General features: G+C 49.0%; 1 protein-coding gene across 3 annotated transcripts; it reads left to right on the top strand.

The window, feature by feature from the left end:
• On the top strand, positions 19,544-70,196 carry LOC8057624 (protein HASTY 1). 3 transcript variants are annotated; one of them, XM_021461471.1, is made up of 39 exons: positions 19,544-19,760; positions 19,868-19,972; positions 21,133-21,273; positions 21,411-21,491; positions 21,578-21,647; positions 27,006-27,076; positions 27,195-27,358; positions 27,433-27,504; positions 27,596-27,827; positions 28,046-28,108; positions 28,179-28,442; positions 34,649-34,762; positions 34,883-35,009; positions 35,090-35,259; positions 35,479-35,577; positions 35,935-36,025; positions 36,684-37,126; positions 37,962-38,065; positions 39,154-39,442; positions 39,917-40,086; positions 40,444-40,941; positions 41,019-41,334; positions 47,685-47,816; positions 47,910-47,990; positions 53,185-53,301; positions 53,387-53,476; positions 53,865-53,960; positions 54,035-54,094; positions 54,194-54,262; positions 54,338-54,424; positions 66,212-66,313; positions 66,405-66,494; positions 66,578-66,658; positions 67,409-67,489; positions 67,789-67,884; positions 67,963-68,019; positions 68,103-68,147; positions 68,217-68,282; positions 69,784-70,196. In XM_021461471.1, the coding sequence occupies exons 1-39, from the start codon at positions 19,758-19,760 to the stop codon at positions 69,823-69,825; spliced, it is 5,079 nt and encodes a 1,692-aa protein (XP_021317146.1). In that variant the 5' UTR covers positions 19,544-19,757; the 3' UTR covers positions 69,826-70,196. The 3 variants fall into 3 exon arrangements, 2 of the variants coding, with proteins under 2 accessions (XP_021317146.1, XP_021317145.1); XM_021461470.1 differs by having other exon boundaries at positions 27,593-27,827; XR_002453464.1 differs by lacking the exons at positions 68,103-68,147; positions 68,217-68,282; positions 69,784-70,196 and having other exon boundaries at positions 27,593-27,827; positions 67,808-67,884; positions 67,963-68,021.

Here is a 71,745-nt window from a genome sequence, read left to right as displayed (position 1 = left end):
GAGTGTACTAGGCCTGAATTGCGTTAGTGTAGTGTATGTATTTGCTCCATTGTGTGTTTCTGAATCTCTCCTTTTCTGTATCTGTTTTTGAAATCATTTTCTATTGGCTCCCTCTGTATTTTCGTTTTAGATTTTTGTAAAATATATATGTAGAAAAAAATACGCGTCTCTGCTGTGGCTTCAGCGTATTTGAACTTTTTTATCTTAGTTTACTATCTAAGTTACAGCCATATGTCCTAGTTGTCTTTGAATAGTCGTATGCTGAAGGTTCAATGCTGCTATTCTGGTTATCTGAACAATTATATGCTGTGAGTGCGAATGGCTACACAATTAATCGGTGCATACGATCTCTTCATTCATCAGTAATTAAATACTTTACTTAGTTTTGGAATTGGTGCAATGAAACACTGCATTGTGAAGACTAGTTTCATTCATTGTTTCATCCCACTCTAGCTGATGTGGCTTTTTAGAAACCGTGTAGTGAAACTGAGCATTGAGACTGGCCTAAGTACCATTAGATTAGTTGTGGAATATACTTTCATAAAAAAATCATTTAAGATACAAATATTAATATTACTTTTTATATACTTAGTTAAAATTAAAAAAAAGACTTGTCAATATGCATGATGTGCACTTATTTTGGGATGGAGAAAAGAGTTTCGCAAAATAACTTGCCATCTATATAATTTTGGCAAAACAAGAAAAAATTGTCTCAAATATTTAGGAAAATCAACTTGGCAAAAATAGCAATTTTGGCATCTCTAAGGACAGTGCTTCATCACTGTTGATGCAAAAGTGGATCTGCAAACACAAAGGGCTAATACCCGATTCAATGTTAAGGCGTGCCAGCCGATTTGACCTTACAACCGACAAAGGTGATAACTCGAATACTTTGGTCCCGACAACAGCGATGCGCCCGGATGCCACGGCCAAGAGGTATTCACGCGGAACTCGAGAACCCGTCGAGTTTGACTCGATGAATTCCTAAGAACTCGTAAATAAAAAGAAAATATACGAGTTGACGAAGTCGTCGAAAGTAGATGCGGAAATAGATGTAAAAACTTTGTGTATGATTGATTATGATTGATTGGATTGTCTTCTTATATCGCTACTAGGCCTATATTTATATTCTGTTCTAAAGAGTTACAACCAGGTACGACTAGGATTCTAGTTCCAAACTTAAACAGAATTCGTATACAAAACAAACTCTAATAATTATAGAAAACAATAATTTATCTATCCTAGGCGATCGGCACACCATCATCATCTTTCCAACGATTCCTACGTCTTCCTCCACCATCATCGGCATATAATCCTCCATCGGCATCGACAGTCGTCAATATCAACCATCGGCATCGATCAACTACCGTTCCTAGATATCCTGCTGCTTTATTAATTTTTCTGATACGTATCCAAAATCGGTGTCAACAATCACTTAGCTCTGTTAATGATTGGTTGACTGAAAAGTCCATGTTTCACTCTCTCACTCAGCAGCACTTGGCCCGGGCACCGAAACGCACGAAGACACAAGCTGACAAGGGCTGTTCTGAGCGTCAATTCTCAGTAGACGACTGGGTGTACCTCAAGCTGCAACCCTACGTCCATGCTTCTTTGGCCCCCCGTGCTAACAAAAACTCGCATTTAAGTTCTTTGGTCCCTTTCAGGTCATCTTCCGAGCAAACGTCGCATACAAGCTCAGGCTTCCGGACACATTGGCCATCCATCCTGTCTTCCATGTGTCCTAGCTCAAGACGGCAGTGCCTACAACCTGCCGTGGCTGCTCTTCCTCATTCCCTTGACGGCCTGCAATTTCCAACGAAGATCCTGCAGCAACGCGTGTACTCCTCCGACCACGCCGTCGTGCCACACGTGCTAGTCCAGTGTGTGGACTACCACGTTCAATGCCCACACCTGGGACTGGGAGGACACCGTAGCTCTACGACAGTGTTTCCCTCGCGCTCCTTCTTGGAGACAAGCAGGTCTTCGTCGGGAGGGGATGTTAGCATCACCAACCAAGGTACCAGATCACGACATGGCCACCAGTGGAGCATGCGTGGACGAACCAGAGCATGTCACGATCACCATGCCCAGGACTCCAAAGGAACGACCGAGCCAGACACGCTAATGTGGAGTCAGTGGGAAAGAGTGGGCGTGAACCGTAGGCTACCACAGCTGCGCCTGTGGGGTTCCACGCGGGGCCAAGGGCCATGTATAAATCTTAGCGAGAGCAATGGAGGAGGGCAACAAAAAAGATTAGAAGAAACAAAACCCAACTCAGCTACTTAATATTCATTGATCTACTTCCTGCAAGTTGTTGTTCTTGCTCCTCTATCCCGAATTCCTTCTATCCCCTTCCAACCTGTTAACAGCGTGGTACACCGGGGACACGCTGGCGGCGCCGACTGAGATTGCTGGACCTGTGCCTCGGCATGTAGTAGGGCGACGGCGGTGGTGTGGGCGGGTTGGGAATGTGTCCTGCATGCCGACCCGATGGCAGCGCCTACAACGTGAACGACGTCAACGGGCAGCGCTTCCTCGTGCAGTGGCTCTAGAACACTACGGCCCCAACTCCAGCAGCTGATCCGAGTCCCTCCCTGCTAGGGGCGAGGGCGACCGGATCTGTTCTTCTTCCTCATGCCATTCTGCTCGATGGCATTGCAGAAATCCATGGGGGTCCCAATGGATGGAGACAACATTTGTTCACTTCCCTGTTCGTTGGGGTATGGTCCACAGGAGACGAGATGAGGATCAAATGAACTGAACCCAGTATTTTGAAGCTGCACTGTATGAGACACATACATGAACCGTGTGGATCCTGCCTGATCGATCTGCAGTTCTGTAGGATACAATGACGAAACACCAATTTGATGTTCGATTTCTTTTCGATTTTGCAGCATAATGTTAGTATGGTCAATTCGCCTTGCTTTGCGGGACTTGAATTCTGTTTCAAAGCAACCACTGAATTCAAAGCAATCTTTGAAATATTGTTCAAACACAAGAAGCTGGCATGCACCTTCTTTTGTTTTTTTTCTTGGATCTCATAGCTACAAGGCAATTCAACTATAATATCTCAAAGGATGAAAAGGCGAACATAAATTATATCCTTTTCACTTTTATTTTTTACTACTGGAAGGCGTGCCTTGTTCATCAATAATAATGTCATGATTAGGGCATTCATAATGCAGACTATATCATAGAGTCTAAAGTTATTTATTACCTCGAACAATGTATACTTATAGTCTAAATAAGACTTGGAGTCTTATTTTTTTTACCTCTTTTTTCAATAAATATGTTATCACATCAGCAAAATACTATAAATAATATATAATTAATTGTTTTGGACTCTGTGATAGAGTCTTGTATTATGAGTGTCCTTAAATGACACGACACTCAGATTGTTGTAGCATGGAGAACGCTGGCTGCATGAATTAATTGGTGCAATTTAGTTCTCTTCTCCCAACGCTTATGTGAAGAAGCAAATCTAAACAAGTACATCGGCTCCCAAGTATGTGCAAGTAATAGAAGCTCAGTTCAATGGCTATAACAAATCTGAAGGACTTCACAAACAATTGGCAATGCACAGCTCCTCACATGGCCATTCAGTATTTTTCTCATGCTCTGAACCAATTTGCATTGTTTCAAATATTAAGAGCATCTCCAAAAGACTAGGTAAAATTATATTCTAAACTACAAGATTTAGCCATTGTGTAAAATAAAAAACTCACTCTTTAGTATAGAGTTCCACAACAGCCTTAGGATAACTAGTGAGGACGACATGCTATATATGACAAGCAAAAGTTTAGAAATAACAAACTTGCTATTTTAGCAAACTAGATAGCACACATGTTGGACTTTAATTTTTGCTTTGAAAATGTAAAAATAGCCTAGATAACATGGATAGCATCTGTTGGAGTTACTGTGGGGGTATAAACCCCTATACCCTTACGGCTAGACTTGGGCCGGGAGAATTGGCCCATCACGAGACAGTTCGAGGCTTAATCCAACTACTCGAAGTCTTGCGCAAGGAAACAAGACGTGTAGATCAAGCAGGATTCTAGTTGGTTAGAATAGGAATTGATATAGTATTATCTATGGCAATTGTAACCGACTAGGATTAGTTTCTAGATCTGTAACCCTGTCCTCTGGACTATATAAAGAGAGGCAAGGGACCCCCTTGGACAATTCAATTCAACTCACAGCAATACAATGAGACGTAGAACGTAGGTATTATGCCCATACGGCGGTCGAACCTGGATAAAATCCTTGTCTGTGTCTTGCGTCACCATCGAGTTCGTAGCTTGCGCACCTGTCTGCCGATAAACTACTACCATGGGTATACCCCAAGGTAGACTGTCGACTAGCTTTCGTCAACAGTGGCGCGCCAGGTAGGGGGTGTGCGTACAGTTCTCCAGACGAATAAGATGATCATCATCCCCGGGGCTGAAGGCCTCACGTTCACCGTCGGCCAGATCACCTGGACGACTCATGATGGCGGCCCCACGACCATGACCATGGAAGAGAATCAAATCTGATCTGAAACAGTGGAGGTGGTGGTCCCGATCACGCCGACCGCGACCACTACGACTTCGACAACCCGACCTTCGCTTCCTCGCTACAAGGGGAAACAAGTCGACAATTTCGATCTACATGAAGCTATCGATCACGCCAATCACAGGCTTCTTGAAGTCTCCGATCTAGTGGATTCAATCTCGTGCCAAACTACTTGAGCACCGGCACCAAATTTTTTCGACCCTCGTCGACCAACTCATGCCACCACGCACAAACGGCTAGGGACGTCCTTGACGATAACAATAACTCCTGAAAGGCGAACCGTCCAGTTCAAGACAACCTCTCCAAACGGGAGTCTTCCTCATGGTCTGAGTAACGCAGCCGACCAGGTCTCGTGCCATACTCGTTCCCTATGTAGGAAGATGGACCTGTCGTCACGACAACCCGTGCGCTCACCACGCCACTTCGTCAATATGGTTTTTGTCCGTACTTTGCCGGAAGACAACACCGCCAGCACAAACTCGAGTACAGGCTCTGTCCCTACCGAGGTTCTACGCCCCGAGGACGAAGTTTACGACTTGGATCTCCCGCCTTACCCCCTAGGTTTTCCCAGTTTCCCAATTTTTCCACCTCGACGAGGAGATTTGGTTTTCAATGTCAGCAACGACGAACGGTCGTCGATGGAGAAACTGACGAGCAAAGGCAGTAGCGCGAGCAGCGCAATGCCGACCGTGCTCAGCGACGAGCAGATGAAGAGCAGCGACAGCAGGTCCCGAATAACCTTGACGACGCCTTCGACATGGTGGGGAACCAGCAAGTGTTCAAAACACCAAACGCTAATGTGGCTGTCGCCATGGCAAATCTCGACCGACTCCCAGATACCCCAGAATACCAGGGTGTTCGGACTAACATACGAGCGCACTTAATTGCTGCCATGGGACAGACCACAGTTCTCCTCAAAAGAGATCAAGCATTCTCCTACATGGAGGTCACCTCCGACCAGACCCATCGTAGTCGGGCCTCACCACGGCCCGGCGGGCATCGCCACAGCCGTTCGCCCATCGACGACCACAGGAAGGAAGCTCATAGCGATGACCGTGGTCGAGATGCCGGTCGCAACCGCGAGCAAAGGCGTGGACACGACCAGGAGGTGGACCAGGGAAGAACCCGTGATCTACGGCAGAACCTCTCCCACAAGGACGCCTGCGAGCGCATTAATAGACGCATAAATGATAGGGCGGCACACGAAAACGTGCACCGCATCGAGTACGATGCAGCCCACGGTCCTCCTAGCCTAAAACAATTCTCCTCGCATCTCCGGCAAGTCGTCTGGCCGCACAATTTCAAGCTCGAGAAGCTCAAAAAATATGACGGCAAGGAAAACCCCGAGAACTGGATTACCCTTTATGAGATCGCGGTCTGGTTAGCAACAGGGGACGAGCATGTCATGGCAAATTATTTCCTGGTCGTCCTTGACCAGGCTGGTCACCAATGGCTCCTCGGCTTGCCTGAAAACTCATTCGACTCATGGGAAGAACTGCCGCAGGCATTGATCGACAACTTCATCGCCACCTGCGAGCAACCGGGAAACAAGTACGATCTCGAGAGGATAAGGGACCGAAAAAATGAGCCCTTGCGCGATTACATCCGACGCTTCTCAGATATGCATCTCAAGATCCCAAAGATCTCCCATGATGAGGCTATCTCGGCTTTCATCAAAGGCCTCCACTTCCACGAAGCTTTGAGAAGCAAACTACTGCGCAAGAGACCGACCACAGTCGCCGAACTCCTCACCACGGCCAAAAATTATGTCGACGCCGAAAAACTCATCAGAGAAGACGTCCGAGGAACCGAGCAGCCTCCCCGAAGGGACGACAGCCGTGGACGTTTCGACAACCGAAACCCTCGGCGTAGCGACAACCGCGACCACCGAGAAGGATGGGATAGGCGCCACGACAATCGCGGTGACTTTAGAGGCAATCGACCTCAAGACAATGATCACGAGGTGAACACAGTCAAGCGTTCCAATGGACGATGAGACTATCAGGAAGACTACAACAAGACCTTGAAAGGGCCGTGTCAACTTCATCCAAAGTCCAACCACACGATGGAATAATGTCGTGTCCTCAAGAGTATCTACATGCAACGGGCCGCTCAGGGAGACACCACCAAAACTGCCGGGAAAAACGATAGCGCAGCCAAGAGGACGAAGACGACGACCAGGACAGGGATCCACGGCATCAATACGTCAATCCAACCGACGTAGTTCACTCCATCTTTGGAGGGAAGGTCTCGATCGAATCAAAGCGGGAAAGGGAACTTCTCAAGAGGGCCTGCCTAAATGTGGATAGCTCTGACGGATTGGTCACCGACCTAAAGTTTCCCCCTAGTCGCACAGAGAGATCTCCTTCAGCAGACAAGATCAATGGGCCGCCATCCCGGAATCAGGACATTTCCCGTTAATTCTAGACCCATGCATAAAGACCGTCAGGTTCGAGCGCGTGCTCGTAGATGGTGGCAGCTCCATCGACATCCTGTTTCGCAACAGCTTGCCTGCTCTCAAGCTAACCCCAGCGCAACTAAAACCATACGAAGCCCAATTCTAGGGTGTTCTACCAGGCCAAAGCTCAATACCTCTCGGCCAAATAACATTGCCCATGCAGTTTGGAACGCCATACCACTTTCGCACAAAGTTTATAAACTTCGTGGTCGCCGATTTCGATGGAACTTACCACGCCATTCTGGGTCGTCCTTCTCTCACCAAGTTTATGGCAGTTCCACACTATTCATACTTGGTCCTCAAGATGCCAACCGAGAAGGGCGTCCTGACCGTCAGAGGCAACGTTTACACGGCATACACTTGCGAGGAGGAAAGCTTCAAGATCACCGAAGCCATTGATCTCTCAATTCAGATGGGAGAAACTGTGTCCCAAGCAGCACAAGTCTCATCCGACCAGCTCAAACTACCCGAGCAGCAGGCCCCAAGAAAGAACACCAAGTCCAAGGAGCACAAGGAAGTCCAGCTGGTCGACGGCGATCCAGAGAAAACGGCTCTCATCAGAGCCAATTTGGACGCCAAATAGGAAGACGCGCTCGTCAGGTTTCTAAGGGACAACGTAAGCATTTTCGCATGGAAACCCGCAGACATGCCTGGTGTCCCATGAAGCCTGATCAAGCACTCCTTAAATGTCCCAAAGACCGCAAGACCAATCAAGCAGAAGCTACCGACAGTTCGCTCACGACAAAAAGGAGGCTATTAGGACAGAAATTACACGGCTTTTAGCAACCGAGTTTATTAAGGAAGTGTATCATCCCGATTGGCTCGCCAATCCGGTCCTTGTAAGGAAAAAGAATAATGAATGGAGAATGTGCATTGATTACACCGATCTCAATAAACACTATCCTAAAGATCCTTTCGGTCTCCCCCGCATAGACGAGGTGGTCGATTTGACGGCCGGATGTGAATTACTCTCTTTTCTTGACTGCTACTCTGGTTACCACCAGATCTCGTTAAAACAGGATGACCAGACTAAAACCTCTTTCATCACTCCCTTTGGAGCATACTGCTACACCACCATGTCCTTTGGACTAAAAAATGCCACAGCCACTTACCAACGCGCTATTCAGCAATGTCTCCACGATGAGATACGCGACAACCTTGTCAAAGCCTATGTCGATGACGTCGTTGTCAAAACCAGATATGCCCACACTCTGATTGACAACCTAGACTGCACCTTTAAAGCACTAAACAGATACAAGTGGAAGCATAACCCCAAAAAATGCATCTTTGGGGTCCCTTCCGGTATACTGCTCGGTAACGTCGTGAGCCGCGACGGCATACGACCGAACCCCTCAAAAGTTAGGGCGGTGCTCAACATGCGACCACCCAAAAATGTAAAGGACGTCCAAAAACTCACAGGATGCATGGCTTCTCTTAGCCGGTTCATATCTAGACTAGGAGAGAAAGGCCTCCCCTTCTTCAAACTACTTAAAGCATCCGAAAAATTCACCTGGACAGAAGACGCCGACGCTGCATTCACACAACTCAAAGTTTTCCTCACTTCACCTCCTATCCTCACTGCGCCTCAATCTAACGAGGACCTACTCCTCTATATCGCGGCAACCGATTGGGTCATCTCCACGGTGCTCGCAGTGGAAGGAGACGAACCGGGCCACGTCTACAAAGTCTAGCGACGAGTATACTTCATAAGCGAAGTCTTAAATGAGTCCAAGACCAGGTACCCATAAATATAGAAGCTAATCTACGCTATTCTAATCACTTCCAGGAAGTTGAAGCATTATTTTGACGGACATCACATCATAATAACTACAATTTTTCTGCTGGGGGACATCCTGCATAATAAGGACACCAACGAGAGAATTGAAAAATGGGCCATGGAGCTATGCCCCTTTTCGTTGGATTTCCAGAGTCGCACGACCGTCAAGTCTCAAGCCCTGGCCGATTTCATCACAGAGTGGACAGATCTTAACGCACCGTCTGCTCCAGATATCTCTGACCACTGGTTAATGTTTTTTGACAGGTCCTTAAACATCAATGGCGCTGGCGGCAGGATCCTTTTCGTTTCACCAAACAAGGACAAACTATGTTACGTCCTTAGAATTCTCTTCCCCGCATCTAACAATGTGGCCGAGTACGAAGCATGCCTACATGGCATAAGACTGGTCGTGGAATTAGGAGTCAAGCGTCTTTACGTCCATGGCGACTCAGCCCTGGTCATTAACCAGTTAAATAAGGAGTGGGACACAACTCACGAGAAAATGGATCTGTACTGCAAGGAGATCCACAAGTGGGAAGCAAACTTTTATGGAATAGAGTACATACATGTAGTCCGGGACAAGAATCAAGCAGCAGATGCGCTGTCAAAGATAGGATCATCCCGGGGCCAGATTCCGCAAGGCGTTTTCGTCCAAGACATTGACAAGCCGAGCATCGGACACGACCTAGTCGATAAGCCAGACAGTGAGGCACTGCTCGTCCAGGACACCACTTTGACAACTACCAGCGACGACTGGCGCATGCCTTTCATCAAGTATCTCTTGGATGGTTCCGGTTTTCAAGACAAGACCAAGAATGAACGCCTCATTCAAAGGTCCAGAAACTACATACTGATCGACGGTCGACTTATGCGCAAGAACGCCAACTCAGAAGTCTTGTTAAAGTGCATCACCAAAGACGATGGCACCAAGCTGCTAGATGACATACACGCTGGATCCTGTGGTAACCACGCAGCCTCTCGAACGCTGGTCGGAAAACCTTTCCGAGCAGGATTTTACTGGCCATCCGTTGTGGCCGATGCCGAGAAGCTGGTCCGGTGATGTTTGGGTTGTCAGTTCTTCACCAAGAGGACTCATATACCCGCTCACAAAATCCAGACGATACCATCATCATGGCCATTCGCCTGCTGGGGCCTAGACATGATCGGGTCATTCAAACCCGCTCCCGGCAATTTCAAATTCGTATTCGTGCTGGTCGACAAGTTCTCTAAGTGGATCGAGTACATGCCATTGGTCAAAGCAACTTCAGAAAAGGCTGTAGAATTCCTCAATCAAATCATACACTAATTCGAGGTTCCTAACAGCATAATCACTGACTTGGGTACTTAGTTCACCGGCACTACATTCTGGGACTTCTGTGATGACAGAGGCATAGTCATAAAGTACGTGTCGGTAGCTCACCCCCGAGCCAACGGACAAGTCGAGCGAGCCAATGGAATGATTGTAGATGCCTTAAAAAAGAGGCTGTACAAGGAAAATGACAAAGCACTGGGAAGATGGATGAAAGAACTGCGAGTCGTGGTCTAGGGCCTACGGACACAGCCTAGCCGTAACACTGGTGTATCCCCCTATTTCATGGTATACGGGGCTGAGGCAGTACTCCCCTCCGACATAGTGTTCGGATCTCCAAGAGTCGAACATTTCGACCAGTCCTCAGCAGACCACGCTAGAGAACTTGAAATCAATTGCACAGAGGAGAAACGGTTAGATTCTTGCCTCCGAACAGCAAGGTACCTCAAAGCCATGTGACGATATTACGACAAAAACGTCAAAGAACGCTCCTTCGTGGTCGGTGATCTGGTGCTCAAATGGAAAACAAGCCAAGAAGGAATGCACAAGTTGTCTACGCCCTGGGAGGGACCTTTCGTGGTCGCCAAAGTCACGCGCCCCACCTCTTATAGATTGGCTTACCCAGATGGGACAAGTCTGCCTAACTCTTGGCACATAGACAAACTACGACGGTTTTACCCCTAGAAGCAGTACATTGTATCTTTTTTCTTATGAATAACAATAAGTTTTGTTTCTTGCTCTATACCTCTTTATATGCTGACTACTCGACAAGTACGACATTGTTTGTTCTCGACACGCCCCACAATGAAATCAAAAAAGGGTACCCGACAATCTTCATTTCAGTGATACATCACTCTCACAAATTCTTTACAGCGCTCAAAACCATGGTTTATAAATATAGACTTTATTACAAACTTTTCAAGCAAAGTTTACAATGAAAGCCCCTCTGGGCGATTCCTAGTCTATGCCTAGAGACTAAACCGGGGCCTGCTGCTCGGGCTGCTCGCCTGTACAGGCTTCCGGTGCCATTGAAGAGGTTGTGGCCACCGACGGCTAGCTGGTCGAGACCGCAGGTGCTGATTGCCCATCTCCCGCAACTGACACCTCCGACCACTCCCTGGTCCACCTATCCGACCCTGGTTGACTAGGGGGAGTAGATGTCCTACAAAGGTTGACATCACCAATCACTGTCGACGACAAGTCTAGCAGGCTGAAACAAAGGTCATCTGCTTCCTTAGAACCGACATCCTTCGGGTACCCCCCTTCTAGGCGGGACAAGTCGACCAGTGGGTAGTGAGCACATACCATGCTAAGGACATGGGCTTCGGCATACTCCCCGGCGTCCTTCACGAACTATTAGAGCCAACCCCACGCTTGCTATGCCTTCTCGACCGGAGTCTGCCTTTGCATACGGGGCTAGTCTTCGGGGAGCTCCGGACTGATCAGGTCTGCACCGGGGCCACTCCCTTCCAGATCTTGATACAGTCGGCCTTCCATGAGTCCCGGTCTTTGACCAGGTCCTCGACATGCTTCTTTGTATTGGCCTTGAGCACTACGACAAGGTTTAAAACAAGAGGACAGTCAATATCAGGCTACAACACTAAAAGAATTCAAATCGCCGCATCATAACTGATCTTACCTGTCAGCTCCTGGTTCCTAGTCTTCAGTTCTTCTCCAACCTTTCGTTCACCCTCCAGCGCGTGAGCACGCTCCTGGTCGAGCTAGTCCTTCTCCTTCCGGAGGCGCTCTACTTCCTCCTCCACACCTGTAGCAACAACTGTTCATCAAAAGAACCGAACACATTGTTGACCATAACTAGCGCTAATAACCAGACTCACCCCTCTTCTTGCGGTCTTTGTCGGCTAACCGCCGAGTCAGGTCCAGCATCCGCTCTTCCTGAGCAGCCCTCTCCTTGGCCCCCTTCTCGGCTTCAAACTGAAGGCGGTCCACCTCTGAAATCAGGGCCTTGTTTTCAGCCACAATCCCCTCAATCGCGTCCTGAGGATTTCAAATACATAAACAGGTGTACATGCCAAGACTTGTGTGTTTTAATGAAATGCGGGATCACTTACCCTAACCTCGCTGACAAGACGCTTGGCGGCGCGCTCCACCCTCTCTGCCTCCTCGACCTTGGTGATCTCTTCATGGTCGGCCTAGTGGTCTCCATGCTGGCACCATACATAGATATGTTGGCGTCCGTCGTGGGGCGCCCATGGATCTCTTCCACCTCGTCGTCGAAATCCGCCTGGGTTCCCTCACCTTCTACTCCCCACCATGGTTGAGGGCATCATGGGCCCCTTACCGAGGTCGGGAGCACCCTCCTGCGTGGCAGCCTCAACGGATGGCTCCTCCATCCGAGCAGGTGATGGAGCTCGGTTCTCTTCTTCCACCACACTGCTCGGTGGGGGAGTCGCCGCAGTGCCCTCATCCCTTAACGGGGCGCTTGCGTTGGCCCCTTCTCGGGCTGGGTCCTCGGCAACCCCTCCCGTTGTCGGGGTAGGAGTGGGTTGCACCATGGGCTGCTCCGTGGCAGCCTGCCCCGCAGTGGTCTGCCCCATGGCAGCAGTTGGCCCCGAGCCCAAAATAGTGCTGGGGTCAACATTTGAGGCGGCGCTGCAAAATTCAATTCAAGTATTACCAAACTGGAATTCTAACTTCATGAAAAACGTAGCTATTTTTTCTCATGACTTACAGGTTGGAGCTCCTGTGTGACGCTGTGAAGACCCTCCGTCTTGCAAGACCAGCTGCCGCAGCTACTTCTGCCTTACTCAGGCGCGCCTGCTCGACATGTGCGGTGGGCGGATCCTCGGTGATCCAACCACCATCAGCCGGGGCAACGTTCGGGCGGCTGCGGGGCTTACGGACCAAGGTCGGGGCCGCTTCTTCCTCTTCATCATCGTCGTCGACAACTCGAAGGAGTCGGCAGCGCTTAGGTACTCAGCTTCCCGAGGCCGAGCCTTGGCCAGTCAAAGGGCCTAGGGCTGCTCCTGCTGGCGCCACTCTTGCTTGGGATGACCCTATGGCCATCGGTCTCTTGCCGGCCACCCTATCATCGGTGGTCGGCGTCGGTCAGTTGTCATCCTTGGCGCCCAGGATGTGTTTTCCCCAGCGGCCACCCAGTGGCGGCAAAAAACGTTGTACTGGTAACACCGAGCAGCGTTGTCCACCAAAGGATCTACTCCGGTCGGGTGCTCCATGTCGGGCGCTAATGATACATACACTGTCGCCCGGTCAATGTCTCCGATCTGCAAATCAAAGGCGATAAGCTGTCACAAAAAAGGGCATGACAATTTACAAAACTGCAAATTAACTGAAGTCATCAATTACCTTGGGAGCTGGTCGACCTAGCTTGTACGCGTGCATCCGGTCGTCGCTTCGCACGAAGCTGCTTTCGTCCAGGTTGAACGGCTCATTGATCCTTCGCTAGATCTCCGGCTTCTCTAGGTTATCCTGGTGCATCCTGGTCGAGTCTTGGCTGCCCTGGTACTCGTATGCTGAGTGCACCCTCCTCTGGCATGGCATGACTCATCAGCTGAGGAAGTTGCCGACCACACCAGGCCCGTCCAAGCGTGACCAGTCGATCAGATTCATCAGCTCCTCTACCTGACCACTATACTCTGGTCGGTCTATCCAGCTAACCCTCTTCTCGGCAACATAGCCAAATCACAAAATGTGGCACTGCCCAGCTCCTCCCTGATGTAAAACCACCTCCTGTACCATTCAGTCAAGGATGTGTTCCAGGGGCAACTGAGATAGCGGTTCTTCATTCTGTCGTGGAGATTGAGGTATACTCCACCTGTAATCTTAGAGCCTCCAACCGCTCCTTTCTTCCTCAAGCAGAACAAGTAACGAAACAAATCAAAATGTGGCTCAATCCCCACAAACGCCTCGCAGAGGTGAATGAAGGTAGCCACAAGAAGAATCGAGTTCGGGTGCAGATTGTAAATGCCAATCTCGTAGTAAAGAAGCAAACCATGAAGAAAAGGATGAACCAGCACACCAAAGCCCCTCTTGAAGAAATCCTCAAAAATTATGATCTCACCGGCTTGGGGATCCGGATAACTTTCTCCCTCCGGCACCCTCCAGCCGCCAAGCTCTGCAGTACCCCCATCTCGATGAGGTTGTTGAGGGACCTGGTGGTGCACCGAGACTTCTTCCATTCTTTGGCCATCATCTCGGCCCTCTGTTTGGAGTCGCTCTTGGCCATTCTCTGTGCACAAATCCTTGAACTGGATCTGGTGGGTTTGGAGGCAGTGAGGAGGATGAAGGCAGGAGGCAGTGAGGGGACGAAGGAAGGAGGCTCACGTGCAACTCCTAGGTGAGGTTCTACGAATACACCGTTGGACTCTTTATAACAGCGGCACCACCTCCTCCACTTCCCGATTCCTCGGGAAATGTGCGGTTTTTGCGGCGGCAACGGCATTTCGGTTTTCAATTTCTGTTGCAGTAAATTTGGCCCCCTTTTTTATTGATTAATGGTTTTCCTTTATCGGTCCGCGTGATGAGCGCCTGTGCTGTCATAAGGCATCTCTTTTCATGCGCCGGAATGACGACACAGCCGGACGCCTTGTCATGTCACCAATTAATGAAGAGAAATGATATTTCCCACATTCAAATAAACAATTTACTGAGGATAAGAAGGCCGTTTGGATTCGTCAAAAAATCTGGGGACTGCACCGACCACCGAGCATGGTATGCTCGGGGACTGGTCGACCAGCCTGCCCAAATGAAGTCTGAGGACTGCACCGACCACCGAGCATGGCATGCTTGGGGACTGGTCGACCAGTCTACCCAAATCAGATCTGGGACTACACCGACCACCGAGCATGATACGCTCGGGGACTGGTCGATTCGTCTGTATACACGGCAGCGGTTTACGCTGATTATTGATTATGTTTGACTCAACTTTGCATACGATTGAGAAGTGGTATTGTTATTTTTTAGACCTTGTTACAAGGCTTACACCCCGCCTTCCAACAAGCTCGGGGACTACATTCTTTTAAGACTTTTTCTTTTAAGACCCTAGCACCACGTGCCTACGTCACCTACTACCAGGCTCGGGGACTAAGTGGGCACACTTCACCTTGCGGTGAATTTACCTGTTTTTTGAATACTTTTACTTTTCAGAAAAGTAAAGTGGGCACACTTCAGTAGAAAAGAAATCTTTTTTTGCTTAAGAGCACCATGCATCATTTGAACAATCTGCTTCTTCGATGTTGATCAATTGTCTTTTGAGATTGGTCAAAATATCGTTGCAACTGTTCGGGTGATTTTTCTGCTGGACGAAGAAGCTCAAGATGGCGTGTTATATCGTAATACATGGTGCTCGGGGACTAGCTGTGGGGGTATAAACCCCTATACCCTTACGGCTAGACTTGGGCCGGGAGAATTGGCCCATCACGAGACAGTTCGAGGCATGATCCAACTACTCGGAGTCTTGTGCAAGGAAACTAGACGTGGACATCAAGCAGGATTCTAGTCGGTTAGAATAGGAATTGATATTGCATTATCTATGACAATTGTAACCGACTAGGATTAGTTTCTAGATCTGTAACCCTGCCCTCTGGACTATATAAAGAGAGGCAAGGGACCCCCCTTGGACAATTCAATTCAACTCACAGCAATACAATCAGACACAGAACGTAGGTATTACGCTCACATGGCGGCCGAACCTGGATAAAATCCTTGTCTGTGTCTTGCGTCACCATCGAGTTCGTAGCTTGCGCACCTATCTGCCGATAAACTACTACTGTGGGTATACCCCAAGGTAGACTGCCGACTAGCTTTCGTCGACAGTTACTCTAATCAATATAATATATTTTGTCTAAATTCTGGAGTACTAATATCACACTCTTCTCATGTTTTGACCCAATTCTCTTTTATGTAGCTTAGGTTTAAGTTCTCATAAGTCATTTTAGTTATTATGGTCCTATGATTTTGTTTTGGTAGTAAATAGCCAAGGAAAAAAGCAGGGCAAGAGTCACTATTTTTCTTGTTTGGTTCTATATAAGTCAAAGAACTCTGGATGAAAATGCAACTCTGGATTGAGATTGGATACCTCCTTTCGACATATCAATGACCATGCCAGAGTCAAGATCATCCAAAGGTTCTACAGTTCCACCTTAAAGACAAGATTTGGATGTGTTGCTAATAGACAAGACACAAAAGGTTAGGTGCAGGTTGAGGTTCATCCTCAACAAAAAAAATTCAAAACACATCCAAGAGATGAGATTTTTGTGTGTATAAAATTTATTATAGTCTCAGGTTTTGAATTTGTAATTAACCTCATGTTCGGTGGTTCTAATTTTCACACCCAAATGTTGCCGTAGCGTTAGCACAGACACATTACTAGTTTGGCTAAAAAAGCCCCCTCATTAGCCCTCTTGTTTGGTTATACTAGAGCTAATTTTAAGCTACCTAACAATTAGCTCTTGTATCAAACATAGTAGGTTGACTAGCTAGTTGACTAATAGCTAATTAAAGGGTCTTTTTTGAATACAGGAGCTAATTTCTAGCTAACTAAAAATTAGCCATAGTGCATTCAAATAGGAGAGCTAAATAGATGGACTAATTTTTTAGCTAACTCTTCAACTAGATGTTAGCCAACTAGCTATCCAACTATAACACATTTGGACTAATTTTTAGACTTAACTAGCTATGTGTATTAAACAACCCAAAGGTTTGACTAAAAAAATAGCCTTCTATTTGAATGTATCAAATCTAATTTTGGCTAATTTTAACTAGCTAGCAGTTGGCTCTTTTAGCTCTTTTATGGAAACCGATCACACTTAGGGAATGTTTGATACACATGCACTGAAATTTAGCCCGAATTAGCTATAGTTGGCTAGGTAATTAACTAACAACAAGTTAAAGACTTGTCTAAATTATCCCACCTATTAGCCCTCCAGTTTGAATGCATTAGAGTTAAACTAGTATACTGCCCGTGCTAACGCTACGGTGACGTCTAGAGAAAATCACAAACCAAAATAATCATAAAACTATAAGAACAAAACCTGCCCCAATAACAAAAAAGTTCTTTTGGAAAAGGCAAAAGAACCAACAACTCTTCTTTTCCAATACCACAATACCAATACAACTTCTTTCGGCATCCCATGACCTCACCTGCATACAAAACATCACACTCAAAAATTAAGGAACAGATGCTATGGCCGTGCTAACACTATGTAACATTTGGGTATATGCAAATTAAAACTGAAATATTATTATGGAAAAAATCTTGACAATACTGCAAAGTATCATTGTTGGCTTAAAATTTAGAGACCAACCAATCAAATGTACTAACAGATTGGGTTGAATGAACTCTTCTTTTCACCTTGATACAATTCCTATTTTCACACAAGCAATATTGATGCTAGACACATTGATGCTAGACACGGAGTTGAAGAGATGCTAGACACATTGATGCTAGACACATTGATGCTAGACACGGAGTTGAAGAGATGCTAGACACATTGATGCTAGACACGGAGTTGAAGAGACACTCTTAATAATTTAACAATAAACTCGGCAAATGAAAATAGTGCAGTTCATCATGAGGAGCATGCCTCTAATGTCTTTCATGTTTTCTGTCCCGGTCCATGTTTTCTATCCTGATTCTGGCCCCTTGCAGGGCTCCTCCCACAGATTCCTACAATGAGGAAAGCGTGAAGGGCACAGGCAATGGCTATAGTAGCTGTTAGAGAATTGAGGATGATGCAAACCTTTCAGTTATACTTCAATAGGCCAGTCTACTACAAAGAGGCTCATATCTTCTTATGAAAATTCATTATTTAGTTGAAGGTATAAAACAAGCACGCAACAAGAAAAGAAGTGCACACACCTGAATCATTGCCGCATACAATTCGACATATGGAATGACGAATGTTAGATAACTTTTGAGTTGTCCATTTTCTTCTTGGTAAATAATCTCTATTTCGTGCTCGTGCCTACAGAATTAGAGATATTATGAGGAAAAGATCCAAAGCTCAACAGGTAGTAACTGCTTGATGCACACAACTGTTAAAATTAAATGATACATTTGTTTATAGAACTTGAATACTCCCTCCAAATTCGTTTGTTCATCGATCTTGGTGAGTCAAGAGGAACCACTCGTCGTGTGCTGCTATTGCAGTGTACCATCTTCCCTATGATTGCCCCTTGTATTTTTAGAAATTTGTGGTTCTCCTTAATACGAATCAACCTGTTTGCAAAGCTAAAAGACAATAGCAAACTTCATAGCATCAGCATTAAGAATAGTAAAAAAAAAACAGAATTTAAAAGGCAACGATACTTGCAGTAATAGGTACGTAGCTACACTTGTACTCTTTGCCATAAGGCCTTGGACCTTTCTTTCACTTATAAATCGCTCCTGCCCATTTCAAAATTAAATTATACATACATTTGTTTATAACATTCAGAATGCTCTATTTTTGCGACTTCATTGAGAATGCTCTCTGAATGCTGAAAATATACTGGTAGGATTAAGAATTTGTGTTTCCTTCATCTGAAGATTGATATTCAGTGCAATTGTGCAACCCATGGAGTTTCTCTCACTCTATTGTGTATAGGCTGCAGTTCCTCTCCTCGCACCGCATCCGCACCAAAACCTTGTCATCCCCTCTCTCGTGTTGTGCTTCCTTCGCCACGCTGCTTCCCATGTCACACTATCGCTTGCAATCCTGGGCTCCTGGCTACTAGATTTAGCCGCTGCCATCTGCTGTCGTGGCCTCACCGCTCCAAAGCATCACGAGCGAAGCTGCGCCCCTCCATGGATGCTAGCTTGTGGGCCCCTAGATGGTTCTATGTCACTATCATGGCTGTCACCGGCCACCAGACAGTCAGAAATCGGCCTCATCCTTGACGTCGGGTGGTGTTCTTGTTCTACCCGTCATGTGCTCGAGGAAATGCCAATGACAAGAGGAAGGGAAGTTTGGGTGGGGGATATGGGGTTAATGTTATCAAATTGCAGTAGCAAGATGGTTATATTTCTCCATCCAGGAAACCAAACATAATCTGAAGTAGGCTTTACTAAAACAAAACACCAAACACGTGAAGTTGCACCACGAGGGCTAGCTAGGTAGGAAACGCTTTCAAATAAGTCCAATATATCTCATAATGCTCCCTCCGTCCATGAAAGAATCCAATTTTAGAGTTGTCTTAAGTCAAACTTTTTAAACTTTAACTATTTTTTTAGAAAAAAGTGTTAAATTTTATGATATCAAATTAGTATTATTAGAATTATCATAAAATATATTGCATATTTTACATCATAGATGTTACTCTTTCGTATAAATTAGTCAAATTTAGGTGAATTGATTATTTTGTGGAACGAGGGAGTATATCTCATCAAGCTGGTGGACCAGAGCCAAATCTGACTCGTTCGTCTCTTCTGCCCAGTGTGGCGTATAAATACTTCGTTTAAAAATTCTTAATGACCGGTGTCCCAGCAAACCCCTTCCCTCGCCTAAGCTTCTACACGAAACCGAGCGGAAACCCTAGCGTCCTCTCCCCTAAGCCCCAATTTCAGGACCATCCAGAAGCATCCTTGGAAGGGGGCATCTCCGATGGATGGCGCCGCCACCCCGCCAGCGTCGTCGTCTCCGTAGGAACACTCCGGCAGCACAGTGGATCCGGATCTCCGCCTCCCGGCGGCCGCCGCGATTATGGTGCCTGTTAACTCCGCGCCACCCCCGCCCCCTCCCTTTTGAGCTGAATCTCGTGCAAGATTTACTTCGATTGATGAACCGGTGCTGTTTTGGGCGCTGTCTTGCAGGAAGAGAGGCAAGGATACGCGGATACGTTACTCAGGACGACGCTTCAACTGCTCCTGAAGGGTGTCTCCCCCGAAATCAGGCGCCAAGGCCTGAACCTGATGCTGGTCACTATTTGTTCACTGCAATCCCTCTCCCCCCCCCCCCCCCCAAAAGAGAGAGAGAGATAGTTTCGACGACGCTTATGCCCTCTTGCTGATGCGCAGCTAGTGAATTTGATGTCTATATCCGCTCGTCAGATACTTCAGAATTAGATGCACACCTAGTAAAGTTTATGTCTATCAGATCCTCAGATACTTCAGAACTAGTTTTGTCTGTGTCCCAAGGCCCTTCTGGTAAGATTGCACTGAACTGAACACTTAGTTTTGCATAAATAAACCAACAGGGACCTTTTCTTCTAAAAAAGATTGCACTGAATTCGGAGGCAATTTCCATATTGCAGCACTCACTCAGGTGTGCTTGGAAAGGCATCGCACACATTACTTATCTTTGAGCTCTTCTTGACCAAAGACATTTTTCTTGCTACTAGGACAAAATAGATGACAATGTCCACTGAAACTTAACAACCAGTTGTCCAGTTGTGTTCCCCTTATTTGTTTTCACCTGATAGTTCTTCATTATCGCTTTGCTTAGGTGTATCACTATAAACTGCTGACTGCATATGTAAATCACTAGATACATGTTCCAGTTATCAGTGTATCACTGTGCTACCATGTATGGTAGGCCACGCAAGAAAGTACCTCTCTGCATGGAATACTGCTGCAGTCTGTTTGTAGTACACCATGTGGGCATATTAAGAATTTGCCTATTTGAATCTGCAGTTCATGGAATACTCAGTGTGCCACTCCTGGCTTATTCTAACACTATTTTAATCTATTCATCTGGGAAAATTGTCATTTGGGATAACATTGCTGTATGCTTACTTGACAACGATCATTTTTTCGATAACAATGGGTATCGATAGAGCTAAGAGCAAGGCTTCTCTGTAGGGACTAGGGAGCAGGAGTGATATTGTTCTGCGGGGAACAAAAACTCCATACTCCTTTCGAACACCTTCATCCCCGTCAGCCCTCACTTTGTGAATGCAACTGTTTTTTGAGTAGCCTATCATCAAAGGCGAAGTACGCATTGCAGCATTAGCAATTCTCAAGCTCCACTAACTCTGTTTTGAATTATTAGACTTCCTTCATTATGAACTTTGCCTTCAAGATTGCATCATCTTTTGATTGTTATACTTATCTATTACATGTGCATTTTGTATTGGCAGCACCTGTTGAGATATAGGTGGGATGAGCTTTGCATTGAGGAATGGAGTGCATCCAGTGATGTTGCTGATTTGGTAGCAGGGCTACATGGCGCCACTGATATATCACCTTCAAAGAATGCTATAGCTGCTTTAATGGCAGAGGTTCTGATTTTTGTTTTGCATCTGCTGTCATGCTGTGCTCTTTTTTTCCTGCTTAACCAGTCTATGTCAGTGTTGTTTTGCAGCTAATCTTCTTCTGGTTACTTTGTTCATGTCATTGTTATACTGTTATTTTGCAGGTAATTTGGAGTGGTGGAATTTCTTTGTTGAATGCCCTGCTACCTTCAATTATTATTCTAGCAAAGAGAGGTCCTGCTGAGGTGAGTTTATCTTTATCAAGAAGTGAATATGTAAATCCTTTGTGCGATGCATAGATGTTCTAAACAATTTTGTATAAAATTACTAGGCTGAGTTGGCTGCGTTAATTTTTAAGTGGATTTCGGATTTTGGAACTGTTTGTACAGTGGATTTAGAAGGTAAGTGTTGGATAATTGATGAACACAAGACTAATCTGATAACAGCCAGAGGGCAGTTTGCCTGCTATGGCCCTTTGATTGAATTGAAAGTGGAAGTCTTGGTTACAAAAACCCTTGTCCCAACTCCAGCTCTTATAGGCTGAGAGCCACCCCTAGGACTAAGCATATTCTAAAGTAGATGCCCTGATTACTTGGCTGCCAAGGGTCTTATCTTCTTGACCCCCAAGCAAGCCTATTACAGCCACACAAACAACCAAGGTAAAAGAAAACAGAAACTGCAGTGGGCAATACTTAGGCCCTGCTATACTAGATACATGACCAACTGCTATCAATTCTCCCCCTTGGTCTTGTTCCCCTTTGCTGAGATTGCCTCCAGACCGATCCTTCCCCTGAGCTCTTCAAACTTGGTCTTGCCCAGTGCCTTGGTGAGAATGTCAGCCAGCTGATCACCTGTTGAAATGTGTTCTGCCTTGATGCTGCCATCCTCCAAACAGCTTCGGATGAAATGATACTTGATTCTGATATGTTTGCTGTGCTCATGGAAGACAGGGTTCTTTGCTAAGGCCAGTGCAGACTTGCTGTCGACCTTCAGCTCAACAATGTCTACAGGTCTTCCAAGTAGCTCAGCCAGCAATCTTGACAGCCACATGGCTTGTGTAGCAGCAGTACTAGCAGCCACATACTCTGCTTCACAACTGGAGAGTGCCACTACTTTCTGCTTGATGGACTGCCAGGACACCAGACACTGACCAAGGAAGAAGAGGACTCCAGTGGTGCTCTTGCTTGTATCAATGTCACCACCAAGGTCACTGTTGAAGTAGCCGACGAAGCGAGCGCTGCCGGGGGCTCTGGGGAAGTGCAACCCGTAGTCCAGCGTCCCGGAGAGATACCTTAGAATGCGCTTCACGGTTGCGAGGTGCTCCATGGTGGGCTTCTCCCTGAATCTGCTGACGAAGTCGACGGCAGACTGCCAATCAACCGTCGGTAGTGGGTAGGATCCACTGCTTCGGCAGTGCTGAAGCGGCTGAGCTTCAGTCTTTCTTCCATGGGAGTTGCTGCAGGATTGGAGCCCTCCATGCCTCCAAGCTCCAGTATCCTCTCGGCGTAGTGTGTTTGACGGAGATGGATCCTAGAAGCTGACTGGCAGACTTCGACACCGAGGTAGAAGCTCAGCAGCCCGAGGTCGCTCATCTCAAATGCCTTTATTATCTGAGCCTTGAACGCCGCCACTTCCTTCTCGTCGGTGCCGGTGATGATCAGGTCGTCGACATAGGCGCCAACGAGCAGGATTGCCCGTCCACTGCTCCGCCGGTACATGGTAGCCTCGTGAGAGCTCTGCTGGAATCCCATCTCCTTGAGTGTTGCGTCTAGCTTCTCGTTCCAAACCCGAGGCACCTGGCGCAGACCGTACAGAGCCTTGTGCAGGCGGTACACCTTGTCTTCTTCCCTGACGACGACGAATCCCGGTGGCTGCCGCACGTAGACTTCCTCCTTGAGGTCGCCGTTGAGGAAGGCGAACTTCATGTCCATGTGGTGGACAGGCCACCCTCCTGAGCTGCCCGCGCGAGAACCCTGACCGACTCCATGCGCGCCACTGGCGCAAAGGAATCATCGTAGTCAATCCCCTCTTGCTGGACGAACCCGCGCACCACCAGACGCGCCTTGTGCTTGATCACCGCACCCCGCTCATCCTTCTTGAGCTTGAACACCCATTTGAGGGTGATGGGCCGGTGGCCAGCCGGGAGCGTCGCCAGCTCCCAGGTGCGGCTCTACTCCACGGACTTGAGCTCCTGCTCCATGGCCGCGTGTCAGGCAGGATCATCCTTCGCCTGGTCGAAGCTCGCCAGTTCTCCCGCATGAGTTAGATGGACCTCAGCAAAGAGACGCGGTGGCGGTGGCGGCGTAGAAGCGTTGCCGATGATGTTGGCCACCGTGCGATAGCGCAGGGGCTCGTCATCGTGCCAGGCATCAACCCGGTCCTCATCTCCCTCCAACGGCGAGGCGAACTCCACTGGGTCACCGATCTCAACTGCCGCAGCTGGTGTAGTAGAGACAGCAACAGGAGTCTTCGGCTCATTCGCGCCGTCTCTGTCGTGCTCCCTCGGAGCAGAAGACAGCACACGAGGTGGGCTCGGTGAGGTTGGCGCTGACGCTGGTGCCTCCTCTGCTTCGGCAGGCCACTCGATGTCGAAGTTGCTTGATGCCGTTGCAGAGGATCCGGCCGCCGGCGTCATCCAGTTCCACCCGCGCCCTTCGTCGAAGATGATGTCGCGGGAAGTCTTGACGCGCCCAGACGCCGGGTTGTATACCCGACAGGCCTTGGCGCCCTCAGCGTAGCCGATGAAGATGCCGGGGACGCCACGGTCGTCGAGTTTGCGCAGCTGCCCCAAATCGCGCGTGTAGGCTGACGCAGCCGAAGACGCGCAGGTGCGCCACGGACGGCGCGCGCCCATGCCAGGCCTCGTAGGGTGTCATGCCTTGCAATGACTTGGTGGGCGAGCGGTTCAACAAATGGACTGCGGTCACCACCACCTCCCCCCAAAACCGAGCCGGCATGCCGCGCGGCTTGAGCAGAGCCCACGCCGTGGCCACCACAGTTTGGTTCCGCCATTCCACAATGCCATTCTGCTGTGGCGAGTGCGGCGTGGAGAAGTGGTGCTTGACTCCCTCCATGGCGAAGTACTCGGCGAGCTCGGAGCAGGTGAACTCTCCACCATTGTCGGTCTGCAGCACCTTGAATTCGCGGCCGGTCTCCTTCTCAGCCCGAGCCTTGATCTTCTTCACCGCCTGCGCCGCCTCGTCCTTGGTTGCGAGCAGCGCCACGAACATGAAGCGCGTGGCATCGTCCACCATGAGGAGGAAGTAGCGCCGACCTCCTGGAGTCGCTGGTGTGATGGGTCCGCACAGGTCGCCGTGGACGAGCTCCAACGGCTGCTCGGCGCGGTACGCAGCCTTCTGTGGGAACGACTGGCGGCACATCTTGGTGGTGACGCAGGTGTCGCAGACTTGTGCCGCGTGCTCGATCACCGGAATGCCTTGGGCCATCTCCTTCCCGAGCCGATGGAGAGCGTCGAAGTGCAGATGTCCAAGCCTCTCGTGCCAGCACCAGGCATCGTCGTCCTTCCACGCGGCGAGACAAACAGGCTGCACGGCGTCGAGATGAAGAATGTAAAGGCGGTTGCTGCCGTGCTTTACCTCGGCAAGGAGGCGCTTGCGCTGATCCTAGATACGCAAGACGCCGTGCTCGATCTCCACCTTCGAGCCCGCTTCATCGAGCTGACCCAGGGACATGATGGAGTTGCGAAGCGCCGGGATGAAGTAGACGCCGTGGAGGACGCGGTGCTCGCCGTTCTTCACCTGGAACACAACCGAGCCCACGCCCTAGATCTCCACGCGTGATGCATCGCCGAACTTCACTGTGCCACGGACAGTTGTGTTGAGCTCGGAGAAGATCTCACGACGCCCGGACATGTGGTGGGTGGCGCCGCTGTCGAGGTACCAACCGTCGAGTTTGTCCTCGTTGCTGGCGTCAACGAGGAAGACGCGTGTGCGCGGCTCGGCGAAGTCCAGGAACGTGGCGGCCTAGGTGCAGAGGACTTCAGGCGACTTCTCCAGTTGTACAACGCCGTGGGCGAAGAAGAGTGCGTCGTCATCCGAATCCACCTCGGCGACGTGTGCGGCGCCCCGCGCACCGCCGCCGCCGCCGCGGCCTCCCCGCTGCTGGCCGCCATGATCTCTTCCGCCGCCACCACCTTGTCGCGGAGGATAACAGCAGCCACGTGCCCAGTGACCCGGTCGCTTGCAGTTCAGGCAGATGTCGTTGCGGTTGGCCTTGCGCTCGCCGTCATCTTCGCGGTACTTGTTCTTGGCCCTCTGCTTCTTTCCACCACGGGGATGACGCCGCGGCTCCTTGCCGCTGGCCGAAGCAGAGTCCTGGACGCCCTTCTTCCTCTCCTTCTGCCGCGCGTGCCAGTGCTCCTCCGAGAGCATCCGCTTGCCGGCGATGATGAGGGGCTCCCCCAAGACCTCCTGTAGATCGTCCACCGCCTTCAATCGACCCGACACCTCCTCGATGGTGAGATCTTGAAAGTCGAGGAGGGTCTCGATGGCGATGCAGAGCTGCGCATACTTGGTCGGTGCAGCGCGCAGGAGCTTCTCCACCGCGCGCTCCTCGTTGATGTCCGTGTCGCCATGGAGGGCGAGCTGCTGCTTCAGGGCAATCAGGCGCAGAGTAAAATCCTCATCCTGCTTACCTGGGCGGAAAGACAACAACTCCCACTCGCAGCACAGGCGTTGCAGAGCGGTGCGCCGAGCTCGTTCCCCTCCGATGCGTGCAGTGGCGAGGGAGTCCCACGCCCCCTTCGCCGTCACCTTCTCCGACAGCGGCATCTGCACCTCTTGAGGGACGGCGGCGATCAGCGCTTCGACGGTGCGGCGGTCTCCATGGTGGGGAAGATCGCCATACTCGATCGCATCCCAAAGCTAGCGAGCTTGTAGCTTTAGCTTCATGATCGACGCCCACTCGTGGTAGTTGGTCTTGGACAGCATCGGCCATGTGGTGGAGCCGCCGGAGTCCTTGTACACGGCCTGGATCACCGGCGAGCGGCCCCTACCGCCACGTCTGCGATGGCGATCCGGATCCGGCGACCGCGATTGCCTGCACATCTGCTCCGGGCTCCTCCGAGGCGGGCGGCGGCGATTGCGCGGCTCCTCGCGCTGCTCCTCCTCGTCCTCTAGTGGCTGCTCATCCCAGAGCTCTCGACGCAGAGCGGCGGCCGTGGTAGTGGTCTGCCGGGCTGCGGCCTAAGCGGCTTGCTGCGCCTGCGTGGCTGCGGCCTCTGCCGCTGCCAAACGCTGCGCGCGCTGCCCGGCGGCTACTGCGGCGGCGGCTGCTCTCTCTGCGGAGGTGGGCATCTCTCCCAGGATCAAAAATAGGCTCTGATACCAATTGTTGGATAATTGATGAACACAAGACTAATCTGATAACAGCCAGAGGGCAGTTTGCCTGCTATGGCCCTTTGATTGAATTGAAAGTGGAAGTCTTGGTTACAAAAACCCTTATCCCAACTCCAGCTCTTATAGGCTGAGAGCCACCCCTAGGACTAAGCATATTCTAAAGTAGATGCCCTGATTACTTGGCTGCCAAGGGTCTTATCTTCTTGACCCCCAAGCAAGCCTATTACAGCCACACAAACAACCAAGGTAAAAGAAAACAGAAACTGCAGTGGGCAATACTTAGGCCCTGCTATACTAGATACATGACCAACTGCTATCAGTAAGTGATCTTTTTAGTGCTTTTTTGTAATGTACCTTGCAATTATTTTAGTTACTTAATTAAATCAATGGTTCTGATTTTAGGTGGTCAATCTGAAGCAATTTTATGTGGTCTAGATGAGGCTCTGCCAAGTATTATGGTGATCCTTTCATCAGTAAGTTATTTTTTTCTTATTATTTAATCTTCATCATTTGTAGTTTCAGGTTTCTCTAGTAAGATACAGTTTCTTAACGTAATGTGAATCATCATCGTCATTTAATGTCATATTGTAGTTGCTCGAGAAATATGGTGGATCATTTCTTACCAAACACCCAGAGCAGCTAACTGTATCAAGTAAAAAACATGGGTTGACAGTAGCAGCTTGCTTGCTTGCTGCAAATGCATATGCGGAGTGGGTCCCAGTGGTTCATCTTGCCAAATATGGTTTAGTTGAGCGGTCAGCATTCCAGCTTTGAGCTTGTTTAGTGATTATTTAACTCAATTATGACCGTATGATGTTTAATTCTGTAGATGCAAGTCCTTCCTCTATTTCAGCAATCCCCATGTTCTTGCTTTGAGTTTTTTTAAGGTCATCTGTCAGAGGTTTGTATTTATATTGGATGCTGTTTTTCTGTAACATAACAACTTATGCACTTCTTTTTCTGAAATGGTTGTTTGTGATTGTTTTCAGAAGAAGACCACCTTACGATACAGAGGATTATGACACCATAATGAGCTTGGTCTTCTGGAGCTTGATAAACATTTCAAAAGATTTTTTGATCAGTGCTAAAACCCATTGTGGTCTTCTCGATGAATGCCTGCTTGACTTTACAGGGCGGATTTGTGAGTGTTTGATTGCTCTGGGTTCCTTTAACATGCAATTTATTATTAAAGACAGAAATAGGGCCCCCGTTTTCTTTCGACAGGTCAGTGCTGACAAGATGATTGTACATTGTATTATTTTTTTAGCTTGTTTGGGTAATGTTAGCGCAAAAATATAACATCGGTTGACATGATACCTTATTGCCTTCATGTTTGTTGGTAACTTGCCCAATTTTTCCATCATTCTGTGTGTGTGGGATGGACTGATGGTGCTATACTTGTGTGTAGGCATAATTTGTTTTTCTCAAATTTTGCATTGCAGATGCTGGAATATTACCAACATGATAAGATTGCACTTCATTTTCGGTGTTTGCAGTTTTGGCTGGTATGATTCTGTGTCACATTACTTAACAAAATTGATGTGACTTATTCAGATGAAATTCTTGTTTGCACAGATGGTGCTAAAGGAGCTGCCTAAAGAAAAATATGTAGTCCCTTATCCTGGGCCTGTTGCTTCTCCTGCATCTCTCAGGAATTCAACTGAGAAGGGGAACAATGGTGCAATGGTTTTTGTTAGTGATGATATATGTGATGGAATGTTGGATATTTCATTCAAAAGAATACTCAAGAAATCTGAAGTTGCATCTCCAGAGTTGATGGAGCTATGTAGCGATGAGGTTCATGGAAAGAATGGCTTTCTACAGTACCATTCTCTACTGGTGCGTTTCTTATGTCCTCTTAAAATTGATTACTTCAGAATGTAACACATACCATTTCAATCAACCTGCAATCCAGCAATTCAATGTTGCCACATGTTGTGTATTGTTCCCTCCGTTCGAAATTGTAAGATGTTTTGGCTTTTCTAGATACATTACTTTTACTATGTATCTAAACAGTTTATAACTAAGTTCATATCAAGAGCTTATTGTATCTAGAAAAGCTAAAACATCTTACAATTTGGGAATGGAGAGAGTAATTATCTACTGTTCTTTATTGTTAGCAATAGGCGCCCTAATGGGCTGTTATGGGTTGGTGTGGTTAAGCACCTTAGAGATTAAGATAGATTGATAAGGCAAGGATCACCATTGATTGGGTGTTTCTATAAACCCTTAGGGATCCTTGCCTATATAATGTACCCCTGTACCTCTTTAATCAATCAATCAATCACGAGACTAATTGCTCTCATGGTATCAGCTTAGGTTTAGCCTTCTGTTTCCGCTGCACCTTCCTTGCGTGCGTCGGCTGCCTGCCGCGCCGCCCTTCTCTTCCTGCGCGCCGGCCCTCGCCGTGCTGCGCCCCTCACTACCGCGCGCAGGCCCCTCGCCGTGCTGCGCCCCACGCGCAGGCCCTCAGCCGCGCGCCCCCAGCCCCACGCGCGCAGGCCCTCAGCCGCGCGCCCCCAGCCACACGCGCGCCGGCCTCTGTTGTACTACGCCGCCATGGCTTCCTCTCCACCCACCTCCAAGGCACCGAAGACGCCTCCCTCACCGACGAGATCGTCCAGGAGCAGGCGACCGCCGCCGCCGCCACCGCACAGCGCCTGGAACGCGAACGGGACCGCAAGGCCACGCGCGACGCTGCCCTGGCTCGCGCCCTCGAAGCCGAGCAGCAGGCTGCAGCCGCCGCCAAGGAGCGGGACGAGGCGGCCCAACGCGCCAGCGCGGCTCTTGCGCGCGCTGCCATGGAGCAGGCAGCCGCCGACGCCGCCATCGCGCCCGAACCTTCGGGAGGAGCCCCTGAGTCGCCTGGAGGAACCCCTGCTCCACCTGATCTTCGTGCAGCCATGCTTCATCACGAAGTCATGGCCCTGCTTCAACTCCACTCCCAGGCTGTCGCCGTCAGCAACATCCGGAACCACGTCACCACCATCCTCGATGTCGACTCCGGCAACTTCAACCGTTGGTGCGACCAGTTTCTGCTCATCCTCGGCAAGTTCTCTCTCCAGGGCCATGTCCGCGAAGACCCTCCAGTCCCGATATCTCCTGATTGGGCCTGGATGGACTGCGTCATCAAGTTCTGGATCGTCGCCACGCTCACGGATGACCTGGACGAGATCATCCCTGCTTAGGGCTCTACAGCCAGGCACGCCTGGCTTGCCGTCGAGTCGCAATTTCTCGGCAACCGTGAGGCTCGCTCCATTCAGTTGGAGACGCGGTTTTGCAACTTCGTCCAAGGCGACCTCTCCGTCACCGAGTACTGCCGCCAGCTGAAGAAGATGGCCGATGACCTCACGGCCCTCGGCGAGGTGATCACCGATCGCACCCTCGTCCTCAACGTCATCCGCGGCCTCAACGAGCGTTTTGCTCACGTCGGCACGCTTCTCTGCCGAGCCAAGCCTTTCCCCACGTTCCTGGAGACTCGTGAGGACCTCATCCTCGAGGAACTCACCATGGGACATCGCAAGGAGACCCCTGCCCCTGCCCTCGCCGCCTCCACCCCTCCCACCACGGCACCGCCACCTTCTGCAGGTACTGGAGGCACTGGAGGGGGCTCCAAAGCCTCGAACAGCCGCCGCAGCAAGCGCGGTGGCGGCGGCAAAGGACAAGGCAGCAGCAGCACTTCAGGACAGGGCTATCGCCCTCCTGGTGTGCCACACAGCAGCAGCAGCCGGCTCGGGGAGGGCGCCCTTGGCCCAGCTTCTACAATCCCTGGTCTGGCACCATCCAGATGTGGCCAGGAGGTCCTCGTCCGCCACTGGCACCCATCCCGGTGCCCCCTCATCTCCAGGCGCAGCATCAGGCTCAGCAGCAGGCGCAGCACCAGGCACAGCAGCAGGCCCTGTTTGCTCAGCAACAGCAGCAGGCGCTTGTTGCTCACCAGCAACCCGCTGGTCAGTGGGCTGCTCCGGGGTTTTACAACCCTATGACCGGCCTGCCTTCCTGGGACCCCACGGATCTCGCCGCCGCCTTCAGCACGACATCGCAGACCCCTCCTTCGACCAACGAGTGGTATTTTGACTCAGGTGCTACTTCACATATGACATCTCAGCCCTCCTCACTTTCACATATTCCTCTTCGGCGGTACCCTCACCCTTCATCTATTATTGTCGGTAATGACTCTCTTATTCCTGTCACTGCCACTGGCTCCACAGAGTTATCATCCAAATTGCGTCTTAATAATGTCCTTGTATCGCCACAAATTATTAAGAATCTTATCTCTGTTCGCCAATTTACTATTGACAATAATTGCTCTATTGAGTTTGACCCCGCTGGTTGTTCTGTGAAGGTTCTTCCGTCTCGGAAAGAGATCGTCAGGTGCAATAGCTCTGGGCCGTTGTACCCACTTCGTCTTCCACCAGCACTCTCCTTTGTCGCTCAGGGCTCTTCTCCACTGTGGCATCGGCGTCTTGGGCATCCTGGCCACGAGGCTCTGTCAAAGCTAGCGTCTAGTGTTTCACTCCCTATTCAGGATTGTTAAGATTTATGTCATGCGTGTCAACTCGGGCGACATGTTCGTCTGCCCTTTCATTTGTCCACCTCCCGTGCGTCTAGCAAGTTTGATCTTATTCATTGTGATTTATGGACCTCTTCAGTTATCAGTATTTCTGGTTATAAATATTATTTGGTTATTCTCGATGATTGCACTCATTATTTGTGGACATTTCCTTTACACCTTAAATCTGACACTTTCAGCACGCTCGCTCAATTCATCGCCCATGTCTCCACTCAGTTTGGCACCCGCGTCAAAGCAGTACAGTGCGACAACGGGAGAGAGTTTGACAACTCTAGTACCCCCCCACTTCTTCCTCACCCAGGGCATCCACCTTCGCATGTCCTGCCCTTACACCTCGCCTCAGAACGGTAAAGCTGAACGCGTTATTCGGTCTATCAATAATGTTGTTCGCTCCCTGCTATTTCAGGCGTCCATGCCTCCCTCCTACTGGGTGGAGGCTCTCTCCACGGCGACTGTCCTGCTCAACATATTGCCCACCAAGACTCTAGAACTCTCCACTCCTCATCTTGCCTTATTTGGCAAACCACCCACATATGATCATCTACGAGTCTTCGGTTGCAAATGTTATCCCAACATGTCTGCCACTGCTCCTCAGAAGCTTGCCCTTAGGTCTGTCCTGTGTGTCTTCCTAGGCTACTCAGCTCATCATAAAGGGTACCGCTGCCTAGACCTATCATCTAATAGAGTCATCATTTCCCGACACGTCTTCGATGAAACGGCCTTCCCTTTCGCTGAGCGTCATGGTCCTAGTACTCCAGCAGATCTTGAGTTTCTTGCCGATGACACTACTGATGTTGTGCCCGTTCCTATTGGACCGTCGCATAAGTGTTTGTCTACAGAAACTTCTCCCAGCACCCTCGACGCCGCCTGCACCCTTGCCGGTCCTTGTGAGGCTGTGCCTGGGGCGCCCCTGGAGTCTCCCGAGGATACGGAGGATCCTCCTACACCCGCGCTCTACGTCCCTCCTGCGCTGCGGACGTCAGGGACATCCACCGCGCCACGCGCGGCCCCCAGGAGTTCCCCTTCCGCGCCACGCGCGGCCCTAGAGTTACCCTCGCGGCCCCCAGGAGTCCACCCTCTGCACCGCCCGCAGGCTCCCCGGCACTTGTGCATGTGCCTCGTGGGCCGCCGCCAGGGTTCCCTCCTCTCCGGCCGGCTCGCGACTTCACATACGTCTACACGCGCCGCCCGTGTGAGCCACCAGCCGCCCCGGCTGCTGCATCAACTGCTGCACCAGCTGCCCCTGGTGCACGTCCGTCGCTGCTGCACCAGCAGCATTGCTGCCCAAAGGTGCGGTTGCTGTTCCTCCAGTGGCCAGCCAGCACCCCATGAGCACCCGGTCCAAGAGCGGCTACAAGATGCTCGCCCTCTACCACGCCGTGCCTCTCTCTCTGGTGCCAAAGACCTTCCGTAGCGCTCTGGCTGACCCCAATTGGCGAGCCGCTATGGAGGAAGAACATGGTGCTCTCTTGCAGAACCACACCTGGGATCTCGTGCCTCGTCCTCCTCGGGCCAACGTTGTCACTGGGAAGTGGATCTTCAAGCACAAACTTCAGTCTGATGGCTCCCTCAAGCGGTACAAGGCACGTTGGGTTCTTCGTGGTTTTACCCAGCGGCCTGGTGTGGACTTTGATGAGACCTTAGCCCTGTGGTGAAACCTGCTACTATCCGCACGGTGCTCTCCTTAGCGCTCACTCGTCACTGGCCCATTCACCAGCTGGATGTGAAGAACGCCTTTCTTCATGGGACTTTGACTGAGACTGTACTCTCAGCAGCCGTCCGGGTTCGAAGATCCAGCTCATCCGGATTATGTCTGTCTCTTGAAGAAGTCGCTCTATGGCCTGAAGCAGGCTCCTCGTGCTTGGTATAGTCGGATGGCCTCTTACTTGCTATCCATTGGGTTCGTCGAAGCCAAATCAGACACCTCACTCTTCATCTACCAGCGCGGATCAAACACAGCCTATCTGTTGCTCTATGTCGATGATATTGTACTCACAGCCTCGTCGTCAGTCTTTCTTAGGCGGATCATCTCGGCTCTTCAGCGAGAGTTCGCCATGAAAGACCTTGGTGAACTACATCACTTTCTCGGTATGCATGTTCAGCGGCGTGGTGATGGACTACTGCTCTCACAGTGACAGTACATGCTGGACATCTTAGATTGCGCCGGGATGGCCGAGTGCAAGCCGTGCTCTACACCAGTTGACACCAACTCCAAGGTTGCTGCAGCTGAGGGGGCCCCTGTGTCTGATGCTACAGACTTTCGCAACCTTGCTGGAGCTCTTCAGTACTTGACGTTCACTCGCCCAGATATTGCATATGCAGTTCAACAGGTCTGCCTTCACATGCATGACCCTCGAGAGCCTCACTTTGCTTCTCTGAAGCGTATTCTTCGCTATGTTCGGGGCACACTTCACCTCGGTCTACTGCTGCGACCGACTACTTCGGCTGATCTTGTTGTTTACACCGACGCTGATTGGGCTCGCAGATCCACCTCTGGTTATGCAGTGTTCCTTGGTGACAACCTTGTTTCCTGGTCTTCCAAGCGCCAGAATACAGTATCAAGGTCAAGTGCTGAAGCCGAGTATCGCACAGTAGCAAATGGAGTTGCAGAGGCGACCTGGCTACGCCAGCTTCTCTTGGAACTGCATGCCCCGCTTAGGCGCGCCACACTGGTGTACTGCGACAACATCAGTGCTGTCTACATGACCTCCAATTTAGTGCAACATCAGCGCACCAAGCACATTGAGATTGATCTTCACTTCGTCCGGGAGCGAGTCGCCATTAGTGATCTACGAGTTCTGGATGTTCCTACTTCCTCGCAGCTGATATCTTCACCAAGGGACTGCGACTGCCTACCTCAGTGTTCACAGAGTTTAGGTCCAGTCTAAACGTGCAAAGTGACTGGCGTTTTGACTGTGGGGGAGTGTTAGCAATAGGCGCCCTAATGGGCTGTTATGGGCTGGTGTGGTTAAGCACCTTAGGGATTAAGATAGATTGATAAGGCAAGGATCACCGTTGATTGGGTGTTTCTATAAACCTTAGGGATCCTTGATTGGGTGTTTCTATAAACCCTTAGGGATCCTTGCCTATATAATGTACCCCTGTACCTCTTCAAGTCTTCAATCAATCAATCAATCCCGAGACTAATTGCTCTCATTTATCAATAATCTGTCCATAATCTACACTATAAAGGAGCAAACAAATTGGATAACACTTGTCACCTAAAAACAGTCTACCCACGTATGATCTCCTCCCTTGGATGTTATTTTAACGCGACTGATAAGGTGTAAATATGGTTAACCATAGGCCCACAACGTTTCCTTACTCCAGAAACGCGTGTTTCTGGGCAAATCATCGACTCCGCTCCAAAATTTTTGACACCGACGCCTTTTCTTACCCGCCAAAAGAGATGCTTATGGCAGTTCTTATGTCTTCTATCTGCTTTGTATAATTTCTCACTTCCTTTATCCAGTTGGATCTCATCACATTTATTGCTTATGAAAGACCAATCATTGCTGCCAAGAGAGCTGTACAGAGAATTACTTGTGTTATTGGAGATGTGAAAGCAGGAACAACATACCCCAAGGTTGGGTCTTTCATGTGTATAGCCCAAGTATTACTGATTTAATTAATTTGTTATGTTATTTCTGTCCTCAAGAATTTACTTACATTTGAGAAATCTTTGGTTACTGCATGTGTATGCTAGGATTTGGTTGCTATTGAAAGTGCGCAGCTAGGGCTTGAAACTGTTGTCAGTGCAATATTTGATGATGCAGCTAAGAGCAGTCTGGATGTGGAATTTCCTTCGCAGAGAATACACAAGATATTTGAACGTCTGTGAATCTAACTTCCACATTCTTCTGTTTTTTGTTATTCTTCTACATAACTTGTCTTATTGTCTGCATGTGATCAGGTTTACTTCTGCAATTTCTATCTTTGAATTGGACTGAACCAAAGCTTGTTATTATCCTGGGTCACTATTTGGATGCTTTGTGCCCTTTTTTGAGACACTTTCCGGACGCAGTTGGCATGGTTGTGGCTAAGCTTTTAGAACTATTGTCATCAATCAATGTTGATTGTCATGTAAGCCTAATTCTCTCATGTTCAGTCACTGTGGGAGAATCTTGATTCATTCTATATTAGATCTTTTCATCTTCAAGTTGTTGAAATGTAGTCTAGAAGCAATATTTGTAATGCATTAATTTTAACTTTTTTCTGTATGTTTTGTTCATTCTAGAACTAGATAGCCCATGTCTCTGAGTTCCCTACAGGTTTTATGTAACCTGTAATTTGGAGTTTCAGGACCCTTCAAAATCTCAGTGTGCAAGATTGCAAATCTGCTCAGGCATCATTCACATATCTCAAGTTGCCGATGGAGCTTCTCTCCCTTCATATATGAAGGTTAGGTTTGGATTTGCTTCCACATCGTCTCTCAATTTTCATTTATGGAATTGAACAGATTTTTTTCGCCAAAAAGCACAAACTACATATCACTATTTTCTACACACCCCTAACAAGTGAGTTCATAGCATATTGGATACATTTTTTTTGGAACATTTACTTGATTATTTGTACATGTCGTGTAGAAACAAGATGCGAATTTTCTTTTGCAGTGATTTAAGTTTTTCTGTTGTGGGGTATGTGTATTAACTGCCCTGTTGGGCATGCTTTTATTTAATACTTAATCAGAAAATTTGGGTCAATATTATGAGTATTGAATTTTCAGTTATTCTGAGAGAATAAAGTACTATTGTGCAGGATTTATTTTCCATTCCACACATAACTGAAGAAGATGTGCTTGCCTTTGTTGAAAGTAACATAACTGCTTATTCTGTGGAACAGAAGCAAGGTAAGATGCTATCATTTTGCATTAAGTTACTACTTATACATGGAACCACATGACATGAAAGCTCTGGGCACACAAAAAATGAAATATACGATCATGAAACCTGTTAGACAGCCAAATACGGTTCTGTTTCTGTAAGCCGCATGTATCCTGACCTATACACACATCATAATCAATCTACCAATTGTTGCCATATACCTTTGCTCTCAAAACCTGCATATAGAAAATTAAATTTCATATGTGTGCTATACAAAAGCTCTGGGTGTACCTACATTGTTTGTACAATACTAGTGAAATTGGCATCCACTTCAGATATATTATTGTTGTTACTATCTATGGTTTTCTTCCTACAACTGTAACTGAGCCTAGAGAAAAAAACAGATTGGGTAGGAGTAGGATACTTGTGTCTTGTTGGATGTATACCTGAATGTTAAGGTAGGATTTAGTTTAGGGGGCCTATATATCTGATAAAAGTACTATGCTGCTTGTTTTCAGGTAGGATTTAGTTTAGGGACCTCTGTATCTGATAAAATACTATGGTGCTTGTTCTCATTCAATGTCTTATGCAACTATTAATGCTATTGACACCTAATATTATAGAGAATATGCTAGAAAGTTGTGAAATACATGTGCTCATGTTCTTATATTCTTTTCTTTTCAGCATGTGAAGAATGGAATCAGGATGGAGGAGCTACACACACCTCTTCTGGCTCTTCTGTAATGACATCTCCAAGTACTCATATGACATCAGAACTGTGTCCTTGGGCTCAAAATGTTCAAAGTCCGGGCTTATATGTCGCTCTTTCTTATTTTCATGATCTGCCGACAATGCAACCTTCTTTCAATTTGTGTTCTTTATTTCCTATATCAAATGGCATCGCTCTTACCTTGAACCAAAAGAAATTAAACCACAATCTCATCCATTGTCCCCGACTTTATTACACCTCTTTCCCACATCATGGTTCAGTGCCTATCTCTTGGCTGAGGTTGGGTACAAAATCCTATTATGGAAATGAAGCCAAGAGTTTGAACCTTAGTCCAGAATATCAAATCAGTACTCATGTTTCTGAAGGATCCACTCAGTTTGTTAGTGAAATAAATCTGGTAAGCATATCTATTCTTTTCCCCCATTCTCTTATTATGCCTTCAATTTTCATGTCAGAATTTCCTCTTGAAGAAAGCAAGTGGTTTTCATATGTTTCTGAATTAAATATAGGCATATTTGTGAATGTTTCCTATGAAACTATAAATTACAATATGGTTTGTGGTGAACTTTTTAACTTACTGCAGAAACAAAAAGCCAGGATATGTTTCACTGGTTGAGGCAGCAGCCCTGGTAGTTTTGCCATGGGACTGGAAAGCATAAAGAAGCAATCTGGATAATTGTAGTAGTATTATTATTTCCAAAAAAAAGTAATAGTATTTACCTTGTGCAATTGTAGCATGACATGGGCTAACTGCAGTCATGGAGAGAACCAACCCCAAATACTACACCCTCCGTTTCAATATGTAGGTTGTTTTAGTTTTGACTTTTCTAACTCTGACCAAGTTTATAGAAAAATGCACCGCATCTACAACATCAAATTAGTTTTGTGAATCCCACCATGGAATGTCTGCATTTATTTGGTACTGTAGATGTTACTTTATTTTTCTATAAATTTGGTCAAAGAGAGAAAAGTTTGACATAGGAGAAAACTAAATTGGCATACATTTTGGAACAGAGGGACCCCCATCCACTCACACACATTCAGACTATCAGGGAAAACAGAATGAAGGAACCCCAGGCTTATAGATTTGGGCACTCACTAATTTTCTAGATTGCCTTTGGCATAAGCATCACAACTCTCCCTTTTGCTTTTAAGACATACAGTTGCCGTAGCTCCATAGATAGACAATCCTCCTTGATTGCTGCTGAACAAAGGAATTTTTCATGGTGCAGGGTATTGTGGGAACAATGTCATGCCATCAAGAAAAAGGCCAGCTACTTCTTTTGGAGCACAATATCCTATCTGAAGTATTTGTCAATGTGACGTCCTTTCCTAGGTATATTGATAGTTACACCTTTTATGTCTTATTCATAATCTTACGTGCACTATGTTATGCTGTTTACCACTGCCATTTAGGGATAAAAATGGGACAGATAATTGCCGATATACGTCCATCCCTAAAGGGTTTAAAGACTACATGGGTAATCCATATATATGAATCCAGACATTTAATATCCGTACCATACCCGAATCGGAATAGTTAAAATTGGATTCTGATACGTATATGGAATAGATATTAATATCTGCTGCATCGGCACTATCCGTATCCGACTCTGAATCCCAGAAAGAAACAAGTACCCGTCTTTGGTAATCGTAATATCTGTTCGCATCCGATCTGGTTTCATCCAAAGTTCAAAAAGGCGACGCTAGGCGGTCGCCTGGGCGCGCTTACGCGCTGGGCGACGGGGTACCACCTTGCCTATGGGGGTAGGCGGGTACCTAGGCGGCGACCAACTGTTGACGGCAAAAGGAGGCCAGATCCACCATGGCAGGGACGTGTGAGTGGCAGTGCAGAGGTCAGGCGACAATGGGAAGGATGTAACGTGGGGGTAGCGGCGGCCGGTCGGGGAAGAGGCGACGTTAGGCGGTCACAACAGGCAGATCCGCCAAGGCAGGCACGCGTGGGGGCGGCGTGGACGTTGGATGGTGGTGGGTGGAGGTGGCAACATCGACAGGGGCAGCGGTAGCGGTGGCTGATGGGGGGCAGCAGTTCGGGCGAGATGGCAGACTCGAGCAGAAGAGTTTGCGTCTTCGGGAGGGAGAGAGAGAGAGAGAGAAAGGAGAGGCCAGGAGGAGGGGATAAGTGGATAAGTGTCGGTGGGGGTTAGAGGCTTACTACTTGGCCTTTTAACTGGGCTTTCTCCTCTCTCTCCAATATTGACCACTTATCTCCTTTTTTTTCTTTTAAGTATATATGCATGTATTAGTCACCGCCTTGGAAACGCCTAGGCTCGCCTAAGCTCTCCTAGGCTCTAGGCTATGGGTCACTGCCTAGATATCGCCTAGCGCCTTCTTGAACTTTGGTTTCATCCCTTTCTGCTGTTCATATTAGAGATAAAACTTATATTATCTGTTCTCTTTCAGGATGGAAGATGTGGAGCATTTGCTTCCAGATCTTTTGGGTGTTTTGAACAAAATTTGGACCCAGTCAGATTGGGAGAACAAGTATATGCGTTATACATATTGTATATCTGGTCTTTTTGGCAACGACCAATTTAGGAGGACTGTTCATTCATTGGTAAAATCATTCGAGAATTTGCTTGGTGGCAGAATTGTGGAGTTCTCAGGAATTTGTGAAGCACATTCTTTAGTGTCTGCTGATTACTTGTACTCATCTACCCTTCCAAAGTTGATGCTTCCCCTAATTTTGCGGGTATATCTCCAATGCTTTGTTCCTTACACTAGTTGTAATGACATACTGCAGCAAAACCAGTCTACTAGATTAAGGGGGTGTTTGGTTGAGGTACTAAAGTTTAATAGGTACTGTAGCACATTTGTAACTATAACAATTAGTATCCAATCATGGACTAATTAGAATTAAAAAAATCATCTCGTAAATTATTCTCTAGCTGTGTTTTTAGTTTCGTAAATAGTCTATATTTAATACTTTATGCATGTGTCCAAACATTCGATGTGATAGGGACTAAAGTTTAATGTTGGGAACCAAACAGGGCCTAAAGGGTATTTCATAAGTTTGTTAGAAGAAAACTCATTGTTGTCACTGATCAATGGCCTTGACCACTGGGAATTTTCTGGTGCTTTATATGAAAAAATTACCTTAGTATTAATTGTTGCTTGTGATCATTGAATGTGACTGCATTTATTAAGTTTAACATTTTTCCTTCAGATTCTTAGGTGTATACAAATGCTGTGGAGGGAACCAAATACTTATGATCTGTCAGCAGCAACGGCTGAAGACATAAGTTTTATATTGGAGAATGGTAAACTGCTTCACAGTGATGAAGCTGAAATGCTGCAGAATGCAAAAAGATGGTCACAGGAAATTCGAGCGACCGGGTAAGTTTGCTCTTTGTAGCAGTTGGGCAGTTGCTTTCTACCTTTTCATTTCCTACACAGATGCAATTTGCTTTAAAAAATATTCTCAACCGTACATGGTAGGCTATATTGGCTTGCCCTTTATGCTGTTCTAATAAAATACTTTCTAATTTTTTCACATGGTCTCTTCAAGATATATGCTTATCTATTCTTGAATAACTTTATGTAGTTCATATTTTTTGGAAACACTATTAAATGCCATTAAAACAAAGGTTTTACAAAATACAGTGCTCTTGGTCTAGCCGAAATGATTAAAAGCTTGTTTAATACTTAAATGTATCTGAGCACAAGTTATTTATTTAATGTTGTTTGTTGCAGGTACAATGTCATCCGTTTGTGTGCTTCTGTAAAGGGAGCATTCTATGGATTATTAGACAGGTCATCTATCATCGAAGTTCTCACAGGAAATTTGAGATCAATGGAATTTAATCATTTGGGAAAGCTCATACAAGTTGTCTTCATTCCATTGATTAAATATTGCCCTCATGAATGCTGGGATGAATGGATGGTTGAGTTGTTGGAACCTGTATTTAGCTACTGTGAAGAGATCTTTTATTATGCATGGTTCACTTTTCTTCATGAGGGCCGTGCTAAAGTTACTGCTTATCTTGGTAATCCTCACGGACCAGAAGAAATAGTCAACCAATTTGAAAAGGAGACATTGCTTAAATTTACTCGTTCTGTATCTGAACTGCTTGGGGTTTTAGCATCAGAAAAAATGAATAGTAGTCTTTCACTTTTGAATTATCGAATAAAAACTAGCATGAAGGCTGATGTTCAAGACTTGGAATCCATATCTTCCAGCTCTATCATCGGGTATGAAAATATTCGCTTGTGTTTTCAGTGTGTGGATAATATACATTTACTGAGCTCTTCTTTGTGATTACTTGTAGGTATCTTTTACTCCATAACTGCTTTGGGAGGTTTAGTATGTACATGTTTGGGTGTTTGGTGGATTATCAAGCAGTGGAGAATGCATTGCCATTTTGCTATTCATTGGTCCATCTTGCAAGGGCAACTAATCATGCGAGGCTGAACCAGTTTATCCTTAATGAAATGCTCCCAACTATTATATTACTACTTGGTGTTGATGTCAAGAGTGCAATATCACAGCTTAGTTGCTCATTAAATTCAACCAGAAAAGAAGATGCTAGGAATAATGTTACTCGTCTTTGCCAGGAAATCTATGAAGTGTACATAGATAGTCAGGTAAGTTATCAGGTGTACTTCCTATTCTTTACTTGTAACAATACTAATTTAAAGGGTCACAATCACAAGGTGTCAAGGTCAAATTAACACATGTTTCAGTGTCATGTTCTATACTTATTACTGTCAGTCCGGTATCTTAAATCTAATTAAGTTACTCTTAGATAAATCTTTTTAAGTTTCTACCTGAGAATTGGTGGTTGCAAGGCCATTTGTCTCCTTCAATGACAAGATATGTTGATTTAAATTATTTGGTCGAATACTAGCAAATGGACCAATTAGATTGCATCTAGTTGGTGCATGGATTGAGGGAAGAATGACACACAAATAGTAGGTATAGTGTAGAAGTAATATAATGGTTCCTAGCTGTGGCAGCCCATGGTTGTTCCAGTTGAAAGGAGGCAGCAGCTAGGGCAGGGTGGCATGCTGTGCATAGGGAGGAGATTGGATGTCCAGGATTGGGTTGTAAAACTTCCTTACTGATTAATGATAATGACAACCATGGCCTCATATAAGATGGACAATGATACATGATAGAAGTTTGACGTATATTTTTGGAAAAAGAAGACATGGAAAGTGTTAGAGTTTATGATTCATTGATTAGGCTAACCCTAGAAGGGTAGCAATATAGATGGCCTCGTGGGCCTACATAACATATACATACTCCAACACCCCCCCGCGCAGTCTGAACTACCGGCGCAGCGGAGTTTGCAGACTGGACACGAAAAGAAGTACAACACACGAGCACCCCCACAGACGTAACTAGCCACTGGTGATGTTGAGGGTTGGAGCGGAACTCGGTGAAGGTCGAGGATGGGAGACCCTTGGTGAAGATGTCGGCGAACTGGGAGGTGGTTGGGACGTGGAGGACCCGAACATCGCCAACGGCGACCCGATCCCGGATGAAGTGTAGATCGATCTCCATATGCTTGGTCCTCTGGTGCTGGACCGGGTTGGTGGAGAGGTACACCGCACTGACGTTGTCGCAATAGACCAGTGCGCTCCGTGAGAGAGGGCTATGGAGCTCGGCGAGGAGCTGCCGGAGCCAGGACGCCTCAGCCACGCCGTTAGCAACAGCGCGGTACTCTGCCTCGGCACTAGAGCGGGAGACGATCGGTGGAGGACGACGTCGGTGGAGGAGATCGAAATCGACGGTGCCGCGGAGGTAGCGAAGGATCCGCTTGAGGACGGTGAGGTTTTTCTCCCGGGGATCATGCATATGGAGACATATCTGCTGAACTGCAAGGTGATGTCAGGCCGGGTGAAGGTGAGGTACTGAAGTGCACCGGTAAGACTCCGATATGCAGTGGGATCTGTCACTGGGGTACCCTCAGCCTCTGATAGCTTACCCTGTGTGTCAACCGGAGTGGAGCAGGGCTTGCAGTCAGTCATCCCAGCTCGCTTCAGGATATCACGAGTGTACTACCATTGGTGAAGGAGTAACCCAGTAGGATGAGGCTCAACAATGACCCTGAAGAAAGTGGTGGAGCCGACCCAGATCCTTCATAGCAAACTCCTGCTGAAGTGATGTTATGATCCGATAAAGGAGGGACTCACTAGAGGCTGAGGACAATGTCATCAACATAGAGCAGCAGGTACGCAGTCTTAGCGCCATGGTGATAGATGAACAAAGAAGTGTCTGACTTGGCCTCCACAAATCCCAGGGTCAGTAGGAAAGCAGCGAAACAATGATTCCACGCCCGGGGGGCCTGCTTGAGGCCGTAGAGAGATTTGTTGAGCCGACACCATGTCGGGATGAGAAGAGTCAACAAACCCCGCCGGCTGGCTGCAGTAGACTGTCTCAGTGAGAACGCCATGCAGGAAGGCATTCTTGACGTCCAGTTGATGCGCGGGCCACCCACGAGTGAGAGCCAGCGAGAGGAGTAGAGGACCGTGCGGACGGTAGCCGGCTTCACCACTGGGCTGAAAGTCTCATCGTAGTCGACACTAAGGCGCTGAGTGAAGCCCCAGAGAACCCAGCGAGCCTTGTACCGCTCGAGAGTGCCGTCAGCCCGGTGCTTGTGAGTCCAGATCCACTTGTCGGTGACGATGTTGGAGCCCGGCCCACGGGGCACCGGATCCCACGTCTGGTTGGTGAGGAGCGCCGCGTACTCCTCTTCCATCGCGTGTCGCCAATGAGGGTGCAGCAAGGCCTTGCGGATGGAAGAGGGTATCGGGGAGACCTCCGAGTCCCCGAGCATCGCTGCAAGAGCCCAGGGCTGCAGTGTACCAGCTGCGTGTCGCGTCACCATAGGGTGAACATGTCGCGGGTGTCGGTGCAGAAGCGGTGGGTGGTACACCGGCGTCGCGACACGGCCAGTTGGGGGCCGCGGCGGCAGTGTCGGTGTCGCCGGCGGGGAAGACGCCGCCGATGGCGTTGGTGACCCCGGCGAAGAGGGGGCCACCTGTGTCGACGGAGGCAGCGGCGCCAGCCAGACACGTCGCTGGTAGACGCGCACCGGTTGGGCAAAGCGTGCCAGTGGGGTCGGAGTCGCCTGTCTGGGACCCGCGTCGTGGGCACGTCACGGGTAGACGCGCACTGGCTGGGCGAAGCGTTCCGATGGGGCCGGAGTTGGACCCGTGTCGTGCGCAGGGACCGGTCCGGAAGGTGACCCCTCGAGGCCCGAGCAGGGTACCGGCCCCGCGGTGTCACGGGCGACCGGCGGCGTAGCAGTACCTGCAGGAAACACCAGCAAAGGTGGCTCGACCACTAGGTCAGTGGGAAACACAGAGGAGAGGTCAAGCTTCGAGGTGGAAGCAGGAGTGGTGGTGGTGGTGGAAAAGGGGAAGACAGACTCATCGAACACCACATGGCGAGAGATGAGGACTCGACGAGAGGCAAGGTCGTAGCATCTACCTCTTGTGATCCGGGGAGTACCCAAGGAAGACAGAGAGTCGAACGGGGAGCCAGCTTGTGAGGAGCGGTGGCGGTGGTGTTCGGGTAACACACACACCCAAAGACACGAAGGTGATCGTAGCGAGGAGGGGTACCGAAGAGAGTGTGGTGTGGCGTGGGAGTTGGGCAGGCAGCGGAAGGAAGGCAGTTAAGGATGTACGTGGAGGTGTGCAAGTGCTCAGCCAGAAGCGAGCAGGAAGCGAGGCCTGAAGCAGAAGAGTGCGCACGGTGTCGTTGGTGGTGCGAATCATGCCCTCAGCCTTGCCGTTTTGAGGGGAGGTATACGGGCAAGACATGCGCAATTGGACATCGTGAGAGAGAAAGAAGGCACAGGAGGTGGAGTTATCGAACTCCTGACCATTGTCACACTGGACAGCCTTGATGGTGAGGCCGAACTGTGTGGACACCCAAGCGAAAAAGTGAACGAGCGCGGGGAAAGCATCTGACTTCGCACGTAAAGGAAAAGTCCAGGAATAATACGAATAATCATCAACCACCACAAGATAGTACTTGTATCCAGATATACTGATGACAGGAGATGTCCATAAGTCGCAATGTATAAGGTCAAAAATGTGGGCCGCATGAGAAGAAGAACTATGAAAAGGAAGACGAACATGACGGCCCAGTTAGCACGCATGACACAAATGCTCATCGTGAGCCCGAGTACATCAAATATTGGAACTACGACTGAGCTGCATCAGGGCATCACGTCCAGGATGGCCGAGACGCCGGTGCCAAGTAGTGGAAGTAGTGGTGGCGAAGGCAGTTGACAAAACTGGCGAAGGAGGCGAGGCAGATGCCGGAAAGCGAAGAGTGTAAAGGGGCCCCGTGCTGTCACATCGGAGCAGAGGTCGTCGGAAAGCCAAATCCTTCACAGTAAGACCAGAAGAGTCAAACTCCACAGAACAAGAATTTTCAGCTGTAAAATGACGAATTGAAAGAAGGTTGTGAACCATAGAAGGAGCAACAAGAACGTCAGAAAGACGAAAGGAACCATGGGGGCCGGCGGCACTCACAGATGTGACAGGAAGACACGACCCATTGGTGACCATAATGGACGAAGGAAGAGAGGAAGATGGAGGGTGAACAGAAGAAAGTATACCGGGGTTAGGAGTGGTGTGTTAAGTAGCCTTAGAGTCGGCGACCTACTCCGGCCCAACTGGTGGTGTCAAGGCTATGGTGCTGAAGGAGTGGGCCAAGTCCACCTGGTCCCAACCGGCAAGCCCGAGCCACGTAGACGTGGGGGGTGCCGTCCACGGGGTCGTGGAGGGAAAACCCGGGGAAGCACCAGCGAGCATGGCTGCCGGCGGGCGAGGCTCACCACCGGGAGCCTGGAACGACCACATGGAGATGCGCCCTGACCATGGGTTGTGGAAGGATGGCCAGGGTGCACCTCGTGGGGGTGGCAACGTCGTGTTGCCCCCACGACCTGCTCCACGTCCCCGCCACGGCGACGGTGGCCGCCACGGCCCCGCCACCCCCGCTCGGCCTGGGGGGAAGAGGACCAAGAAGTGACGACTGTGGTGGTGGGGCTGGATGGGGAGGAGTGGCAGCGAGAGCAGTCGAGGAGGACGAGGACCCCGGGGCGGAGGTGGACCCAGGCTGGAGGCCCTGAGTAAGCTCCTCCATGACAAGGTCATCACGGACCTGCAGGAAGGTGGGGAAGGGCCGCTGCCGGGTGATCCACATCCGGAGGTAGGAGTAGCAGTCACTGAGCCCGCGGAGAACGTTGAGGACCAAGATACAGTCCTCCAAGGGCCAGCTGAGGTCGCCGAGGGAGTCCGCCATGCCCTTCATCTGGCGGCAGAACTTGCTGACGGAGAGGTCACCCTGGACAAAGGTACGGAAGCTCGCATTCAGTCGCAGAGCCCGGGCTTCGGCGTTGCCCAGGAACTGGCCCTCGAGCGCCAGCCAGGCCCCGCGAGCGCTCAGATTGTTGCGGACGAGGTCGTGGAGGTCCAGGGAGATCGTCTCCAGAATCCAGGAGAGGACGATGCTGTTGAGGCGCAGCCACGAGGGGGTCGGGACCGCGCCCGTGGTGTCGAGGAGGGCGTGGTCGTCGAGGGCGTAGCGACGGAGGGTCAGGAGGACCATGTCCCGCCAGCGAGCGTAGGAGGGTGACTCGGGCTCGAGGACGACTGAGACGAGGAGGCGGATGTTCTGGACACCCCTGGCCTGGTAGTGGAGCTGCGCCACGAGCGGATTGGCCGGATCGTGCCAGATGACCGCGGCGGATCCCGAGGACGTGGTCCTGACGTCGAGCGAGGCTGGGAGGCTGAGGAACTGCTCCGCTTCGGTGATCTGGCGGGCCAAGGCGTCGGCAGTATCGCGCTTGCGCTCCCAGGCGACGGCGGCCTCACACATGCGGGCCCGGCCCTCCGCAGCCGCAGCACGAGCAATGACGAGAGCAGCGAGGAGGGTGGAGTCCGGACGATGGGTCATAGGCGGCGGAGGTGGTGCGGAGAAGGGAGCCGTGCCTCCCGCACTCGCGGGCAGAGCAGCCGCGCTCGGGCCTGCGGCTAGGCCAGGGGCCGGCCCCCTGGGCAGAGCGCCCGTGGCCGTGAGTAGCGCCCTGGGCAGGGCAGCCGCGTCCGGGGGCATGCCGAGGCCAGCTGCAATTACGGCGGCTGCACCCCGGGCGTAGGCGGCTGTGGTGGTGGCGTCGGGCGCGCCCAGGGCGTCTGCAAGTCCTATGTGGAGACCGGTCGCTGGCGCAGGCGCGTCTGCAACGGCGTCGGCTCCCGCGTCCGTCGGATCCACGCACGCCGCGGCCTCTGCAGCGCCCGCCGGTCCCGCGCGCGCGGCCAGGGCAGCAGCCGCGCCGGTGGCCAAGACGTCAGCGGCGCCGGTAGAGGTGGAGGCAGGGGCGGCGGGTCTGTGGTGCAGGTGTCGCGCGATTTGGGCCCAGGTGGAGGTGGGGAGAGAAGGGAAAGAGTGGAAATAGGAGGGAGGAGGAGGAGGCCATCCGGTCATGGCTGCCGGCTGCGCGCCGGCCAGAGGAGGTGATGGCTGGGGTTGGGCAGGAAGGTAACCCTAAGTTGATACCATGTTAGAGTTTCTGATTCATTGATTACGTTAACCTTAGAAGGGTAGCAATATAGTCACATACATGGCCTAGCCTCATGGGCCTACATAACATATACATACTCCAACAGAAAGGGGGTTATATACTATACTACAATAAACAACCTGTGTGCTGTTCCTGCCAGTTGCTTTATCTTATATAGTCTGATTAGCCTTGACGGGCTATAAGGGTAATTTTGAATTTTAATGTAAACCAAAGGTGTAATAACTAAAACACAATGAAAGATGAGGGTTCAAATGTCAAAATTGCCGTCAATCATTTTTTTTTGCTGCAATGTAATGACATTTCCTTTTCCATACGAATTCTTGTTTGATCAAACATTATAATTCAGTTTATTCAATCTTGATCATATGTATATGTTTTTCTTATCAGGTTATAGTGGGTACTAATGGGGTGTCTGATCGCTTTAAAGGTTGGCTAGCTAAGGAATTGGAATATCTTCATAAGCGTGCTTCTTGTGCTGTGCCTGTGGATTTCCCAGAGGGTGCCAAATGGGATTGGGAGGTTCATTTTCTTGATTCTTATTTAGATTTTGTACGATTATGTTCATTGTTCTTTTTAAGTGATTATTTTTCCTACAATTTTTTTCATGCTTAGCTTAATGAAGAATTTGAAAGATACCTTCCTACCTATATGAGTATGCTGGAAGAAGTGGATGCAATGGATGGCTGCTTGAAGGTAACCAAGTGATTCTGTTAAAATTGCTCCAAGTTCTTTTGATATACTGAAATTATAGCTAGTCTCTTTGGCTCAAGAAGAGTGCACTTCTAGTTTGGGGCTAAGTCAATTTTTCTTAAGTTTGACAAGATTTATAGAAAATAGTTTCAGTATTATGTCTCTTAAGGTTTACTATGAAAATATATTCCATGATTAATCTAATGACACTTACTCTATACCATGAATGTTAGTATCTTTTTGCATAAATTTTGTTCAAACATGGAATTGTTTGACTTCTTGAAAAGCGAGAAATGCACTCTTTTCGATAGAGTATTCAATTGTAAAAGTAATTCGTAATTAAGATCCAATCATTTCCTTGAAAACATCCCTCCACTAAAAGGAGCCTGTTCCACTATTCTTGTTAGTGATTTCTATATATTATAGTTAGTATTGACTTCCTTAACTACCAAGCTATATATGGTTACTTCGTTACTTCCATATCTCCTGTAATCTGTAGTGATCTTTAATCACTGACTAATCCCTTGGTTGTGTATTGCTGCATCTCTCCCTCTGTCAACTCTTGCTTGCATGTATCAAATTTGATCTGTTGAACCTGATCCCCTTTTGCTGCTCTAGCCATATTTTTTTCCCACCACGGACGAATCAAATTTATTACCTAAAAGCAACACAATTACAAGAGTTTAGCATTCTGTGAAAGCATAAGTCTAGTGCTTACCTACCTAGGATACTTATCTAGAGTAGTTGGTGGATGCCGTGTTACTTTAGCATCTCTAGAATATGCCTTAATCTTTTCTTAAGGACCAAGCAAGCTACCCTATATGTATCCCCAACCTGCCATAGTTGTGGCAAGGCTAATGGAATAGAAAAACTAGCCCCAAATCCTATGATTTGTGTCCAACAATTGGTAACTAGAGCCTAGTCTCTTACATAGGGGTTTTCCCCTTTACATATCCATAATCCGCAGCCATGTCAAACCGTTCCAATCGTTCCCCTTACCTCTCCTCCCATGGCCTCACCACCTCCAATGGACGGAACATCAGGCGGTCGGCGGCTAGCGCTGAGGGCGATGGCGACGCGACTGCCGATGTGCGGGTCGCGTGGGAGGCGCAAGCGGCCGCGCGAGGATGCAAAGCCACGATTGCAGGCGGCCACGAGGGCAGCGCGTCTCACGGCAGGGAGGCCAAAGCCGCGTGCGCCGCTGAGGCGGCCAAGCAAGTTGCCGTTGCTGCAGCTGCCCTGCGAACAGGAGAAGGCGTAGCAGGCTGACCTAGAGCAGGCAGACGAGGGCGGCACGGATGCAACCTCGACGCTCGTCGGGATTGAGCCCACGTAAGCGCATGGGGCGAGTAGGCGGATGCGGACGTGGACTGGCTCGTGGAAGGGCACAACTTCGACCTGGCGGACGCAATGTCTTCGATTGTGGTAGAAACTGACGCAACCGCGATGGGGATGCGGCCCTACGGGGCACAAGGGACCGATGCATCTTCAACGCAGACGCGGGCCTGCGCGGCTTCGGCGGACAGGGTGCGTGGGTGCAGGATGCATGGGATTGGCACGACGCCAAAACCTGGCTAGAGCGTGACCCTCGGATCGACCGTGCCCTAGAGGCCCAGCGACTCCGGGAGCAGGCAACAGCGATGGAGGCGAGTAGGCGGACACAGATATGGACGAGCTCATGGAAGGGCACAACTTCGACCTGGGCCCCGATATGCTGCGATTCATTTTTCAGAGAAATCGTTGATCGACATAGAGGTATAAAGCAGGAGGTACTGATGTTTGTATGTGCAGGTGCTATGTGGACATTATGGAAAGCTCGGAATGATGTGGTGTTCAACAAGAAGACGGTGGCGACGCCGGCGGTACTGGTTTACAAGACGTTTTCCCTGGTGAAGACTTGGATCCCTTTACTAAAGCCTAAGCTGAAGCCCTTAGCAGAGGAGATGATTCAAATAGCCACATCTAGTGCCAACAATCTGTAATTCGGCTTCTTGGTTGTTTTGGTTCCTCTCTTTTGTTTAGGCTGTTCCTCTGTTTGGCTGCAGTTAGAGTTGTTAGTTGTGAGGTGTTCTGACGTATGCTGTTTGGCCCTTTTTTGTAAGCTGGTATCCCCAGCAGACTATGTTTCGTCTTGTTACGCTTTCAATCAAAGTCGGGCAATGCCTTTTAACTAAAAAACTTGGGCGGATGCAGCGTCTTCGATCGTGGTAGATACTGACGTAACCGTGTTGGGGACGCGGCCCTACGTGGCACAAGGGACCGATGCGGCTTCAACGCAGACATGGGCCTGCGCGGCTTCGGCGGACATGATGCGTGGGTGCAGGATGCATGGGATTGGCGCGACGCCAACACCTGGCTGGAGCGTGACCTTCGGATCGACCGTGACCTGGAGGCCCAACGACTTAGGGAGCAGGCAGCGGCAATGGAGGCACATCGTGACTTCGACCGCAGGCGGCCTGACTCACCTTCCTCGGACCGATGTCGAGGTCGCCGTTTCAATTCGGCTCCTCTCTCGTCGTGTAGACCATCGTTTAGGACGCCGGTGGCGGATGGCCCATGCTCACCAAGACCAACTATACCTAGTGGTCCATGGTGATGAAGGTCAAGATGCAGGCGCGACACATGGGACGTGGTCTGGTACGGGACATCGACTTTGGGGAGGATCGTCGGGCACTGGGGGCGCTTCTTGCTGCTGTTCCGACGGAGATGCAGTCCTCCCTTGCCAAGGACGCCTGGGACGCCATCGCTTCTGCATACATCGGCAGCAACCGCGCACGTAGGTCCACGCTTCAGAACCTCCGACAGGAGGGGGAGAATCTGGCTTTCAAGCCGGGTGAGGACAACAATGACTTCGTTCTCTGCCTCAACTCCTTGCAGCAGCAGTTGGTGCGGTTGAACTTCGAGGCTTTGAAGCAACTCGGCAACAAGGAGATGTTGCAGGGCATGCCGCGAGTCGAGCACATGGAGCAGTTCTGCGACATCTGCGTCCTCACCAAGCAGCGGCGACTCCCCTTGTTGCCGAGGAGAAGCTGGGGGTCGTGCACGGCAACCTCTGCGGCCTCATGACATCGGCTACGCCTGGAGGCTGGCGCTTCTTCCTGCTGCTTGTCGATGACATGTCTCGCTACATGTGGGCGGTCCTGCTCGACAACAAGGCAGCGGCTGCGGATGCCATCAAGCTACTGTAGAGGAGTGCGGCCGCAAGCTTCGGGTGCCAACGATGGTGAGTTCACAGAGTCTGAGTTCGTGGCGTATTGCGCTGATGAGGGGATCCAGTGCCACTTCTCTGCGCCGTACACACCGCAGCAGAACGGCATCGTGGAGAGCCGCAACCAGATGATGGTGGCCACCGCTCGCGCCCTCCTCAAGCAGAGAGGGATGCCGCCCATCTACTAGGGTGAGGCAGTGATGACTGCTGTCCATCTCCTCAACCGCTTGCCCACCAAGGCCCTTGATGGCAAGACGTCGTACGAGACCTGGCACGGGCGCAAGCCGGTGGTGAGCCACCTCCGCGTTGTTTGGCTGTCTCTCTTTCACCAAGGACAAGGAGCTCAACCATGTCAGCAAGCTCAACGATAGGAGCACGCCAGGAGTCTTCATTGGCTACACGGAGGGCATCAAGGCCTACCGCATCCTTGACCCCTGCAACACAGCGCGTCGCATCTCTCGGGACGTCGTGTTTGGCAAAGGGCGAGGCTTGGTTTGGGGCAAGGCGCTGGACGGCGGCTCGACTTCGACTCTCAGAGACTTCGTCGTTGACTACGTCCACTTCGACGGGGTCGGTGGAGCGAGCAGCTCATCCTCACCGAGCTCGTCCACCTTGGCACCTGGCTCACCATCAGCTCTGGCAAGTCCTCCACCACCTACACCACCAGCGAGTCTACCACCGGCTACGCCCTGCTCTCCCAGACCGGCGGCGCCCCACTCTCCTACAACGGCTCCTCACACTCCCGCATTGGCACAGGCACCCACACCTCCGGGATTGGCACTGGCAGCTTCAGTCCATGACGGACAGCGTACAGTAGAGTTTGCTTGTCCGGCGACGATTATAGTGTCGATGCGTACCATGACGATGAGCCTCTGCGCTACTGCACCTTGGACAACATCTTTGGTGATCAACCCTTCCATGGATTGGCGATTCACGACTTCGAGGCAGAGCTACACCTGGCACACGAGGATGGCGAGCCCCGCTCCTATGCTGAGGCGGAGGGACATGGTATGTCCACACTGTTCTGGACTGATAATTGGTTGCAAGGAAAATCTCTGCTAGGCATAGTTCCACGCATCTGTTTGGATCGGTGACAAAAAGACAGGCTAACAAGCGAATAGTGAAGGCTGGTATAGATGGAAATCAGTGGACTAAGGATATTAGAGCAGCACTGTCTGTGTCTGCACTCTGGATTTTTGGTGGCTTGGGACTTGGCCACTAAGGTAACAGAAGAGCCTGATGTTTTACGTTGGTGATTCAGTGAATCTGGGCAATACACGGCTAAGTCCACGTACTTGGCCCTCTTCATTGGTGCTACCTCCTTAGAGACATTGGCATTAATCTGGCAATTATGGGTACCGAGATCTAAGTACCTTTGGACAATACACTTTTTGCCATGCAATTGTATAATGCCTTCCATTGGCCACCTTTCTTCCACTCCCTAAAAATCCCTGTCAAATTTTTTCAATCGCCTTAAGAGCCCATTGTGGGAGATCCATGGCAATGGCAAGGTATATGACCATCTCAGTGAGAGCATCCTTGACCTGCACAAGCCTCTCTGACCTGGTCATAGATCAGCTTTCCACCCAGTGATTTGGTCAATAACATGATCAATGATTGGTTGCACTTGTGCCTTTGGGTGTTGGTAATTTTGCCCACTGTGTAGGGTTGGCCATTGCTTTTGTTGCCTAATTGCTGTTCAGTAAAGTGTATAACTCTGCAAACAATTTCATTTATTTGTTAACAGTACATTGACTTTTGAGTTGTCAGCTAGGACTATGTTCTTTGGTTAGAATCTTGCATTTCATATAAAACAGATAGGACAGGCAGGTGCATTTTGCGTCAAGCTTACATGGTTGTCTACAAACACCTATTTACTATAAGTTTTGGGGATGTGAGGAAGCAGGAAATCCTATAGTTCCCCAAGTGATGCATTTTGGTAACAAAACTGCAATTTTAGCTAATAATGATCTGTTTACTCACTTGCAGGATAATTATTTGGACGATGAGATTCTTTTTGAGAAACTGAGACCTGAATTTAAGTCAATGTACGGCATTGACAGCTATTTGCATCCTTATTTGAATACCATGACGTGTATGTTACAGGTAAGCATCTGCATACCATTCAGTTTTCATAGACACATAGGTGAGTCCTATTTTCTGATGTTAGTTTGTTTTGTTCCCTCTGAAGCGAAAGATGCCTGCTGTATATTACTGGAAACGTATCAACTGTATCTCGCAACATTTGAACCAACTTATCACCCTTAAACCATATGTTAAGGTATTTGTCATGATCCTTCGTTTTCTTGGACAGTGCAGGAGAGCTGCTCATCTTTGTATTAGAGAAAGGAGGAAAGCCAGTGCAACCAATGCCTCAAGAGGCTAAAATGAAAAACTGTTAACACTTAACACAACTCACAATACACCACCTCGAAACACAATTCACCAACACAGGACACTCAAGAACACAAAAATCATACTGGCCGAAGGAGGGTATGCACCAAAGAAAAAGGAAACCTAAACAAATGCCTGCAGGCCCTTACTCCAGCAGGACCCATGCAATCTTACCTTTTTCATTTGCAGCATACTAAGAATAAGGAAACCTAAACAAATGCCTGCAGGCCCTTACTCCAGCAGGACCCATGCAATCTTACCTTTTTCATTTGCAGCGTACTGATTCTTGGGGTAGCATTTTGAAGCGTCTTTTAGAAAACTATGAGCCACAGTCTGATCTTGTGCAATGTAATCCAGCAAGTGTGGTTGATGTAAGTATCGTTGCTGTCATACTTCGTTGTAGTTGAAAATATGCAGGTCAGTCTTGATATATTTATTCTTGCAGATTTTCCGTCGTTCATTATTGTTTTATTGGGAACCTCAGTTTCATCCTTTGATACGTGAGGTATCATGAATATTCATGTTTTACTGTGTTCCTTATGTCTTCCTATTTTGCCTGTTTGTGCTTCTATGGTGCAAGTTAATTAATCGTCCCATTTTCTAGGCTCATCAGGAACTGCTGAAAACAATAGCTTGTCAATTAGCCTTAGCAGACAAGAGTGTAATGTTTGAGGTCTGTTCATTACTTATTTTTTCTTGTTCTCTTTTAGAGCTTGGCAGTTTAAACGTGCCTGTTTCCTATTTTCAGCCACTGGAACCACACCCACATGATTTCTTGGAGCATTTACAGCCTTATGCATGTATGTATATTAAGAGAAAGAAGCAAGAGTTTGGGGTATGTCATTACTATCAATGATTTTAGATCTCTCTGTAGAATGATGGAAAGATTAGGAGAACACCTCTCACCCAACGTGGGGGGGTGACATTGATATATATAGCCAATGCAATGGCAGGTTACATGCAATACATGGCAGGTGCTAATCATACTAAATATAGCCTTGCCTAATATACACTTTCCTAATGCAATACATGGCAGGTGCTAATCATACTAAATATAGCCTTGCCTAATATACACTTTCCTAATAGACATATCTATCAGCCCCCCTCAGTCAAAGCGTCAGGATGCCGGATGCACAGACTGGACCGAAAATCCTCAAAGAGCTGAATCGGCAGCCCCTTGGTCATGATATCGGCGAACTGATACTTGGAGGGCACATGGAGAACGCAAACCTCGCCGAGAGCCACCTTTTCACGGACGAAATGGATGTCGATTTCAATGTGCTTGGTACGGCGATGGTGGACTGGGTTTGCTATCATATAGACAGCGCTGATGTTGTCACAGTAGACAACTGTGGCGACCTTCAAGGGAACATGAAGTTCCTGAAGAAGCTGTAGAAGCCAACAGCACTCTGCGACCACATGAGCAACAGCCCGGTACTCAGCCTCCGCACTGGACCGGGACACTGTGGTTTGCCGTTTGGATGACCAAGACACCAAGCTGTCGCCGAGGAAGACGCAGAAGCCTGAAGTGGAACGGCGGGAGTCGGGGCACCTTGCCCAGTCAGCGTCGGAGTAGGCAATCAGCTTGTCGACAGGTCCAGTGCCGATGTGGAGGCCAGCCGATAGTGTGCCCTTAACATACCGGAGTATGCGCTTGATCAGCGCAAGGTGAGCTTCGCGCGGATCATGCATGAAGAGGCACACCTGCTGCACAGCGTACGCCAGGTCGGGGCGAGTGAGCGTCAAGTACTGAAGTGAGCCGGCGAGACTCCGGTACGCGCTGGGGTCGGCGACAGGAGTGCCCTCCGTGGCAGAGAGCTTGGCACGAGAGTCGACAGGTGTCGATGTCAAGTGACACTCGGCCATGCCCGCCTTCTGAAGAAGATCCACCGCGTACTGCCTTTGGCTAAGGAAGAGCCCGTCGGAGGAGCGAGTGACAGAGATCCCTAGGAAGTGATGGAGCTCCCCAAGGTCCGTCATGGCGAACTCAGAGTGAAGGCGATCGATGATGCGGCGGAGCAGAGCATCCGAGGAAGCTGTGAGGACGATGTCGTCGACGTAAAGCAGCAAGTAGGCACTGGCGCCGCCCTCAGTGTAGACAAAGAGGGAGCTGTCAGTGGCAGAAGCGACGAAGCCGAGCTGTCGAACGTACGTGGCGAAGCACTGGTGCCACGCCCACGGGGCCTGCTTGAGGTCGTAGAGGGAGCGCTGAAGAAGACAGACGGCGTCGGGGCGCGCCGGGTCGACGAAGCCGGGGGCTGCTGACAGCCTGACAGTAGACGGTTTCGTGCAGGTGACCATGAAGAAATGGATTCTTCACGTCCAGCTGGTGGATAGGCCACTGACGAGAAGCAGCGATGCTGAGGACGACCCGAATCGTGGCAGGCTTGACGACCGGGCTGAACGTCTCGTCGTAGTAGATGCCGTGTCGCTGGGTGAAGCCGCGGACAACCCAGCGAGCCTTATGGCGAGCCAGCGTGCCGTCGGAGTGGAACTTGTGCTTGAAGATCCACTTGACGGTGACGACGTTGGCGCCGGGAGGCCGGGAGACGAGGCGCCACGTGTTGTTGTCGACGAGAGCCTTGTACTCCTCAGCCATAGCCGCGCGCCACTGAGGGTCAGCAAGGGCCCCTTTGTAGTCATGGGGAATGGGCGAGGCAGTGGAGGAGGCAGCGACGTGAGCAGCTGGTGGGAAGCCATAACGAGCAACAGGCTTCAGCGAGCCGGTCTGGAAGCGCGTCACAGGCCGGCTCGATGTAGGAGGCGGCGGAGGAGGCGGTGGTGGCGGGGAAGGCACCACAACTGGAGAAGAGGCCGGCTGTACAGGGACAACAGGCGCCTGCTCCACAGCCGGTGGAGAAGGTGGTGCAGCGGCTGTCGCAGGGGCTGGTGCAGAAGTGCCAGCACGCCGCTGAGTGTAGACCCGTAGAGGTGGAGCGCCAGCTGGAGCAGGACCAGCCGGGGCAGGGGCAAGGACAGGGCCAATCTGTAGAATAGCCGGGTCCTCAGCAAGCTCCTCCAAATGACCACTATTTTGTGGCTGCGCAGCATCAGCTGGTGGCGGCATGGCAGTAGTACGAGGCACCGGTGCAGGAGGACTTGTAAGATGAAAGTCCAGAGAGCTTGGCAGCACACTGGGAGGGTTAGTACTGAACGGAATTTGCGTCTCATCGAAGACAACATGACGGGAGATGATGATCCATTTAGTTGTGAGGTCGAGACACCGATACCCCTTGTGTGAGGAGGGATATCCGAGAAAGACAGAAGCTGTGGAACGAGGGGACAGTTTGTGTTTGGAAGTGGCGGTGAGGTTAGGATAGCAGAGGCAACCGAAGACACGGAGAATGGTGTAGTCTGGGGGTTGCCGGAAGAGTTGCTCATAAGGAACATGATGCTGAATGGCTGAACAGGGGCGCCTATTGATGAGATATGTGGCTGTAGCTAGTGCCTCTGCCCAGTATTTAGGTGGCATGTGAGCGTGGATGAGCAGCGTGCGGCATATGTTGTTCAGGGAACGGATGATGCGTTCAGCCTTGCCGTTTTGAGAGGAGGTGTAAGGGCAGGAGAGACGTAGGTGAATGCCGCTAGAGGCAAAGAAGGTGGCGAGGGCATTGTTGACGAATTCAGTGCCATTGTCAGCCTGAACAGCCTTGACAGGAAGGCTAAACTGTGTGTGGACGAAGGCGCAGAACTGAGTAATGTGAGTATCTACCTCGGACTTGTGGACTAGGGGGAAGGTCCAGCAAAAATGGGTGAAGTCATCGAGGATGACAAGGTAGTACTGTGCACCAAAAATGCTAGCGACCGGGGATGTCCAAACATCACAATGTATAAGCTCAAACGGTAAAGAGGAAACTGAACTGGAATTTCCAAATGGCAGCCGCACATGCTTGCCAAGTTGACATGAGTGACATAGAGTTTGGGCTGATTTATTACAGGAAATCGAATTATTTTGTCTAAGAAAATGGAGGGCAGCAGCTTCTGGATGACCAAGACGATGAGGCCATAGGTCGGTGGAGATGGCGAGGTTGGCCTGTGGCGTGGCAGGGACGGTGTAGAGGCCGTCGGAGCTATTGGAGCGAAGAATCACGCGTCTGGTCTGCAGGTCCTTAACAGAAAAACCAAACGCGTCAAATTTGATAGTGCAATGGTTGTCACGAGTGAATTGGCGAACTGAAAGTAAGTTGCGCACTAGAGAGGGGACAACTAAAACATTGCGAAGCGAAAAGGGAGACGCGTGGCTTGGTAATGTGGAGCTGTCGGAGCAAGAGACAGGAAGATGATGACCATTGCCAACAGTGATGGATGGAATAGAAGAGGGTTGACGGGAGAGGAGTATACCATCCGAATTGTGCATGTGAGAGGTGGCGCCGGAGTCCATGACCTAGCCGGAGTTCTGGAGCGCCATCTGGTTCAAGGCGGCGATGAGGCCGAACTGATCCCACACTGGAGCGGATGGAGCTGTTGGAGGGGGAGCGAAGACGGTGTGGGCCTGCGGACTGGCGCCCATGATGCCCTGGCCGCGCCCGCCCTGGTCACCGTGAGGGGGCCAGCCGCCAGTGCTGTTGCCCTGCTGCCACCCGCTGCCTGGAGGAGGAACGCCGCCCTGGAAAGCCCATGGGTTGTAGCAGAACCAGGGCGCCATGGGGCGATTGCCCCATTGCTGTCCACTGCCGCTGCCCTGCTGCCAGCCAGCGTCGTTGCCTTGGCCGCGCCAGCTGCCCTGTTTCTTGCCGCCCTTGCCCTTCTTGCCGCCCCCGAAGCTCTTGGGAGCAGCACCAGTGGCCAAAGAGGAGGAGGGGCGGCACCCTGGAGAATTGCAGGTGGAGCCAGAGGCGGCCACCTTGGCAGATGCAGCCGTGGTCTTCTCGTCGTTGGCGAGGCGCAGCTCTTTGAGGGAGAGCATTTCGCGCGCCCTGGAGAAGGAAGGCAGCACGGTGGAGTTGGCGATGTCGTCAGCAGTGGCGGTGTAGCGCGGGTTGAGGCCACGGAGGAGGCTGAGGACGAGCTGGGAGTCCTCGATTGTGTGACCGACGTCCCGGAGGGCAGCAGCCTTGATCTTGAGCCTCTGGCAGTACTCGTCGATCGACGAATCACCCTGCTTCAGGGAATGGAATTCCTCTAGCAGGAAGACTGCCCGCGGCGCACGATTGGAGCGGAAGAGTCCCTCGATGGCGACCCACAACTCGCGGGCAGTCTGGTTCTTGTCGGTGATGGCGAGGTCAAGAACCGAGTCGTCGACGGTGTTGAGGATCCAGCCACGGACGGTGCACTCTGCGATGTCCCACGATGGATCCGCAGCGTCAGGAGGAGGCCCGTCGATGTGGGGACGGAGGCTGAATTTCCCGCACAGAGCCTGGAAGAACGAAGCCCACTTGGTGAAGTTGGGGTTCTTCATCTCCAGGGTCACCGGGATGTGAGTTTTCACATTGACGGCTGTGTAGGGGTGGACGATGACAGCCTGGGGTGGAGCTTTGGCAGCTGCGGCGGCGGCTGCGGCAGCAGCAGCAGCAGCGGCTGCGTCGTCGTCGCCAGGCATGGCTGCTGGGAGAGGTGGAGGGGAGGAGGAGCGGAAGCAGAAGGTCGGATTAGGGATCAATTGATCGCGGCTGATACCATGTAGAATGATGGAAAGATTAGGAGAACACCTCTCACCCAACGTGGGTGGGGGGTGACATTGATATATATAGCCAATGCAATGGCAGGTTACATGCAATACATGGCAGGTGCTAATCATACTAAATATAGCCTTGCCTAATATACACTTTCGTAATGCAATACATGGCAGGTGCTAATCATACTAAATATAGCCTTGCCTAATATACACTTTCCTAATAGACATATCTATCACTCTCCTCATCAACTGTTTTGGTTCCTAGTATTGTATCTCTTTGTGACTTCATAAACTATAATGGCATCTGGGTGACATAGTAGGGAGATTATTGTATGGGGTGACTTTGACTCGCACAAGCATGTAGTTAATAAGCCCTGCTTCCTAAGCATTTCTTAGATAATTGTGCTAGTTAATTACTGTCATTAAAGACCTTGGGCAGCCCAAAGGTGTGTACGGCTGCCAAGGCACCTATCTGATTAGCTATGCTCTAGTGAGCTATTTGTAATCAATGCAATGTCTTTCTCTATATATAATGAAGGAGACGCCTGGGGTTAGTTGCCTTAAGGCTAATCAAAGTCTGTGTTACCTCTAACATTTGGTACCAGAGCTAGGTTAGACACCAGAGAGCCACGAGGCCAACTCCTCACCTTCTCCACCCCATGTCGACCTCTGCTGAGCGCGCTGCCAGGCTCAAGGCCAAGGGAACCGGCGATGGAGAGCTGGGCGACTCCTCTGCCCGGGCCGCGTGCTTGAAGGCTGCAGAGGAAGCAGCAGCGCTGGCAGTCCAGGCAGCACAGCAGGCGGCGGCTGCTGCAGAGGCGGCAGCAAGGACGGCGCAGGAGCTGCAGGCCGAAATTGCTGCTGAGAAGGGAGAAGAAGAGGATGAAGAGGAGGAAGAGGAGAACAGGGACAGAAGGCTGCAGACTCCGTCGCGAGACAGGAGGCGCTCGCAGTCACCACTGCGGGACCGGAGGCGCGGCTGCGGCGGCGGTCGCTACGAATCACCGCAAGGCAGAGTGGTGTACCGCGACTACGGCAGCAGCACGGCGTGGCCGATGCTGGACAAGTCGAACTACTACGAGTGGAGTCAGACCATGAAGCTGAGGATGCAGGCGCGCGACCTCTTGGACGCCATCGAGGGTGGCCCTTTCCATTTTCGTGATGACAAGCACGCACTGGAGGTGATTGTCGGGGCCGTGCCCAAGGAGATGGGCATTCCACTCCTCGACAAGGCTACGGCGAAGGAGGCGTGGGACGCCATCGTTGCGACTCGCATCGGCGTGGACCGGGTCCGTCGAGCAACGCTGCAGCGCCTACGCCGCGATTGGGAGAACATCGGCGTCAACCCCGGCGAGCAAGTGGAGGATTTCGCCATGCGTCTGCCAACTCTGCACCAGCAGCTTGTCATTCATGGTGACAAGGACATCACTGAGGAGCGTGTGGTGAAGTTTCTGCGCACGGTGCCAGCCAAGTACGCGCAGATTGTTGTCGCCATTGAGCAGTTCCTCGACTTTGAGGCGCTCACTCTTGAGGAGGTGACTGGAAGGCTCAAGGCGGTGGATAATCGCGAGGAACAAGCGCTGACCGAGCCAGTGTCCATCAACGACAAGCTGCTGTACACTGAGGAGCAGTGGAAAGCGCGCTGGAGGAAGGAGAAGAAGGGAGATGATGCTGGTGGTTCTGGTTTCAGGAACCAGCGCGGTGGCGGTGGACGTAGCCGCGGTGGTGGACGAGGACGAGGCAGAGGCAGTGGACGTGGTGGCGGACGAGGAGATGGCAGTGTTGCTGGCCGCATCGGCCCCAACACCTGCCTCAACTGCAACCAGGAAGGCCACTGGGCACGTGAGTGTCCCCAGCCGCGCTGTGAAGATGCAGAGCGCGGCGGTGGAGGGGGAAACTATGCTGGCCGCGGTGGTGGCAACCGTGGTGGAGGTCGTGGCGGCGGAAATCAGGCTGGGCAGCGTGGTGGGCACCAAGGAAGGCATGAGGCGCGCGCCCAGTATGCTGAGTGCGATGAAGATGGTGCTCTGTTTGTGGCACATGGCTTCATCAGCCTGGAACAGAGCACGCCGGCACACAGCTACACGGCGCAGCACGTCGAGCTCTCTGAGCCACGTGCTCGCGCCTTCCTCGGCGTGGACGAAGAAGAGGTGGACAGCGGCTGGTACCTGGACTCCGGCGCGACGCATCACATGATCGGGCGCCAAGAGTTCTTTGCTGATCTGAACACTGGCGTTCGAGGAACGGTCCGGTTCGGGGATGTGTCGAAGGTTGAGATCAAGGGCGTCGGGTCTATTGTTTTCCAAGCCAAGACCGGTGAGCAGAGGGTTCTTCATGGCGTCTATTTCATTCCGACGCTGAAGAACTCTATCATAAGTCTGGGACAGCTTGATGAAGGAGGGTCCAAGGTTGAGATTGATGATGGCGTGCTTCGCATTTGGGACAAGAGCCGCCGTCTGCTCGCCAAGGTACGCAGAGGGAAGAATAGGTTGTATATTCTGCATCTTGAGGTTGCACAACCTGTCTGTCTCGCGACACGCAAGGATGAAGAGGCGTGGCAGTGGCACGTGCGTTTCGGCCATCTGCACTTCGACGCACTCCGGTGACTCAGCAAGGAGGAGACGGCGCGCGGGATGCCGGTGGTCGACCATGTTGAGCAGGTGTGTGACACCTGCGTTACCACAAAGCAGAGGCGGCGTTCCTTTCCGGCTGCAGCAGCATACCGTGCCCAGAATCAGCTTGAGCTGGTGCACGGTGACCTGTGTGGTCCGGTCACGCCAGCGACACCGGCGGGCAACCGCTATATCTTGCTGCTTGTCGATGACGCCACCCGCTTTATGTGGGCTGTGCCGCTGCCATCCAAGGACGCAGCAGCAGAAGCAATTAAGAAGGTCAAGGTGGCAGCAGAGGTGGAAAGCGGGCGCAAGTTGAAGGTCCTGCGCACCGACAATGGCGGCGAATTCACCGTCGCAGAGTTTACTGCATATTGCGCTGATGAAGGTATTAAACGGCATTTCAGTGCTCCTTATTCACCACAACAGAATGGTGTTGTTGAGCGCAGAAACCAAACAGTGGTGGCCATGGCACGAGCTCTGCTCAAGCAACGCCAGATGCCCTCTCGGTTTTGGGGGGAGGCTGTGATGACGGCTGTGCATATTCTGAATCGATCCCCGACGAAGGCGCTGAAGAATGCTACTCCTTATGAGGCGTGGCACGGCCGGGCACCAACAGTCGGCCATCTCAAGGTCTTTGGCTGTGTGGCTTATACACGGCGGCTTACTCAGCTTCGCAAGCTCGATGACCGCAGCGAGGCTGGCGTGTTTATCGGCTATGCGGCAGGGGCCAAGGCGTACCGTATCTATGATCCAGTGTCCCAGCGCGTGCGTGTCAGCCGTGATGTGGTGTTTGACGAAGGCCGCGGCTGGGACTGGGCATCACCAGCAGCAGGCACACCAGAAGCAGTGGGCAGTGAGTTTTTTGTTGAATTTCCATGGGCGGAGGAACTCCCTTAAGCAGGAAGTTCAGCGTCGCCTTCGCTATCTCCTCTGCCACATCCTGCATCGCCTGGTTTCTCTCCGGTGAATGCAGGAGAACCTGCAGCGGAAGCAGAGGAGCCTGCAGCGGAGGCAGAGGTGCCTGCGACGCCCAGAACACCTACACCAGCTCCAGCAAGTCCTCAGGTTGAGCACGTGACCCCCCTGGAAGATGATGATGAAAGGGTGGATGCCTACCATGACGATGAAGAACTCCGCCATCGGAAGATTCAAGACATCATTGGTGATCAGCCAACTCCGCCGGCGCAGCGGCTGTTTGCAGAACTGAATCTCACCCATTCTGGTGAGCCTACAAGCTATGAAGAAGCCAAAGATGATCCAGATTGGCAAGCAGCGATGAAGGAGGAGCTGAGATCAGTAGAGCGGAATGGGACTTGGGAACTTGTTTCTCCCCGCCCTGGTCACCGTCCCATTTCACTAAAATGGGTGTTTAAGCTGAAGAAGGATGAACATGGAGCTGTAATTAGGCACAAGGCAAGATTTGTGGCCCGTGGTTTTGTGCAGCAGGAAGGAGTTGACTATGAAGATGCTTTTGCACCTGTTGCAAGGATGGAATCAGTGCGTGTTTTGCTTGCCTTAGCAGACAAGAAGGATGGGCAGTACATCACATGGATGTGAAGTCTGCATTTTTGAATGGAGAACTCCAGGAGGAGGTTTATGTTACACAGCCTCCAGGTTTTGCTGTAACAGGAGAAGAGAAGAAAGTATACAGGCTGCACAAGGCTCTGTATGGCCTGAGACAGGATCCTCGGGGATGGAATGCCAAGCTTGACTTGACTCTCAAGCAGATGGGCTTTGAGCAGAATATGTATGAAGCTGCTATGTACAGGAAGGGATCACGTGACTCCCTACTGGTAATTGGAGTCTATGTGGATGATTTGATCATCACAGGAGTCAATCAGCAGAAGATTGAAGCCTTCAAGGCAAAGATGAAGCAAACTTTTGAAATGAGTGATTTGGGTCTTCTGTCTTTCTATCTGGGAGTTGAGGTAAGACAATCAGAGGGGAGCATCACTCTAAAGCAAACCCATTATGCTAAGCAGATACTTGAGCTTGGTGGTATGGCAGGTTGTAATCCAGCCACCACACCCATGGAAGAAAGGCTGAAGTTGAGCAAGGAAAGCACAGCAAAAGAAGTAAACCCAACTCAGTACAGAAGACTGGTTGGCAGCTTGAGATACCTAGTGCACACAAGACCAGATTTGGCCTTTGCTGTAGGGTATGTTAGCAGATTTCTGGAAAAGCCAACAACTGAACATCTTCAGGCTGTGAAGAGGATCTTAAGATACCTGGCTGGTACTCTAGATCATGGGCTCTGCTACACCAGATCAACAGGCAAAGCAAGGTTTGTGGGTTACAGTGATTCAGATTTGGCTGGAGATGATTCAAGCAAAAGCACAACTGGATGTTTGTTCTTCCTTAGAACCAGCCTGGTCCGCTGGCAGTCTGTCAAACAGAGAGTTGTTGCTCTGTCTAGCTGTGAGGCTGAATATGTGGCGATGACAACAGCTGCAACCCAAGCTTTGTGGTTGTCAAGACTGTTTGCAGATTTGTTGGGAAGAAAAATTGAAGTGGTGGAACTCAGAGTAGACAATAAGTCTGCTCTGGCTTTGGCAAAGAATCCTGTTTTCCATGACAGGAGCAAGCATATTAGAATCAAGCATCATTTCATCAGAGATTGTGTGGAAGAAGGTAGCATCAAGACATAGTTCATTCCCACTGCAGATCAGCTCGCTGATATACTGACTAAAGCTTTGGGCAAAACCAAGCTGGAAGAGATGAGGAGCAGGATTGGGATCAAGGAGATCAAGATTAATTGAAGCAGGTCTTAGGGGGAGAAATGTAGTTAATAAGCCCTGCTTCCTAAGCATTTCTTAGATAACTGTGCTAGTTAATTACTATCATTAAAGACCTTGGGCAGCCCAAAGGTGTGTACGGCTGCCAAGGCACCTATCTGATTAGCTATGCTATAGTGAGCTATTTGTAATCAATGCAATGTCTTTCTCTATATATAATGGAGACGCCTGGGGTTAGTTGCCTTAAGGCTAATCAAAGTCTGTGTTACCTCTAACAAAGCATATGTATGTAACCTTAACATATCACAGCAATCTTGTAAGGTAGACAGGTAGTAGCTAGGGGGTGTTAGATGTAATGGCCTAACAATTTGATTATAAGCTGAACTATAGATTCATTTGCAGATTTTAGTGCAGCTCTTAGGCAGAAATATTGTTATTTTTTCATGTTTCATGGTAATACTGTAGACCTTTATTTATTTTCTTTTGCCTCTGAGAAGGCTTGTTGTCTTTTAAACATTCTTTCTCAAGGATGAAATTTGAGTCATTGATACTATTTGACACCTAAAGGGATTGCAAACTTTTCATTTATTCAGTTGAGAAACATTCCTTTTAAGAAGAGTGCATTTTGGGGGTTTGATCTAACTTAGGGCTTGTTTGGCAGTGCTCCCTGAGCAGCTCCTGATTCAGGGAGAATCTTTGACATTTTGTCAGAGAGGTGATTCTGTGCTGAATCTCTGAAATGAACTAAGTGGCTAGGGGCTGAAAATTTTAGCTTCTCTTGATTCACTTCCCGCATAGAATCACTTCATCCATTGAGTTTCTCATAGGGAGACACTTGGTTGCAGTATCACTTAACTTCGAGAATCTCTTCCTACACAGAATTAGAAACAGGGGTGCTCTACCAGACTGGGCCTTGGCATTCATGCATAAACTAATATATAGCAAGGATGTAAACTGAAGTGATAATGGTGATCTCTGCCAATTTACCACTTACTGGTTGAAGCTACATTGTCTTTCATTACTAGGTTTTTTTAATGCATAGGGAAAAAAGTGTAGAATCTACCTTTTCTGCCTAAACTAAACTTCGAAGTCGTTTCCATGTGTTGAATATACTAGTTTTTTTAACCTCCCAAATTAATCTTAGTTATCTCAGCATGTATTAGCACAGGGATTAGAGCATCTCCAAAAGCTCCTTAAAAATTACTATGTAAACCAATGATTATGTCAAGTGAACAAAGTAAACAGGAAGTTCTGTTTATTCCTTTCTCTAAGAGCTGGGTTCCTTAAACTCGAAATCTAGGCGCCCGGGGTGGGTGGGGGTCTGCAGAGGGCTGTTTTCCCCCCTTTTTGCCAAGAAGACAAATTAGGGAGTTGTTTAAACTTTTAAGGAGTACATGGAAATACTCTTATATGCATCATAGTTAGTCTTGTGCTGGATATAGCTTATCTCTTTCTTTCTTGCATTTTTAATTGTGATGAACTGTTATTTAAGCAAAACAAAGCTCTATCCATATAGGGCTTTAGGCTTCAACTTGTGATGTTAGTTTTGTTTTCATAGCTACTAAATATTAATACATTCATTTTATTGCTTTCTTATGAGTACCAATAGAATGTTGAAGTTTCGGGCTCTTTACATGTTAATTTAACCTTCTCTCCAGTATTTTAGGATTGAAGAACAAGTACGCATGCATGAAGAGTTTGACCATCATTTGGCTTCAGGCATACTGGATCATCGTTTGAATGAGTTCAATTGTTCTAAGGTCAAAACATTAATTTCCATTTATCAGAAATATTGCACTGTATGGCTCCAATACATCTACTTGTTAATTGTTTGGTGTCCATTATGTGTAGGATGACTTTGTCCATAATTTTGCTGTCAATGATTTGGCGAACAGTTCATTTGCTACACTGGAGCATGATCTCATTTCAATGTCCTTTGAGGTTTTATTTACTTAGACAGTTTTATTCATCTGTTAAAAGAAGGATGTGTCATAAATATTTTTAACTTTCTAATCCTTCTACAGCGAAGGGCTAAGATTGTTGAATGGGAGGATGAAAGATCCTTGTACTCTGAGTGCATAATAGGTCTCCTTAATAATGATGAGGTATATTTTGTATATCCTTGTCTTTATTTTTACCCTATATGATGAAAACTAGCTACTTGTTTTCCATTATATTTTGGCAATTTGTTGAAAATAAAGTGAATTGACCACCTTCCCCAACAGCTTAAGCTGTCTTTAGTTCAAATCCTGGTTCAATTAAATGAAAATAATTATTTGCTCGCTCCTATTCCGCGTTTGAGGCCTGGGGGAACCTTCACGTGACTGGAGTGTTGAAATATAAAATGAATTGCCCACCTTCCCCAACAGCTTAAGCTTTTGGATTGAACTGGTTAGTGCATGCAACTCAATACTTATTCTTTTTTATCTGAACAACATCAGGAAAATGACAAATTTTGGTGGAGCGCGACATACTTAGTTGAATTCTGACAAATTTACAAATCCCCACTAAGGAAACTAGCTACTTGTCAAAATTTTGATTGAGCGTGTCATACTTAGTTGAATTCTATGACAAATTTTACAAATTCCCACTAAGAAAATGACACATTTTGACCTAGCTGCTTAGACCTATATCATACTTGCAACGTGCAAGTCTGACAAAGTGACAATCATGCATGCTCAATTTATGTCTTGACAATGTGACATAGGATCCTATATGATTGCATCCAAATTTATGTCTTGAGTCTACTATAAGTTTTGGAGAGTTGTATAAATTCTAAGATTAAATTGGCCTGATAAACTTCTGGAGTATAGTATATATTGTAGTTCTTCAATGTTTTGACAACCTGCTTTCAGATGAAGGATGAACTTGGAAGTTTGCTGAAAATGCTGGATGCAGCAGGCTTTTTCAGTGTTAATGATGATATGGTGGATTGGGTACTTCTCTTACTAGTAAAATTGTTATTACTCCTTTTCTTTTTTCAAACTTGTTTACCTTTGACTAGCATTTAATATACATCATTAGATTAGTATTTTAAAACACTTCCATGTGATGTTGAATTCGAATCATGCAAATTATAATATATAAGGTACTAATGGTCAAATTATGGCTTTGGAGACCATGCCAGATCAAACCTCACCTTACATACAAAAAGAAAAAGGAGGAAGTACTGTATAATACTGTTTTTTCTGCATCAATTAATAAATATTTGAAACAATGAACTTTTTTTTTGTAGAATAATAGATTGTTTTCAGATTCTATAGACAAATTCAACGAAATGGTCTTCCCTGGGCGGTGTGTTGGCAGATGTCTTGTCATCCAAGGAATAATGGTGTGCTTTGTTACTATATTATTTTCTCATCTTCTGTAAGAAATCAGTTGAACTCAATTCTTTTACAACTTATGTTAGGATTATCAAAAAATCATGCAAATGAAGGATGTTGCCTGGCAAGATGCCTTTAAAATGGTAGGCTCTCCTAAAGGTCATATTCTTTCTGTTTTTTCCCTTTTGTGAATTTTAACAATTGTAATTATTTATGTACATGACAGGTTGTTAGTAATACAATTGATTTGTGGAAGGAAAATCTCCGACAGGTATGAAATCAGATATCGATATGATTTCCTTGGTATTATTTTGTGTATTTACTTATTTCAACTATTCAGTTTTGGCTGACCACAAGACACTATAAACATGACTACTATGATGTACTTGCGCATCCACTTCAAAAGGTCAGTGACCTTAATCCTGATGCACTATACTTGAAGTTTCCTTTTATTGGATAGATAGAACTGGTATTTAATGGTCCATGACATGAAAAGTTCATTGTTTGTTATTTTGATGTTCTGTGCCCATCTGGTTGTTAACCAGATAATGAAATATTTCACAGTTGGGTGTAGATACGTACTGTTAGAGGCGTATGTCATGGGCCTACCTAGTGGCTAACAACCACGCTCAATTAGAGGCAATTCTGTTCAGTCTTGCCTTAGTTAGCTGATTTTAGTTTGGTGGAAGGTTGAAGGAATAATAGGAAAGAAGAGGGGAATTATAGGGAGTGATTAGCTAGGGAGGCTATTTATCTGTAACCCATGCGGGGATTAGAGCAAGGAGGAATTAGAAGGAAAAGCCTTCTCTCCTCGGCCGTGGGCAAGGTTCCTGGCCGGGCCCCCCTTTCTCTCTCTCAACCCAGCCGCCGCCATAACATTTGGTATTGGAGATGCCATTTGATGATGGTGACAAGCAGCCGAAGGTGCCACCACTGGTGGCTGCTGCCGCTGGATCCCATTGCCAAGGCACCGGCAGACCTCGCCCAACAGATGGTGTCTTTCTTGACGCTTGTAGAGGCCTTTGAATCCCGACCGCTGGTGACCACCACCACCATGCCGCTGGTGTTCCCTCGTGGCTTGTCAGGCTATGGGACGGGACGACAGCCGTTTCCATGCTAGATTCGAAGATGAAGGAGATTGCATGGGAGCAGCTGAGTAAGAAGAGTGTGTAGGTGGGTGTGGGAGATGCGCAATATGTAGGTGATTTAGGCCCACACCCCTTCGCAGCTCCTCCAAGTTGCGCATCGCCGCGCGGACCTCAATCTTGTCCGCCGCGTCGGGGATCTTGGGCATGTGGTTCCCCCTTGGGCGGCGGGCATACTGTTTCCCCTGCGGGCAGCGAACTCAAGAGTCTGCAACGGCGGTGGTTGGTCAGGCGCACCCTCCTTGCCGTTTTCCATCGGAAGCGCTCCTCTCTTCTCTTTGCAGTGCCAGCTACGCCATGAGATCTAGGTGGCTACACACGTGCAGCTTTGGCATGCCGATGTGTTCACCTTATGTTTAGGAGGCAGCAAAAATAGTCCCAAATAATTATGTAATGTCCTTTACAAAGACCCTCAGAAAATTTTAACTATGAATACTCTCTTCATCCCAAATAACTGCACATATCTTTTTCAGGAATTCGAACTTTTTTATTTTTTTAAAAAATGGCCAAATATATAAAAGACACTTATATTTATAATGTGTAGTAACTAGTAAGTATCGTTAGATTAATAGTGAAGTGAGATGTGTGGTTATTTAGGGATGGGCTAGTTATGTACTTATCAGACAGACTGTTGTGGTGGTAGTTGGTCTATTTTTTTCTCTTCCATCAACTTTCTTTTATTCATTATTGTCAAAAAAAAAACTTTCATTCATTGCATTTATGTAAACTCTGTTGATGGTCCCCTCCGCCCTTTGTGTTCAGGTGTTTTTAATGGGTGGAGCACCGAAGCCCAGGTATGGTTGAGAGATGCAGTGTATCTGGTGCCGCTCTGCCCCCAACTGACAGATCACTTGATCATCTTTGATCAAGACCTGATTCAACCACATTATGATTGAAGCAGTTGTACGAAGGGAACTTTTTTTTTGGCAAATCATGCCAGAGATTGCTGGACTAATCAGTGCCAACTGATGTACGTAACACAGGTTAATCTTGTAAGGAGTGAACCTTTTCTGCTGTAGCTAATCTCGGAGAAGTCACCTGATCTTAGTTACTAGCACATTTTGGACTGAATCAGTGACTACTGCTGTACTTACCTTGGTCACCGAGTAAGGTTCTTGGTACTATGGGGTAAAGGGATTGTGGAATATGGTGTTCTCAGTGTTTGGTTGGAAGGATGGAATGGTTCTATTTTTAAGATGAAAAAGATAACAGGTTTGCTAATCCTATTAATTATAGGGCTCACCTCACATGAGCAGCGCTGCAGCTTAGTCAGCCCATCTTGCATGATAACGTTTTGCTAGGACTAGCGCATTCAGTTGATTCATGGGAGCGACCTTGGCCCAAATCTTGGTCTATTTCCTTCTAGACCCCTCATTGCCTTAGTTCCGAACAGAGAATCTTGGCTGAATATTCCCTCCTAGAACCATTTCATCATTTCACTACTTCCACAACCAAATAGAGGATGGAATAGCTCTGTCCCGATCCACTCAAACAAATGCATCCTAAAGGGATACATAGTGAAGCGTGAATGTTATGCAATATACTTGGTCTCTCTCTCTCTCTCTCTCTCTCTCTCTCTCTCTCTCTCTCTCCAATCTCAGACTAGGAACAGTCCACTCTCAAACACTGAGCTCAAGCACCAAAGCGCCACCTCTAACCCCCTAGGTTCTCCATCGTGGCAGATCGATGGTTCCCTCTAGCCTCCCTAGTCTAGCAAACCCCATCTCCACATCTTCCTCCTTGCTTCCGCTTTCTCGGGCCTTGGCTGCTTGGATGCCCTTGCTCCATGCTAGGGAACGAGCACACGCAGTCCACGTATGGAAGCCCTAACAAATCTCTCATAAGTTGGGGTTGGTAGAGAATTGGCCAAAGTATATTGACAACCCATTAGGTCAATTTCTCTAAGATCAAAGCTGTCAATGATGACATTGAATTTGATGACAGAAATATCAGACCTATCGAACCATAAATAAACTCCTATATGTCGGGGCGTAGTCTGCCATTAACAAGAGACAAGCACATGCACCGGATGACCGGAGCCATGTGAGCTTTCATAGCAGTCAGGCACTCCGGCCGGTCTCAACGTGGCTTCACTTCCACTTTGGGTCAGCCCTATGAGTACTACTCGTCTTATACAGTAAAGTGAAAACAAAACTGAAGTTGAACCGATAAGACAAGATCCAATTTGCAAGTCACCAAATAGTTTTCAAAGTTGTTTAGCTTATATGTTTGTCAACAGCAACACAAAGTACGTTGGTGTAGTTCTCAAATGCAATATTTTGTACCAGTTTAAAACGTCAGATTATGGTCTTGCGGAGTCTGAAATAAACTAGACTACATCAGGTTACGGATAAAAGGGCCGCGTGCTCTGAGTGCTGTGAATGTTACGTCCCTGCTGATTCAAGGCCGTTTAGGGTTTTCCTCCTATCATCAATTTTGAGAAGCCTGCCATGTAATCATTCTCACCTGCATTAAGCTTAAATTAGAGTAGTTCTTTTGAAATCGGAGTTCACTGCAGTTTTAACGAATTTGTATGTGTTGTACCCCGCTGGAAAACTTACCACGCATAACTGGAGACTTGGATATCCACCCGAGTTCCTTTATTGTTCTGGCTAGATTTATCATGTAGTCGTCTTTTCTCTTCTGTATGAACCTCTCCCTTGTGACAATTGAAGTTCCAATTTCATCCTATAAAGTAATACCGTTCGCCAATGTAAACAAAAG

This window comes from Sorghum bicolor, chromosome 5 (genome assembly GCF_000003195.3).
Source record: "Sorghum bicolor cultivar BTx623 chromosome 5, Sorghum_bicolor_NCBIv3, whole genome shotgun sequence".
NCBI classification, from domain to species: domain Eukaryota; kingdom Viridiplantae; phylum Streptophyta; class Magnoliopsida; order Poales; family Poaceae; genus Sorghum; species Sorghum bicolor.
The sequence above is the reverse complement of the archived record's forward strand: the minus strand, read 5'-3'. Positions and strand labels throughout refer to the sequence as shown.

What these genes read in the sequence shown, in the direction of transcription:
- LOC8057624 (XM_021461470.1), top strand. An exon ending in AATACACAAGATATTTGAAC is followed by an intron (nt 35,010 to 35,089) that starts GTCTGTGAATCT and finishes GCATGTGATCAG; the next exon opens with GTTTACTTCTGCAATTTCTA. An exon ending in ATGAGTTCAATTGTTCTAAG is followed by an intron (nt 66,314 to 66,404) that starts GTCAAAACATTA and finishes CATTATGTGTAG; the next exon opens with GATGACTTTGTCCATAATTT.